The sequence below is a fragment of the Mobula birostris genome, chromosome 8 (genome assembly GCF_030028105.1).
Source record: "Mobula birostris isolate sMobBir1 chromosome 8, sMobBir1.hap1, whole genome shotgun sequence".
NCBI lineage: Eukaryota > Metazoa > Chordata > Chondrichthyes > Myliobatiformes > Myliobatidae > Mobula > Mobula birostris.
Window position 1 is genome coordinate 120,685,422 of NC_092377.1, and position 72,089 is coordinate 120,757,510.

Genomic DNA, 72,089 nt, shown 5'->3' on the forward strand with positions numbered 1-72,089 from the left:
GGGTCTTGGGTCTCGAGGCTCAGCTCGGCTCGAGGCTGGGGTCTTGGGTCTCGAGGCTCAGCTCGGCTCGAGGCTGGGGTCTTGGGTCTCGAGGCTCAGCTCGGCTCGAGGCTGGGGTCTTGGGTCTCGAGGCATTGCTTGTCTTGAGGCTGGGGTCTTGGGTCTCGAGGCATTGCTTGTCTTGAGGCTGGGGTCTTGGGTCTCGAGGCTTGGCTTGATGCTGGAGTTTTGGGTCTTGGGTTCTTGGAGCTTGGCTGCGGGATCGTGGAGGCTTGGGTTCTTGGAGCTCAGAGACAGACTGGGAAGTAAACATCAACATATAGCCAGGGCTTGTCCTTCGACAAGCCAGGACTCATTTTTAACACAACACTAACATGAGACAGGACAGAACATAGACAGAGCCAGGACTTATCCTCAGACAAGCCAGGACTCAACTTCTCCACACCAAGGTGGGACAGGTCCACCTCTTCGGTAATGGCAGGACGGCCAGACTTACCCAACAGAGGCAAAGACAAGACATGCTCCCCCGCAGGGCAACGGCAAGACGGCCTGACTTACCCCACAGTGGGGAAGACAAGAAAAGACAAACACCGAAGGACGACAGGCAGGTCTATCTCTGCTCTGGGGTAGCTCCAAGTATCAGTTCAGCCAGCAACCTCAGCTGGCTACAGAAACAGCCAGATCCCTACTTAGCTTGGACTGGCTGGCAGCCACTCAGCTCGCCCAGGAAACAGCCGAATCCATACTGCAAAGAGAGCTCCAACTACTGACAGCAAGGCTTCATGAGGGGATGGTTCCCCAACGTGGCCTAAAGATGGCAATTGGCTGCTCTAGTCTTCCACTAACAGGTTGCTCCAAGGGGTCTGACAAGACAAACCAGCAGCCTACACTCAATCCCAAGGCTACTTATATTGCAAGCCCAAAGATAGGAATCAGCTGCCTTTGATTTAGTCAAACAAGAGACAGCTGGAAGACCCGGAGTCCTGAGTCTATGGACTGGACCATGAACTGGGATGCAGACTTCACGGACCGGACCATGACAACCTTACTAATTCAGATTTGGCTAAACAATTCAGATATTCTCTATCTAGTTTCACAACAGACTCATTCAGAAAGCTCCATCATGGGCACAATGTTCCCCAGCTTTGAGAATGGTCTCGAAAGGCAGTGCCTCAAACATCCATCATTAAGGACCCTCACTACCTTGGACACTCTCTCTGCTGCTGCTGCCATCAGGGAGAAGGTACAGGAACTTGAAGACCCACACTCAGACATTCAGTAATAGCTTCTCCTCTGTCATCAGAACTCTGAATGGTCCATGAACACATGAACACTGCCCCACTATTCCTTATTTGCAAGATTATTTATTTATTGTGATTTACAGTAATGTTTGTGTCTTGCACTGTACTGCTGCCATAAAGCAACCAACTTCATAACATATCTCAGTAATAATAAACCTAATTCTGATTAACCCTTTAGTTTCACAAGTATTTTCATTGCGTAACTCCTTAGTTTGGTCTCGTAATCCACGAACTGTATTGAGACTCTTGATGAAGCCGGCCACGAATTGAAGTGTCTGGATCATTTTCCAAATCGCTGACTGGTGGTGGTTGTTGTTGTTGTTCTTCTTCTTGTTCTTGTTCTTCTTGTTCTCCTTCTTCCCCTCCGCAGCATATATAATTAATTATAGAACTTCAAGGACCTCAAATTCTCGAATACAACCTAGTCTCACGTATAAACTGAATAATGAACTCTTCAATCAGATGTTGATTTTCTTGATGGCCAAACAAAGATTGAATAGAAAACCAAAATAAATTTAAGCCAGACAGCCTCCTGAACAACATGCTGCTTTCAATATTGTATCGATTACAGCTCAGCAAAACATGCTGGACTGTCTCTGGACTACCACAGTCACATAATCCAGTAGGATGTTTTCCTATTATCTTTAAATAATTGTTTAACCCAAAATGCTCCAACCTTAGTCTTGTTAATTTCACCATTTTGCCATTGGTTGCCTTGTAAAGCACCTTTTTAAAGAGGAGAGCGACAGCGATGGGGCAGTTCATTGGCTGAGAAGCAGACAGAAGATTCTGCAGACACGAAAGAGACTTGCAACTGGTATGTTGCCACCCAGGTGTCAGATCTCACATCTAGTACAGAATATTCTTGAGTGGAAAGGTGACTAGCCAGAAGACTTCATACACTTTGGTACCAACAACATAGATAGGAAAAGAGATGAGGACCTGAAAAGTGAATGTAGAGAGTTAGGATGGAATCTAAAATGCATGATCTCAAGGGTAATATTTTTTACTGTAACTGGTTTGTTGTCTGTTCCACATGCCAGTGACAGTAAGAATAGGATGATCTGATAGGTGTGTGTGTGCTAGAGGAATTAATGTAGGAGGCATGGTTTCAAATTTGTGGATCACTGGGACCTCTGGGGCAGGTGTAACCTACACAAAAGAGTTATTTACACCTAAAGTCGAAGGGATGAAAGTCCTTGTGAGCAGGTTTGCTAGGGTTTTTCAACAAGATTGTCAGTGGAACCAAAGTGTCAGGTCAGATGCTGGTGCAGTTGTTGTAAAGAGAGCTGCCTTGTGCAGCGGGACTGTGAAGAAGGATAGCCAGTGGATAGGGCATAAATTCAGTCATGTGGATGGGATTAAATGTGTTTAATGCAAGAAGTATTAGGAACAAAACTGATAAGCGGAGAGCTTGGATCAATCCACGATGCCGAGGCTATTACAGAGATTTGGCTGTCACAAGGACTCAAGTAGTTGTTTGTTCCAGAGATTATATGATTCAAAGGGAAGGTAAAATAGGTGGAAGCATGTGGGGCAAAGTCATAGCTAATCAGTGATAGGAATACAGCTGCCGAAAGAAAGCATGTTGTGGAGGAATCAAATTCAATCGAATTCAAATTCAGGTTTAATTATCATTCAACCGTACATGAATACAGTCAAATGAAACAACATTCCCCTGGGACCAAGGTAAAAAACATACCTGGCACATTGAAGTTAGTGGGCATATATAGAGTCGTGCAAAAATTATGTAAAGGTAGCCTGACTCTGAGTAATTTGTCCTCAAATTGATGGTGCGGTTCTCGGCAGTCCGCAGACAAACACATGCATGCAATTCAGTTCATCATTGTACTGATCAAACACTGCAGGGCAGTACCAATGCCGAGCTGTAATCGATATATTATATTGACGATGATCTTTGCAATCTCATGCAGAATGTTTGGTGGAAAACAAATATTGTTCCAGAAAGGTAATGGAGATAATCCTGGAATTTATACATCAGTGACACTTACCTCAGTGACAGAGAAACTGATGGACAGGATTCTGAAGGGCGGAATTTCATGATTCTGATCAGTGAATATGTGGCTAAGCCAAATCCGAATGTTTGCAGCCAAGTTTCCATAGATTCATAACAGATGACTTTCTGGATGAGCTTGCCATGAAATACCTTGCATCGTCTTAGTAAAATCTATATACATCATAACTTGAGCTCTACCTCGATCAATATTTTGTCACCTCTTTGAAAAACCCAGTTAGGGCAATGAGACACGTCCGACTCCTCACAAACCCATAAGGACTAACACAAATAAGGTATTTCTTCTCAGAATGTTCGTAAGGCAGACAAGGATAGTAGAAGGAACATGTTCTGCCTGGAGGTCAGTTTTAAGGGGTATTTCACAGGGATTTATTCCTGGACAACTGTTTTTTGTGATTCTCATAAACTAGTACTTGGATGAGGAACTAGAGGATGGGTTAGGAAGTTTTCAAATATCACCAAGGTAGGTGGTGTTGTGGATAGTGTTAAAGGTTACACAGGGGCAATGCAAATAACATTCATCAATCTAATTGGTAGAAGAGAGGAAATCGAACTGTATTTAATCGATTATTTTCACCTGTACTAAGGTACAGTGAGCAGCTTTGTATTGAAAAAGCATCTAGAGCTTTCTCCACATCTATGGCAAATAAACTCTCCTCGGGCTTCCAGCTGGGGACATGTATCAATTTTAACCAACATTTTTAAGACAAACTCTGCCATCTTCATCAGAGATTATTGCTGGGCATGAGTAGTCTGGTGGTATTTATACCCCCTTCATGCGTCCCTCCTGATATGTTAATACATATCCAATTATGTCTCCACTATCCCACCTTGCTTACAATCAAATTCCAGTTCTTACTTTAAAAGAAAGCTTTGTCTTTGTTAAAATTCTCTCTCTCTAGTTTTATTCCAATGACTTCCTTCACCAGGAGGTCCCAAACGCCATTGACGCAGCACAGTAGTTTTTTATTGATTACTGTTCATACTAATCAATTCATTTCACAGTGCAAAGGAAAACAATAGAAACCATAGAATAACTACAGCACAGAAACAGGCCTTTTGGCCCCTCTTGGCTGTGCCGAACCATTTTCTGCCTAGTCCCACTGACCTGCACACGGACCATATCCCTCCATACACCTCCCATCCATGTATCTGTCCTATTTATTCTTAAATGTTAAAAAAGAACCCGTATTTACCACCTCGTCTGGCAGCTCATTCCATACTCCCACCACTCTCTGTGTGAAGAAGCCCCCTGCTAGTAGAATGCAGAATAAAGTGCTACAATTACAGAGAAAGTGCAGTGTGGGGAGGCAATAAGGTAGAAGTGATAACAAGGTACACAGCAAGGATAAGAGTCCGTTTTATTTCGCCAGAGAATCATTCAATAGTGTTAAAACAGAAGCTGTCCTTGTAGCTTCTTTCAAACTTTTGAACCATCTGCCTGATGGCAGGAGGGAGAAGAGAGGATGCCCGGGGTGGGTGGAGTCTTTGATTCTGCTGGATGTTTTACCGAGGCAGCAATAAGTGTTGACTAAGGTCACAGAGAGGAGATTGTTTTCCGTGATGTGCTGAGCTGTGGCTACAACTCTCCGCAGTTCCTTGTGTCTTAGGCAGAGTAGATGCTGTACCAAGCCGTGGTGAATCCAGATAGGATACTTTTTTACCTATGGTGCATCGATAAAAATTTGTGAGCATCAAGGAGATACTGTGAGCTACTTCAACCTCCTGAGGAATTCGAGGCATTTGAGAGCTTTCTTGGAAGTGATGCTAATGTGGGTGGACTACAGCAGGGGTACTGGTGATGTTCACTCCTGGTAACTTGAATCTCTGAACATCAGCATCTTTGATGTAGACAGGAACATGTACACTGCTCTTTTTTCTCTAGTCAGTCACCAGCTCTTTCATTCTGTTGGCATTGAGGGAAAAGGTTGTTGTCATGACACCAGGTCACTGGGCCCTCTATCTCCTTCCTGTACTCCAGATCGTTGTTATTTGAGATACAACTCACTATGCTGGTATCATCTACAAACTTGTAGATGGCCACACAGTCATGCGTGTACAGGGAGTGAAGTTTGGGGTTGTGGACACAGTCTTGTGGACCACCAAACCAGAAACCATTGTTTGAACCTCGAGATCCATTACACGCTACAAAGCGGGTGACCCTGACCTTGACAAGAAACCAAGATAGGACCTCAGTTCTGGTTTTGAGAATATTGTGACAGCGGTTACTGCCTATCCCTACTTATTGTGAGCTGTTGGTCAAGAAGTCACCAATCTAATGGAGGTGTTGATAACCAGCTCTGTTTGGAGATACGTTTGCTTGGAATTATGGTACTGAAAAAAGGACTGTAATGGCAACCAATCACTACAGTTCGTGTTCTTACTGTCCTGATGCTCCAGGGATTGAGTACAGGGCCGGGGAGATGCTGCTTACCAGAGAACATTTACAATGGTAGGTGAATTACAGTAGGTTGAGGTTGTCTGGGAGGCTGGAGTTAATGTGCGTCATTACAAACCTCTAGAACCACCTCATAATAGTGGATGTCAGAGACAGTAGATGACAGTCCTAAATGTGTACAGAGAGTAGAGTAAGGAGCTGAGCATTCAGCCCTGTGAAGAATTAATATTCTGAATAATCATGGTGTTTATGTTGCTGCCTGTCCTACCTGAGTGTGGTCTGATGGTCAGGAAGTGAAAGATCCAGTTACTGAGGGAGGCATTGACTCTCAGATCTGAGAGTTTGGTGATGAGCGTGCTTGGAATTCTGGTACTGAAGGCAGAATGGTAGACAACAAACAACAGCCTAGCATGGGTGTCTGTACTGTTAAATTGCCCCGGAATTGAGTATAGAATGGGGGAGGAGGAGGGAGAGGGTGTTGGCACACACCGTGCACATATGGATATGTTGCAGTGATAGGCAAATCATAATGGGTTGAGATTGTTTGGAAAGCTATATTAGCTTGAGCCATGACCAACATCTCGAAGCACTTTGTGATGATAATATCAGAGCTACCAGGTGTTAATCGATAAGGGACACATTACCGTGTTTTTCTTCAGTACCCGTGGTCTTGCTACAGTGGGGGCAAACATCAAATTACAGCAGGAAGTGGTTAAAAATACCTCCAAATAACCCTGCCAGCTGATCCGTACATGATCAAAGGATCTGGGCAGTAACACTATCCAGGCTGGATGCTTTCTGTGAGTTCACCCTTCTGAATACTGATCTTATGTTTACAATGGTAATTGTAGATTCAGGTGCCCTGGAGTCTGTCGGTTGGGTGGTGACTTCTGTTCAAAGTGTGCGTGGAACACGTAAAACTCATCTGGAATGTAGGTGTTCTTGACACGATGCTGCCAAAATTCATTTTGAAGTCTTTTCTAACATGTTAGCCCTGATATAACAGACATCATGTTGGAACTTGATTTTACACTGGCATTGTCTCATGGCATCACTGATTAATTTACTGAGGTCGTATCTTGGTTTCTTGTCAAGGTGAGGGTCATCCGATTTGTAGTGGTGTCATGGTCCGGTCCGTGAGGTCCATATTCTGGTTCATGGTCCAGTCCATCGACCTTGCTCCAGGTTTTCCTGTCTACCCTGTTTCTGTACTTGTTGAGCTCTAATTGAGCCAGCTGATGCTCGTTGGGGCTGGCTGCATAAATACCTTCAGAGACCAGGGCATGACTGCCGGATTTTTCTTGTCCTACTCCTTGTATCTCTTCCTCTACCTCCTATCTCCTCGCCTGAATCCCTGCCTTGTCTTGCTGGTAACTCTTGTCTCGTCTGAAGTTCTCGTCTCGACTTGCTTTGCCAGAAGCCTTGCCTTGCCTTCCCGGTAACTCTCGCCTCACCTGAAGTTTTCGTCTCGCCTTGCATTGCCTGAAGCCTTGCCTTGTCTTGCTGGTAACTGTCGCCACGTCTCGCCTGCAGTGTTGTCCTGGAGCCACCCTGTTCCTAGCTCCCTTCCTGTCCCTTGCCTCCGCCCAGGTAAACCAGGCCGTCTTGCCGTTACCTGCGGTTGGTTCTGTCCTTTCCTGTTCCTTGCCTCCGTCGGGTGGTTATCCACGCCCTGCCCAGGAGTACTGTGCCCTGCCCAGAAGGAGCCTGCCTAGCCTCAAGCCTGAAGACTCCAGCCTCCTGCCTAGCCTCAAGCCTGAAGACTCCAGCCTCCTGCCTAGCCTCAAGCCTGAAGACTCCAGCCTCCTGCCTAGCCTCAAGCATGAAGGATCCAGCCTCAAAGCCCGCTCCTGAGTCCAGGCCCGGGCTCCTAGCTCTCTTGTCCAGTCCTATTCCGGGTTCCCATTTTTCGTGTCCATGTCTTTGCCCTCAGCCTGTATCCTAGCCCTGTCCCTAGTACTTTAGTGTCTATGTCTTGCTCTTGGGTCCATTCCCAGCCACCACCTTATGACAAGTGGGTAATGGATGTCGTGGTTCATCCAATGGTTTCTGGTTTGGGAACACCAGATTGGCAAAAGGCTGTGCTGCCAAGAAAGACTAAAGAGTTTGTGTCTGCATTGCTTAGACTTTAGAAGAATGAGGGTTGACCTTGTTCAAAGGTCTGAGTCTCTGTTTTGACAGGGGAGATGTTGGATCATTTCATCAGGGTCTGGAATAGGGGACATAACTATTGACAATGGGCTGGTGGTTTAAGACTGATGTGTCAGGACCTCTTCAGACAGAGGGTAGTGAAAGTCTGCGTGTGGAGACTACATCGTGGGGGAAGGATAAAGTGGAGGGGGGAGTGAACACTTGATGGCTGAAGAAGCAGAAGAGATGGAGTAAGGTAACAGAAGAGGAATGAAGACCAGCAGAGATCAGTACTGACCCAAATCTGATGATATGACAGTGGTGGAGCACTCCAACAACAATGAGATGGCCTATAGAGAGGAGGTTGAACAGCTCGAGGCCTGGTGCCAGGTAAATAACCTCTTTATCAATGTCAACAAGATAAAAAAAGAGATGGTTATTATGGAGAACACACACCCTCTTTATATTGGTTATACTTTGACAGAAAGTTGAGCAGTTTCAGAGTCCTGGGAAAGCACATCTCACATGGTCCCAGAACACATCCTCCACTGGAAAGCTCACCAATGCCTTCACTTTCTGAGGAGGCTGAAGAGAGCTGGTCTGTACACATCAGAAAGTCAGAAGGCATGGGATACAGGGAAGTTTGGCCAGGTGGATTCAGAATTAGCTTGCCTGCTGAAGGCAGAGGGTCGTGGTGGAAGGAGTACATTCAGATCGGAGGATTGTGACTAGTGGTGTCCTACAAAGATCTGTTCTGGGACCTCTACTTTTTGTGATTTTTATTAATGACCAGGATGGGGGGGTAGAAGGGTGGGTTGGCAGGTTTACAGATGACACAAAGATTGGTGGTTTTGTAGATAGTGTAGAGGTTGTCGAAGATTGCAGAGAGACATTGATAGGATGCAGAAGTGGGCTGAGAAGTGGCAGATGGAGTTCAACCCAGAGAAGTGTGAGGTGGTACACTTTGGAAGGACAAACTCCAAGGCAGAGTACAAAGTAAATGGCAGGATACTTGGTAGTGTGGATGAGCAGAAGGATATGGGGGTACATGTCCACAGATCCCTGAAAGTTGCCTCACAGGTGAATAGAGTAGTTAAGAAAGCTTATAGGGTTTTAACTTTCATAAGTCGAGGGATAGAGTTTAAGATTCACGATGTAATGATGCAGCTCTATAAAACTCTGGTTAGGCCACACTTGGAGTACTGTGTCCAGTTCTGGTTGCCTCACTATAGGAAGGATGTGGAAGCATTGGAAAAGGTACAGAAGAGATTTACCAGGATGCTACCTGGTTTAGAGAGTATGCATTATGATCAGAGATTCAGGGAGCTAGGGTTTTACTCTTTGGAGAGAAGGAGGATGAGAGGAGACATGATAGAGATGTACAAGATAATAAGAGGAATAGAGAGAGTGGATAGCCAGCACCTCTTCCCCAGGGCACCACTGCTCAATACAAGAGGACATGGCTTTAAGGTAAGGGGTGGGAAGTTCAAGGGGAATATTAGAGGAAGGCTTTTTACTCTGAGAGTGGTTGTGTGTGGAATGCACTGCCAGAGTCAGTGGTGGAGGCAGATACACTATGAAGTTTAAGACACTACTTGACAGGTATATGGAGGAATTTAAGGTGGTGGGGGGTTATATGGGAGGCAGGGTTTGAGGGTCGGCACAACATTGTGGGCCGAAGGGCCTGTACTGTGCTGTACTATTCTATGTTCTATTTATGCACACATCCCTCTGCAGGTGCACAGTAGAGATGCACCAGTTCTTCAATAGGTTTGACAATGTCCTCCTGTCACACCCCCTCTGCACACCAGCCCAGGTACCAAGACACTAAATGCTCCCGCAGTGCCAACACCTCCCCTTCGCCCTCCTTCCCCTATAGTTCAAACATGAAGAACAAAACAGATTACCGTTATCTGCATCCCTCCTTCGCCTGCACCTACCATCCACACCTCCACATACCACATGCCTTGTTCATTCGTTCATCCCCACTCATCTCCTTTCTGGCACTAATCCTTGCAAGTGGAACAAGTGTTACACCAGCCCCGACACCTCCTCCCTCACTACCATTTAGGTCCTCAAACAGTCCTTCCAAGTGAGACTACACTTCACCTATAAGTCTATTGGGGTCATATACTGTGTCCAGTGCTGCCGGTGTGGCCTCCTGTATGTCGGTGAGACCTGATGTGGATTGGACGACCGCTTCACTGAGCATCTGCGTTCAGTCCGCCGCAGGAACACCTTTAATTCCACTTCCCATTCCCATTCAGATACGTCCACCCACGTCTTAAATTCCGCTTGGGTAGCCTCCAACCTGATGGCATGAACATCAATTTCTCAAACTTATGGTAATGCCCCCTTTCACTATTTCCCAACCGCCTTTCCCTATCTCACCTTATCTCCTTGCCCGCCCATCGGCTCCCTCTGGTGTTCCCCCCCCCCTTTTCTTTGACCCATGGCCTTCTGTCTCTTTCACCAATCAACTTCCCCACTCTTAAATTCATTCCTATCCAGGATTCACCTGTCACCTGGTGTTCCTCTCTTCTCTCTTTTCAACCTACTCCTCATCATTTTCTCCATTCCTGCTGAAGGGTCTCGGCCTGATTATACTTTTTTCCATAGATGCTGCCTGGCCTGCTGAGTTCCTCCAGCATTGTGTGTGTGTGTGTGTTGCTACAGATTTTCTCGTATTTCTACTGAAACAATTCTTGTCCTGGAGCCGATCTTGTGCCCCTGCAATAGAACGCCTCGGCACCACGGGGTGGTGCTGTAGCCCAGATCCCGCCTCTACACAATGACAGTCGGTGGGGTTTCAAGGTGTCGCTGGGTTGTTATGATGTCTATATGTGGGGTGCGGGTGTCCCAATCGCGCCCACGCCCACCACCCGCACCCTGCATGTATACATCATAACAACCCAGCGCCCCACGCACCACGAGAAGGGCAGCGTCAGCCCGCGTCAAGCGGGAGAGTCCCAAAGCTGTCAGAGTCCTTTCAGATTTAATTCCAGAGAGCTGTCGCGCTGACTGCCAGCTCCTCAGACGAATAGAATTAGAGTATGGTGGAAGGACCCGCCCTCGTGTCCAAGTGCGTTATCAGAGAAATGACCGAGCAGAAAGTGGAAGAAATAAACGCAGGATGGAGAATCGGTGCAACGGTAGGTGAGGGTGATTTGTGGGGGTGACTGGGCGGTGGGTGAGGGGAAGGAGGAGTCGGTGAGTGTGGGAGAACAAGGCGGAGCGACAGGACGAGGGGTCGGATGGGGTGAGGGAGAGGCGTTGGGGGAAGCAGAGGGAGGGCGGTGTGATGGAAATGCGATGGGGTGTCATAGGGAGGTGGCTGGGGACGGACCCAAGTGCAAGACACAGACACTGAAGTACTAGGGACAGGACCAGAATACAGGGTGAGGGCTAGGACATGGACATGAAAACCGTGAACCTGGAACAGGACTGGACAAGAGAACTGGGAGCCCGGGGTTGGACTCCGAGCCAGAGATTGGACAAGGATCCAGAACCTGGGTCTTGCCTCTGGCTCGGGCCCCAGAACTAGGCAAGGACGTGACTTGGCTGGCAGGCCGGTCGAGGCTGGAGTCTTGAGACTTGAGGCAAGTCTGGAGACTAGAGGCTAGGGGTCTTGAAGCTCCTCCTGGGCAGGGCACGGATCTCCACCCGACGGAGGCAATGGACAGGAAGGGACAGAACCCACCGCAGGGTAACAGCAATCTGGCCTGGTTTACCGGACGGAGGCAAGGGACAGGAAGGCAGCTAGGTACAGGGTAGCTCCAGGACAAGACTGCAGACGAGACGAGGCGAGAGTTACCAGCAAGACAAGGCAAGGCTTCAGGCAATGCAAGGTGAGACAAGAACTGCAGTTGAAGCGAGAGTTACCAGCAAGGCGAGGCGAGAGTTATTGGCAAGACAAGGCAGGACTTCAGGCGAGGAAACAGAAGGCAGGGGAAGGGATACAAGCAATGAGGACAAGAACAATCCAACAGCCCCGTCCTGGTCTCTGGAGGTATTTATGCAGCCAGCCCCAACGAGAATCAGCTGCCTCAATTAGGGCTCAATAGGAACAGAAACGGGGTGGACAGGAAGACCTGGAGCAAGGGTCAATGGACCGGACCGTGAACCGGAATGCGGACTTCAGAGACCGGACAATGACATGGGGCGAATTAAGGCTATTTGACAGAGGGAGAGGACTGAGACTGAGTTTGTGCAGAGAGCATTGGGTGAGTGACAGTGGGGAGAGGGATGGAGGATACTGCCCTCACCACCCACATACAGTACCTCCATTCCCATGCTCCTCACCTCTCCATCCCAATCTCTACCATTCCCTCCTGCCCCACACTTCCCACCCTTTTAACCCCACTCTCCTCCATCTACCCCCACTAAATTCTCATCTAGCCTTCTGTAATGTCTGACCCCACATGTGGGAGAAGTGGGTCCGGGCGCATCTCTGGGCGACACTCTGAATCTGGGAGATGAACTCACACTCTGTGTTTCACAGTGCAGTGTTATGGTCGAGGAGAGATGCATGAGAAGATTGTGAAGGAGCTGGACATCTCCCATTGTGAAGGGCCAGGAGTTCCCTGTGTCCTCTTTGTCTACAGAGTGTCTCGTGAAATTCAGGATATTCAAAATGCCCTTCACTGGGTCACAGGTAAATTCTTAACAAGGCCATTGGATACAGGAGCAGAATTGGGCCATTTGGCCTAAAAAGTCTGCTCCACCATTTCATCATGCTGATCCATTCTTTCTCTCAGTCCCAATCTCCTGACATCTCCCCGTACCTCTTCATGCCCTGACTAATCAAGAACCTTAAATAGACCCAATGACCTGGCCTCCACAGCCACCTGTGACAATGAATTCCACAGATTCACCACTCCCTGGCTAAAGAAATTTCTCATCTCCATTCCACAATGACATCCCTCAATTTTGCGGCCCAAAGCCACTCACAATTTTTCAAGTGAGGCCTCATCAGTGCTCTATAAAACCTCAATATTACATCCTTTCCTTTATATTCTAGTCCTCTTGAAATGAATGCTGACATTACACTTGCCTTCCTCACCAATTACTCAACCTGCAAATTAACTTGCACGAAGTCTCCCAAGTCTTCAGATTTTTGAATTTTCTTACTAGTTAGAAAATAGTTTACCTGTTTATTTCTCCTAGCACAGGTGAAGTCTTTAAGTGATAACATTTCCTGAAAATCCTTCCCTTTTGAGGACTTCTGATCTCTGTGGGCTCTTCCGTACCTAAGGAGCACACTAACACTGTGTGTATTCCTTAGGATTGATTCATTTATGAATCAGGTAAATGCACTGATGCAATCAGTTTCTGAAGATGATAATGCCCCGCCCAGTTGTTTCTGTCGAAGGGACAGAGGTTATTTTTGTGATAGGAGATGTGTATTGGTGCACAACAAGCTCCCACAAACAGCAGTGGGGCAATCTACCAGGTCTTCTGACGCAGTTTTGTCTGGGACACACTTGGGCTCCCTCGCTCTGTGTGAAATGGTGTATCTGGATCTTTCTGTGCACCTGACTGGGGAATCTGGAGATTGAGCTGAAAATCCCTGTGCTGTACCTCCTGTGGGAAGTGAGTGCCTGTTGTGGGGCTGGGAGAACTGCCTGGTACACAGACAGCAACTCCACAACACCACCCGGGCACACAGGGGGCAGAAGGGTGGGCACAGCCCCAGGTAGAAGGAGCTGATGTACCCTGAGGGCTCCTGCAGTGCGTGGGACACACAGCCCTCCCACAGCATCACCCAGATCACTCTGTTACTCTGTGTTTCAGGAGGAGGTTCGGTGCAGAAGGAAGATATTTGTGCCGTGATTCTATTGCAGAAATCCACAGCTGTCGGAGAGGAGAAGATGACAGATCCAGGGTTATTCCATGAGGGAACTAAAGTTTTTCGTGTATTCTGGATGGATTCCAGTAGCTGGTGGAGTGGATCGAAGACGTACCAGTGCCCCACAGTGATTCAGACTGTCAAACAGAGTCTCATCGACAGGACCCGATCCAGAGGAGGTTCCTGCTCCGGTGGGTAAAATCTGACTCACACCTCATCTTGCACTGTAAACTTCCCACTACGAACATAAGGGACGTGTCAGATGTGTGTCTGGGGTGGTAGTGGGGGGAGAGTGATGGGTCTGTACCCCAGTCAGTCAGAAGATACAGCAGGAAGGAGGGTGGGTGGGTCAGAGAAGGAATCCCACATGGGTCCTGAGGTCAATTCAGTACCAATTCCCAGGTAACAATATACTGTTTGTGTTTTGAAATAGGGTGGAGTGAAGATCTGCAGGGTGGTAAGACCCTATCAGTGCCAAATGAACGATCGGCTTCCTGGAGTTCTTCAAGCTGGAGCCCAGAGACGAACGACAGTAGCTCGGAAAAGCTTAACTGTAACGGTGAGAGGGCAGGCTTGGGGCATGACTGCAGAGAGATTGAGAGTTAAGGGTCAATATGTTCCTTTGAGGTGAACAGTAAACCTGGCAAGTGTGGGGAATTCTGGATGATGAGAGATTGTCAAGTTCTGATCAGGAAAAAGAATGAAACACTCAGAGTGTTTTGGTCTCGGACTTGTGAATCCCTTGAATTAGAAATGCTCAGGATACTCTCAAGAGGTGGATCAGAACAGAAAAGAGAGAGTAAAAGATGAATCTGGCAGGTGAGGTTAAGAAAATCCCAAGATGTTGAATCGAGAGTAAAATTTAGGCTGGCAAGGGAGTAGGTCCCCTTAGATATCAGCAAGGTTGCCGATGTCTTCTGCAGCTGGAGATGGGTGTGGTTTTAAAATGTATTTTTTTCCTCAGTGTTTACTAAGCATGCTCAAGAAATAAGAGAAACATGGAAATGTTTTGGTGGACGGTGTTATGACCAGAGAGGTGGTATTGACGGCCTTACAGTGCTATAAGGTAGATAAATCCCCAGGGCCTGTCCAAGTATCTTCTGGGACTTTATGGAAGGCCAGAGGAATATTTGTGGAGATTCCTAGCAGAAATTGCAATGTCCTTCACCACATTGGTGAAGTTGTGTAAGACTTGAATGGGCTGAACTTGTTTGATTGTTTAAGGTGAACAACAAGGATGAGCCAGGAACGACAGACCGGTAAGACTGATATCCTCAGTAGAGAAGTGACGGGGGGCGGGGGAGGGAATTCTGAGGGACTGGATCTACCAGGAATTGGAATTGTGTAGACAGAGTCTGATCACAATCAGTCAGCATGGATTTGTGTGTAGAAAGTGGTGCTTCTTGAATTTTTCTAGCGGTTTCTTGAACGTGTGTGCTAAAAGGATGATGTGCGTAGGGATGTGGCTAATGTCTATATGGAGTTTAAAAGGACTTTGACAAGGTCCTGTGTGGTGCCATATAACCATATAACAACCACAGCACGGAAACAGACCATTTTGGTCCTTCTAGTCCATGCCGAATTCTTACTCTCCTCTAGGCCCACCGACCTGCACTCAGGCCATAACCCTCCATTCCTTTCTTGTCCATGTAGTTGTCCAATTGAACTTTAAGTGACAACATCGAACCTGCCTCAACCACTTCTGCTGAAAGCTCGTTCCACACAGATACCACTCTCTGAGTAAAGAAGTTCCCCCTCATGTTACCCCTAAACTTTTGCCCTTTAACTCTCAACTCATGTCCTCTTGATTGAATCTCCCCCACTCTCAATGGAAAAAGCCTATCCATGCCAACTCTATCTATCTGCCTCATAATTTTAATTACCTCTATCAAGTCCCCTTCAGCCTTCTACGCTCCAAAGAATAAAGACCCAACTTGTTCAAACTTTCTCTATAACTTAGGTGATGAAACCCCGATAATATTCTAGTAAATCTTCTCTGTACTCTCTCTATTTTGTTGACATATTTCCTATAATTCAGTGACCAAAACTGTACATGATACTCCAAATTTGGCCTCACCAATGCCTTGTACAATTTCAACATTACATCCCAACTCCTATACTCAATGCTCGATTTATAAAGGCCAGCATACCAAAAGCTTTCTTCACCACCCTATCCACATGAGGTTCCACATTCAGGGAACTATGTATCATTATTCCTGGATCCCTCGGTTCTACTGCATTCTTCAATGCCCTACCATTTATCATGTATGTCCTATTTTGATTAGCCCTACCTAAAAGTAGCACCTCACATTTATCAGCATTAAACTCCATCTGCCATCTTACAGTCCACTCTTCTAAATGGCCTAAATCTCTCCACAAACTTTGAAAACCTACTTCATTATCCAAAACCACCTATCTTAGTATCATCTGCATACTTACTCATCCAACTTAACACCCCATCATCCAGATCATTAATGTATATGACAAATAACAATGGACTCAGTACAGATCCCTGAGGCACACTAGCCTCCAATCTGACAAACAGTTATCCACCACCACTCTCTGGCGTCTCCCATCCAGCCACTGCTGAATCCATTTTACTACTTCAATATAATACCGAACGATTGAACCTTCCTAACCAACCTTCTGTGTGGAACGTCGTCAAAGGCCTTACTGAAGTCCATATAGACAGCATCCACCGCTTTACCCTTTTCAACATTCCCAGTAACCTCTTCAAAAAGTTCAATAGGAACAGTCAAACATGAACTTCCATGCACAAATCCATGTTGACTGATCCTAATCAGATCCTATCTATCCAGATAATTACATATACCATCTCTAAGAATACTTTCCATCAACTTACCCACCACTGGCAACAAGCTCACAGGCCGATAATTGCTAGGTTTACTCTTAGAACCCTTTTTAAACAATGGAACAACATGAGCAATACACCAATCCTTTGGCACCATCCCCATTTCTAACAACATTTGAAATATTTCTGTCAGAGCCCCTGCTATTTCCACACTAACTGCCCTCAAGGTCCTAGGGAATATCCTGTCAGGACCCAGAGACTTATCCACTTTTATATTCTCTAAAAGCTCCAGCATTTCCTCTTCTTTAACCATCATCGTTTCCATAACTTCCCTACCTGTTTCCCTTATCTTACACAATTCAACATCCTTCTCCTTAGCGAATACTGAAGAAAAGAAATTGTTCAGAATCTCCCCCATCTCTTTTGGCTCTACACATAGCTGTCCACTCTTGATTCTCCGAAGGACCAATTTTATCCCTCACTATCCTTTTGCTATTAATATAATGGTAGAAACCCTTGGGATTTATATTCACATTACTTGCCAAAGCAACCTCATATCTTCTTTTAGCTTTTCTAACTTCTTTCTTAAGATTCATTTTACATTCTTTATATTATGTTGGTCTGGAAGTTTACATCTCATGGAATCTAGAGTGAGAAAGTCCAGTGGATTCATGATTGGTTTGGACGTAGGGCTGGGTGGTATTTTTTTTTCATGGAATAGAGACTGGTGACGAGCAGAAATCTGCAGGGATCAGTGTTAGGCCTAATTTTGATTACTATTTATAGAAATTATTCGAATGCCAGTGCAAAAGGCTTGATCAGTAACTTTGTGGATGGCACAAAATTAAAGGTGCTGTTGTGGCGAAAAGTTTGCCATAGAACCTAGAACCATAGAACCTACAGCACAGAAACAGGCCTCTTGGACCTTCTTGGATGTGCCGAACCATTTTCTGCCTAGTCCCACTGACCTGCACACGGACCATATCCCTCCATACACCTCCCATCCATGTATCTGTCCAATTTATTCTTAAATGTTAAAAAAGAACCTGCATTTACCACCTCGTCTGGCAGCTCATTCCATACTCCCACCACTCTGTGTGAAGAAGCCCCCACTAATGTTCCCTTTAAACTTTTCCCCCCTCACCCTTAACCCATATCCTCTGTTTTTTTTTTCTCCCTTGCCTCAGTGGAAAAAGCCTGCTTGCATTCACTCTATCTATACCCATCATAATTTTATATACCTCGATCAAATCTCCCCTCATTCTTCTACGCTCCAGGGAATAAAGTCCTAACCTATTCAACCTTTCTCTGTATTTGAGTTTCTCAAGTCCCGCAACAACCTTGTAAACCTTCTCTGCACTCTTTCAACCTTATTTATATCCTTCCTGTAATTTGGTGACCAAGACTGAACACAATACTCCAGATTCGGCCTCACCAATGCCTTGTACAACCTCATCATAACATTCCAGCTCTTATACTCAATACTTTGATTAATAAAGGCCAATGTACCAAAAGCTCTCTTTACGACCCTATCTACCTGTGATGCTACTTTTAGGGAATTTTGTATCTGTATTCCCAGATACCTCTGTTCCACTGCACTCCTCAGTGCCTTACCATTAACACTGTATGTTCTATCTTGGTTTGTCCTTCCAATGTGCAATACCTCACACTTGTCTGCATTAAACTCCATCTGCCATTTTTCAGCCCATTTTTCCGGCTGGTGCAAGTCCCTCTGCAGGCTCTGAAAACCTTCCTCGCTGTCTACTACACCTCCAATCTTTGTATCATCAGCAAATTTGCTGATCCAATTTACCACATTATCATCCAGATCATTGATATAGATGACAAATAACAATGGTCCCAGCACTGATCCCTGTGGCACACCACTAGTCACAGGCCTCCACTCGGAGAAGCAATTCTCTACTACCACTCTCTGGCTTCTTCCATTGAGCCAATGTCTAATCCAATGTACCACCTCTCCATGTATACCTAGTGACTGAATTTTCCTGACTAACCTCCCATGCGGGACCTTGTCAAAGGCCTTACTGAAGTCCATGTAGACAATATCCACTGCCTTCCCTTCATCCACTTTCCTGGTAACCTCCTCGAAAAACTCCAATAGATTGGTCAAACATGACCTGCCACTCACAAAGCCATGTTGACTCTCCCTAATAAGTCCCTGTCTATCCAAATGCTTGTAGATTCTGTCTCTTAGTACTGCCTCCAATAACTAACCTACTACCGACGTTAAACTTACCGGCCTATAATTTCCCAGATTACTTTTCGATCCTTTTTTAAACAACGGAACAACATGAGCCACTCTCCAATCCTCCGGCACCTCACCTGTAGACAGCAACATTTTAAATATTTCTGCCAGGGCCCCCGCAACTTCAACACTAGTCTCCTTCAAGGTCCAAGGGAACGCCCTGTCAGGTCCCGGGGATTTATCCACTTTAATTTTCCTCAAGACAGCAAGGACCTCCTCCTTTTCGATCTGTACATTTTCCATGATCTCACTACTTGTTTCCCGTAATTGCATAGACTTCATGCCAGTTTCCTTAGTAAATACAGACGCAAAAAACCTATTTAAGATCTCCCCCATTTCCTTTGGTTCCGTACATAGGCGACCACTCTGATCTTCAAGAGGGCCAATTTTAACCCTTACAATCCTTTTGCTCTTAATATACCTGTAAAAGCTCTTTGGATTATCCTTCACTTTGACTGCCAATGCAACCTCATTTCTTCTTTTAGCACTCCTGATTACTTTCTTAAGTATTTTCTTGCACTTCTTATACTCCTCAAGCACCTTGTTTACTCCCTGCTTCCTATACATGTCATACAACTCCCTCTTCTTCTTTATCAGAGTTGCAATATCCCTTGAGAACCAAGGTTCCTTATTCCTATTCACTTTGCCTTTAACCCTGACAGGAACATACAAATTCTGCACTCTCAAAATTTCCCCTTTCAAGGCTTCCCACCTACCGATCACATTCTTGCCAGAGAACAACCTGTCCCAATCCACGCTTTTTAGATCCTTTGTCATTTCTTCAAATTTGGCCTTCTTCCAGTTAAGAACCTCAACCCTAGGACCAGATCTATCCTTGTCCATGATCAACTTGAAACTAATGGTGTTATGATCACTGGAACCAAAGTGCTCCCCTACACAGACTTCCGTCACTTGTCCTAACTCGTTTCCTAACAGGAGATCCAATATTGCATCCCCTCTAGTTGATCCCTCTATATATTGATTTAGAAAACTTTCCTGAACACATTTTACAAACTCTAAGCCATCTGGACCCCTGACAGTATGGGAGTCCCAATCAATATATGGAAAATTAAAATCCCCTACCACCACAACTTTATGTTTCCTGCAGTTGCTTGCTATTTCCCTTGCTATTTCCCTGCATGGAAAACAAAAGTATCTTGGATGGTTAGGGAAGCAGGTCAACAATCGGCAAATGGATTTCAATGGAGATGAGTGTGAGACGATGCATTTTGGAAAGTCAGGTCAGAGGATAATTATGAGTGATCAGTTACAGGTGAACGTCGTGGAATGGGGGGGATCTCAGATTCATTTATTTATCACGTATACAGAAAAACATGCTTGTGTTGTTCGTAGTAATAAATGGTAGAAGCCAAGGATGTGCTGGGGTAACACACAAGTGTCACCACGCATTCTGGCGCAAACATAGTAAACCAACATTCTTCAGCAGAACAACACAGAAGAAAGTAACGACATCAGAAAAGCCTCTCTCCTCCCAACACACAAAGACGGCCCTCCAACCCAAGGTCAGGCCTCTGAGTCGCCAGAACACTCACAGACAAAGAGCCTCTGACTTCCCCTGTGTCGTTGACCAAGGGCTTCAGGCACCAGGCTGCAACTTGAGGGTGTCTGTTCAACCCTTGTGCTTCAAACTTTGGTATTAACCGTGGTGACGGCATTGGAACTCCAGTCCCTGATCTCCGGAGTCACTGTCTCGCATACCTAGGGGGTCATAGGCTCTTGTGCCCCCTGCTCACACAAACACCTGATCCAGGGGCCTACAACCCTTGTCAACCTTCTCCATGGTGTTTGCCAGCTCAAGGTTCATAATTGTCCTTCGTTGCACATCCATGCTACTGGTTTTCAATCACAGAGTGGCGGTGTATTCTTTGGCCCGACTTTATAATTCCTCAGCATCTCTCTCCCTGAACCCAACTCTAACCCCTAACTCCACAGAACCGTCCCTACGAGCTTAAAAGAAATAACAGTTATATCTGAGCATAACATGGACTGAGACAACAGTTCGGAAACAACTTGACGTGGGAGCAAAGGTGGTATTCTGGCTTGTAACAAAGGTGTTGAGCACACTGGCCTTGATTGGTGAAGCAATTGAGAGGATGAATTGGGACGCTATAAATCATTGGTGAGGTCACACTTGGAGTACTGTGCACTGTTCGGGAAAACCTGTAACAGGGTGAGGCTCGGAGAGATGCAGACTGAATGAAGGAAGTTTAGAATGCCTGTCTGGGGGCCATTGTCAGTGTGGGCTCATTGTGCTGAAGGGTTTGTACTGTGCTGTACTGTTCTATGTTCTGTTGTGCTGTATTGCTCTGTGATTCAATGGGTTAAAACACCTCCTCAGTACACATCTAGCAGTCTGCTGGTGACTGGCTTCCGGCCCTCAGCTCTGGCTTCGCAGCAGTGGCTCCTCTGTTTCCAGTGAGGGGATTCTGTGGCATGTGAGAATCGTGAGACTCACTATTTCCCCCAGGTCCATAGCTCACCCTCCAGGTACAGAATGTCTGCGTTACCCTCCAGCCCTACACCATTTCCACTCACTGTAACCACCCCCAGTCTGTGCACACCTCCCATGCTTTGTGACCCTTCCAGTGCCTACACCCCTACTAGTCTTTGTGACCACTTTCGGCATCAACATCCCTTCCCTTCTCCATAACCTTCTCCACCTGTTATCCCCTCACCGTGTCTCTGTCCCCTCATGATTTTGCACACTTCCTTGTCTCCGAGACCCACTCTGGCGACTATACTCCTCTCCGTCTGTGTAAACCACCAGCAATTGTCTGTCACTTGCACGTCCCTCGAGATCTACTGTTGCCCTGACTGATCCAAATTGTGAAAACCTGGTGGGTGTTCATCTCTGAGATCAGAGAAATATTAATCATCCCCTCCGTTTCTGTTACTGATAATCCCCCTGAGTGAAATGTGCCTGGTGTGAGGCAGGCTGAGTGAGCAGAGGTTCTCGATTTTACAGTGCAGTGTTACGGCCGAGGAGACGTCCATGAGAAGATTGTGAAGGAGCTGGGTATCTACCCCTGTGAAGGGCCAGGAGTTCCCTGTGTTCTGTTTGTCTACAGAGTGTCCCGTGAAATTCAGGATCTTCAGAATGCTCTTCACTGGGTCACAGGTAGATACTCTCATTGTTTTTCACAGGTGGGTGGAATTTTCTCCTAAGAGTCCCCTTCCCTTGTGGGGACTTCTGCTGACTATTGGCTGTTCACTCCCTCAGGGAGGAGGCAGGAGAGTAGGGTTGAAAGGGATAGTTAAATCAGCCAAGATGGAATGGGAAGCAGACTCGAATACTTAATAAGACCATAAGATATAGGAGCAGAGTTAGGCCATTTGGCCCATAAAGTCTGCTCCACCATTTCATCGTGCTGATCCATTCTTTCTCTCGGCCCTAATCTCCTACCATCTCCCCGTATCGCTTCATGCCCTGACTGATCAAGAAGCTTAAATATACCCAATGACTTGGCCTCCACAGCCATCTGTGACAGTGAATTCCACAGTTTCACCACTCTCTGGCTAAAGAAATATCTCATCTCCATTCCACAAGGAGATCCCTCTTTTTTTTGGCTGTGTCCTCTGGTATTAAACTCCACCACCACAGGACACATACTCTCCACATCGACTCAGTCAATGCCTTTCAACATTCTGTAGGTTTCAATGAGGCCACCTCTCATTCTTTTGAATTCCAGTAAGTTCAGGCCCAGAGCCATCAACACTCTTCATATGACAAGACTTTCAATCCTGGAATTGTTTCAATGAACGTCCTCTGCCATGTCGGCACATCCCTTCTTATAAAAGGGGCCTAAAACCACTCTCAATTCTTCAAGTGAGGCCTCAGCAGTGCTCTATAACACCTCAACATTACATCCTTGCTTTTATTTTCTAGTCCTCTTGAAATGAATGCTAACATTGCACTTGCCTTCCTCACCAATGTCTCAACCTGCAAATTAACCTGCACAAGGTCTCCCAAGTCTACAGATTTTTGAATTTTCTCACTAGTTAGAAAATAGTCTACCTGTTTATTTCTTCTAGCACAGGTGAAATCATTGAGTGATAACATTTCCCTGAAAGTCCTTCTCTTTTGGGGACTTCTGATCTCTGCTGGCTATTCCCTATCTGAGGAGCACATAAACACTGTGTGTATTCCTTAGGATTGATTCATTTATGAATTAGGGACATGCACTGATGCAATGACTTTCTGAAGAAGATAATGTCCCACCCAGTTGTATCTGTTGAGGGGACAGAGGTTATTTCTGTGATGGGAGATGTGTATTGGTGCATAACAAGCTCCCACAAGCGGCAGTGAGGCAATAGATTGGAGATCCCATTGTCTGGGGCACAGGTGGCTTCCCTTGCTCTGTCTCAAATGACGTGTGTGTGGATGTTTCTGTGCAGCTGAGTGAGGGAGGGGTTTGGGGCTTGACTGAAAATCCCAGTGGAGAAATGGTGCCTCTGGCAGTACTGTACGTGCTTTAGTCGAGTGAGTGCCAGTAGCGGGATGGCAGGGCTACCTTGTACACACAGAGCATCAACTGGACACAGACAGGGGCAGGAAAGTGGGACAGCCTCAGGTGGGAGGTGCTGAGCTCAGGGCTGATGTACCCAGTGGGTGGGACACACACCCATCCCACAGCAGCACCCAGACCCTCTGTTACTCTGTGTTGCAGGAGGCGGAAGAGCGCAGAAGGAAGACATTTGTGCCGTGATTCTGTTGCAGAGATCCCAAGATGTGGGAGAGGGGCAGATAAGGACCTGTCCAGGGTTATTTCATGAGGGAACAGCAGTTCATCGAGTACTTTGGACAGAAACCAGCGGTATTCTCAAGAGGAGGTCAGCTGACTGCCAGTGTCCAAATACGATTCGAGCCATCAGACAGAGTCTCAATGACAGAACCAGATCCAGAGAACATTCCTCCGCCGGTGGGTAAAACCTGTCTCTCCCTGTCATGCCTCACGCTTCACGGTAACCTTCCCACATGCAACATGAGGGTCTTGCCTGATGTTTGTCTTGGGTGGGAAAATGATGGGACAATAGACAGTCAGTCAGTGACTGCTGCGGGAGGGAGTTTCGGAGCACAAACGTCCTTTGGTACTGAGGTCAATTGAGCACCATCTCCCAGTTTATATGCTTCTGACTGATGTGTGTACTTTCCAACAGGGCAGAGTGAGTATCTGCCAGGAGGTGAGACTTTGGTGGTGAGTGAACAATCGGCTTCATCATTTTCTTCAGGATGCAGCCAAGGGAAGAGCAGCTGGAACTCGGAGAGGCTTCAGTGTAACGGTGAGAATGCAGGCTTTTGGCTCGACCTGAGCGATTGGGGCAGGAGCTGAGAAATATCAAGACTGCAGAGGCAGTATATTCCTGTCGAAGTGGAGGGTTAACCTGGCAAAACAAGAGATATTCAAACTTTGGGCAAGAAAAATATGAAAGGACAAGGTGCATTTAGGTCACTTGCCAGTTATTGCCTGTCTTGTGAGCATGATGTAATTACCTTGTGAGCATTATGTCATTATCTCATCATGGGCATGATGTAATTGTCCCACGATAGCGGGGTGGCGTGATGGCAGGTTCCAGCCGGTATAAAGGGGAAATCACAGTTTGTTGCATAGTTGTTGTTTTGGTTGGGGTGTCACAGTCAGTGGTTGCGAATGGCAGAAAGAGAGAGAGAGAGAGAGAGAGAGAGAGAAAGAGAAAATAATTTTCCACCACCGTGTGAACCTACAGAATTGGGTAGAAATCAATGGCATTCTGTGTGTCTCGAAGAGATTGATGTGAATTGTGGCACACTTTTGGTTAACCCCTGCATGGTCTCGGGTTCTGAGTGATGACCACTTTCAGCGAAAGGTCAGTTACTTTGAGAAAACTCACTCTTCGCAGTATCTTCGGAAAAAGGCATTTCTCGGCTGGAAACTGCGTCAGCAACGTTGTCTTTTCTCCATCTCTGGTTCAGGAAGTCTCTGCTCATTTATTTGATAAATCACTTGGACTGTTTGAACTACCACCTTAAGACTGTGCTTAAGTAAGATCTGTTAAGAATTGTCTTTAAGGTCGACTGTTTGATGACTATAGATGCATAACATCATTAACTTCTGTTCAAATTAGTCGTTTTGTTTTACTTTTCTATGTTTTGATTACAGCATAATAAATTTCATTGTTCATTTATAAAAACCTGAATCAATTACATATCTATTGCTGCTGATGTGTAACATATGTGGGGGCTTGTCCAGATTTGAACAAATTTAGACCTTTTTTTATTTAATTATCGATCCGATTGGAAAAGAAGAAATGATTGGTTTCTTTTTGTTTGATTGGTTTATGTGTGGTAATCAGCAGCAATGGATGTTGGGACATTCTGTAATCACCAACCTCTGTGTCATTAGTGAATGTGAAAAAGGGTGAGGTGCGGGAAATTGCTAAAGAACTGAAGCTTACAGGGATAACCACAGCTACGACAAAGGCAGTGATTCAGAAAGATACAGCTGTGTAAGTGTTTGATGAGGAGGTGTTAGAGAATTTTCCAGTAAGTAAACTTGAGATGCAGCTACAAATGGAACAAATGAAATTAGAGAGATTTAAAGAGGAGATAGCAGAAAGGGAAAGAGATAAAGAGAGGCAATCTGGAGTAAAACAGAGGGAATTTGAGCTAGCGAAGGAGAGGTGAAGGCTCGAGAAGCAAGCTGGTTCAAAGAAATTGGTTATACTGTTATTGCTGGTCATTCCATTTAATGAGGCAGATGTTGATAGACACTTCCAGCATTTTGAGAAGGTTACTCAGAGTTCATCGTGGCCGAAAGAGGGCTGGTTTGTGTCCTTTTACAAAGCGTATTTAAAGGTAAAGCACAACAAGTTTATATGCCCTGTACTAGTGAACAGGCAGCTGATTATGATACAGTGAAGCAGGCTATACTTAAAGCTTATGAATTCGTTCCAAAAGCTTATAGACAGAGATTTAAGAGTCTGAAGAAACATGCGAACCAGAGTTAAGTGGAATTTGCCTATGACAAATCTGTGTGTTCTGAGCGATGGTGCACATCTAAAACTGTGAATCAAGATTGTGACAACTTAAAGGAGCAGCTTTTGGTTGTGGAATTTAAAAGTTGCGTCCCTAATGGCATAGAGAAATATTTGAATGGCGAGGACCCTGCCATGTTGCCAGAGTCTGCTAAAGTAGCAGATGAGTATGATCTAACTCATAAGAGTAAGTTTACTCTGAGTAAAATTTTACAAAGAAGTCACATGGATGGTCTGGGTAAACCAGAAACTAAATCATAAGCTAGTGATAAAGGTAAGGATGAAGGGAAGCAGGTGAAAGAAAAACATTTTGGTCCTATTTGTCACTATTGTAGGAGAACTGGTCAATTTATGGTGAACAAATTCCATCTGAAAGAGAAAGAAAAGCAGGCAGTCCAGATGCCTGTGTTCAACACTTTGAAATACCCATAAACCCACAGGGTTCGGGACATTCAAAGGAAGCTCTGTCAATGTCTGACAGAGTTAGAAATGGATTCAATCCTTTCATGTCAGATGGATTTTTTTCCGTGAATGAAGGGTCCATCCAAGTACCAGTAAAAAATCTTAATGATACTGGGGCTTCTCAGTCACTTATGTAAGACAATGTTCGAGAGTTTAGTGATGAGACTGACATTGGTGAAGTAAATTTCATACAAGGTATTGAAGGCAACCTGACACCTGTACCTCTGCACAAAGTAGTTTTAAAGTCAGAGATAGTTTCAGGATCTGCTAAAATCAGACTACGACCCAGTTTACTGGTGCTGGGTGTTTCTTTATTGTTAGGGAATGACCTAGCAGGTGGAAAGGTTGCTCCTGCAGTGAAGCTGACAACTAAGCCAATCACTGATGATAGAAAGATGGATTCTAACATCTATCCCTCTTGTGCAGTAACTCGAGCTATGGCCAAAAAGGCTGCCAAGGCAAATGGTTTAATGCAGCATGGGTCTGCTACCCAGGACAGCTCAAATCGTGATGCAGATTCTGGTGATTCCTCAGGAACTTTCCTATCTTTCTTGTTTGATCAAGTTCCTTGTTGTGAGTCTGTCCATAAAGACTTGTCATTGTCTAGGAAGGAGATTATAGCGGAGCAGAGCAGAGAGCTTGAGGTTGCCACCTTGAGAGAGAACGCTGTCCCAGATAACAAGATTGAGAAGGTGCCAGTAGGGTTTTATTTTAAGAGTGAAGTTTTAAAGAGGAAGCGGAGACCATCTGAGACTCCGGCAAATGACGACTGGGCAGTTGTTCACCAAGTAGTCGTTCCTGAGCTTTATAGGAATGAAATTTTAACTTTGGCTCATAGTATGCCCTCAGGTGACCATCTATGTGTGAAAGAAACTATGAAAAAATTTACAAAACACTTTTTGTGGCCTGGTTTGAGGAAGGATGTGGCAACATTTTGCCGAACTTGTCACACTTGTCAGGTTGTGGGTAAACCTAATCAAGTCAACTCAATGACCCCATTGCAACCTATTCCTGCATTTGGTGAACTGTTTTCTAAAATTATTGTAGATTGTGTTGGTCCATTTCCATAAACTAAAGCTGGCCATCAATATTTTCTGATGATCATGCGTACAGCATTTAGGTTTCCAGAAGCAATACGTCTTGGATAATACAAAAGCTAAAACTGTGATGAAAGCTGTCAAAGTTCTCTGCTTTATTTGGTTTGCCTACAGAAATCTAGTCTGATCAAGGAAATAATTTCATGTCTGGATTATTCCAGCAGTTAGTTTATAAACTGAGAGCCAAGCAGGTTACATTGTCTGCGTACCACCCAGAATTATAAGGAGCCTTAGAAATGTTCCATTCTCCCCTCAAATCCATGATTAGGATGTTCTGTGTTGGAAATGAGAAGGATTGGGATGAGGGAGTTCATTTGCTTTTGTTTGCAGTGATGGAGTCAGTGCAGGAGTTCCTAGGCTTTGGCCCTTTTAAACTTGTGTTTGGGCACAGAGTCAGGGGACCTTTGGCATTGTTAAAAGAACAGTAGGTTAACAAAGAACTACATACTAATTTACTGGATTATGTCTTAAAATTTAAGGAGATATTGCAAAAAGCTTGCAGGTTAGCAAGGGAAAGTTTAAAATCTGCTCAGGAAAGAATGAAATCTTGGTATGGAAAGGAAGCTAGACCGAGGTCATTTCTGCTGGAAGGTAAGGTGTTGGTTCTTTTCCCGGTACAAACGAACCCATTACAAGCTAAATTTCATGGTCCTTACGAGATCATATCTAAAGTTAATAATGTGGACTATATGGTAAAAACACCAGATCGACGAAGGCCAACACTGCTTCTTCAGGACCCAAAACATCGACTGTACCTCTTGCTAGATGCTGCCTGGCCTGCTGCGTTCACCAGCAACTTTTATGTGTGTAGCCTCACATGATGTAGATGTTGGAAATGCCAAACCCATAAAGCAACATACATATCGAATGAATGTGGAAAAATGTACACTGGCCGAACAAGAAATCAAGTATATGTTAGAAAATGATATTATTAGACCTTCTACTTCAGATTGGAGTTCAACTTGTGTCATGGTGCCTGAAGCAGATGGAAGTATTCAGTTTTGTAATGATTACAGAAAGGTGAATGCTGTATCAAAGACTGATGCGTAACCAATCCCTAGGGTAGATGATTATGTGGATAAAGTTGGAAAAACTAAGTTTTTTTACAAAGGTTCATCTGTTAAAAGTGTATTGGTGTGTTCCACTGACGGATAAAGGTAAAGAAACTTCTGCATTTGTGACGCCGTCTGGGTTATATGGATACAATGATCTGCCATTTGCGATGAAGAATGCTCCAGGAACGTTCCAGAGAATGGTTAATTCTGTAATTTGAGGGTTAAAACATGCAGATGCCTATATTGATGATGTAGTCGCAGGGAATGACACTTGGGAAGAACATATACCTGCAGTGGAAAAGCTGTTTGAAAGGCTATCACAAGCCACCCTAACTGTTAATCTAGCTAAAGGTGAATTTGGCCATGCCACTGTGACCTGTCTTGGTTACGTTGTGGGTCAAGGCAGGTGGGCTCCTGTTCAGGCAAAAGATCAAGCAATTTTGGAGGTTCCCACTCCAACTGGTAAAAAAGCTCTCACAAGATTCTTGGGAATGGTAGGATATTACAGTAAGTTCTGTAAGATCTTTGCCGAGATTGCCCTTCCATTGACTAACCTCCTGAAGAAAGGTGAAAATTTTATTTGGAAACATACTTGTCAGGAAGCATTTGATAAATTGAAATCTTTCCTATGTCACCAAACTGTGCTCAGTTCACCTGACTTTGAAATGCCATTTTCCCTAGCTGTGGTTGTCTGTGACGGGGTTGCAGGAGCAGTGTTACTACAAAGGTATAATTACGATGATGTTGACCATCCTGTGGCTTATTTTTCCATGAAATTTAATGGGCATCAAAGAAATTATTCAACCATAGAAAAGGAATATTATCTCTTATGTTAGCTCTGCAACATTTTGATGTGTATGTTGGCGCAACTCAGAAACCACTCATGGTTCACACCGATCATAACCCATTGGTATTTTTGAATAAGCTGAAAAATTAAAATAGATGGTTGATAAATTGGAGTTTGATCTTACACGAATATGATCTCTTAATAACTCACATTAATGGGAAAGATAATGTAATTGCCGACTGTCTGTCCAGATGTTCAACTTGCTATGTAATATTTTTGAGTGGAATTTTGATATTTGTATACACTCCGGCTATATGTTTTATTAGTACTGTATGATAACTGTATATGTGTGGTGCATTTTGTAAATTTTATACGTTTGTGATTTTTTGAAAAATTGTAGTTAAAATTTTACTCTCGATAGAACAAAATTTTCTGTGTTTTTAGGGGAAGGTGTTACCTGTCTTGTGAGCATCATGTAATTATCTTATGAGCATTATGTCATTATCTCGCGATGGGAATGATGTAATTGTCTCATGATAGCGGGGTGATGTGATGTCACGTGATGACAGATTCCATCCACATAAAAGGGAAATCGCAGTTGGTTGCGTAGCTGTTGTTTTGGTTGGGGTGTCACAGTCGGTGGTTGCGCAATCGCAGAAGGAGAGAGAGAGAGAGAAGAATTTCCAGCTTCGTGCGAACCTGCAGAATTGGGTAGAAATCAATGGCGCTCTGTGTGTCTCGCAGAGATTGATGTGAATTGTGGCACACAGTTTTGGTTAACCCCTGCATGGTCTCGGGTGTTGTGTCATGACCACTTTTGGCGAAAGGTCAGTTACTTTGAGAAAACTCGCTCTTCATTGTATCTTCGGAAAAAGACATTTCTTGGCTGTAAACTGCGTCAGCAGTGTCGTATTTTCTCCATCGCTAGTTTGGGAAGCCTGTCCTCTCATTTGTTTCATAAATCACTTGGACTGTTTGAACTACCACATTAAGACTGTGCTTAAGTGAGATCTGTTAAGAATTGTCTTTAAGTTTGACTGCTTGATAACTATAGACACATAACACCATTAACTCCCATTTAAGTTAGTCGTTTGTTGACTTTCCTATGTTTTGATTAGAGCTTAATAAATTTTGTTGTTTATTTCTAAAAACCTGACTCAATTGCATATCTATTGCTGCTGATATGTAACACGGTGAATCCCGTAACTTCACATGACTAAGAATAATATCGAGGGGAAAATTAGGAGGGTGCGATGTGGATCTGGAAGGTAAAGTTAAGGAAAATACCAAGAAATTCTGCGGAGGTTAGCTGAAAATTTGGAGTGGTATGCTCAAATCCTACTACTGTCTTTAAGGTGTTTGCACTTTCTCCCCATGACCGCAGTGAGTTTCAACTGGGTTTTCCAGTTTCCTGCCTCATTGCAAAAAACCCTTAGTGTTAGTAAGTTGTGGGCATGTTACCTTCGCACTGGAAGCTGATCTAAATGATCTAAATAGGACCTGAGGGGCAATTCTTTTACCCATAGTGTGGTGAGTGTGCCAGAGAAAGTGGGTTCAGCAGGTACAATGTTATCATTGAAGGGGCACCTGGATAAATGCATGGAAAGGCAGGGTTAGAACGGATGAAGTTGACTGCAGGAAATTGGGATTATCCAGCTGGGCATAGTGGTCATCACAAACTCATTGGGCAAATAGTCTCTATCTTGCTGTATTAAATGATGGGCTGAATGGCCTGCATTGTGTACATCTTTCTGTCTTCAATGACATACCATCGGTCCTTGTGTCATACCCTAGGTCCCTGCATGTGGCCTCATAAAGAGAGACACCATCACTTCCAGGGAGGGGATTCTGAGGAATGTATGAGTTGAGGTTCAAAATGTCTTCCCCAACGTCCATACGTCGCCTGTAGCTATGTCATTTTCATCTCTGACCCTTACAGCCTTTAAATCTCTGGGAACCCTTCCTTCCTCTACACTTGTCCCCATCTCTTTGACTCCCCATCACTGCAATGCAAAACAAGCTTTTTGCTTTCACTTTCCTCTGGATCTCCTGTACCTCACACTGATCCTCACCGGTGCAAAGCCTGTTCTCAGGACATAGGACACCCATGCTGGTGGGTGTCCATCTCTGAGCTCAGAAGAATATTAGATCACATCCCTTCCTTTCCACTGCTGAGAATCACCCTGAGTGAAATGTGCCTGGTGTGAGGCAGGCTGACTGAGCACAGGTTCTGTGTTTTACAGTACAATGTTACGGTCAGGGAGACGTCCATGAGAAGATTGTGAAGGAGTTGAAAATCTGCCAGTATGAAGGGCCAGGGGTTCCCTGTGTTCTGTTTGTGTACAAAGTGTCTCATGAAAATCAGGATCTTCGAGATGCCCTGCAGTGGGTCACAGGTAAATACACTCATCTTCTGTCAATCTGTAACTCTACCGAATCAAACCTTACCCTGGAACCCTCTCGTCTTTTGTTTCCTTTTCTGGACCGCTGCCTCTTAAACTCCCTTTGAGGCATAGTAATTATTGTGCGGGACCCTGTGTTTCTTTCCATTGCAATGGAAGGCACTTGCATTGTTTTACCAGGTTTTACCTCTACAGGTCACAAGAGTTTTCATTGTGATGGGAGATTGTTGCATAGCAAGCACCCACAAACAGCAGAGAAGCAATCAACGGGGATCCTGTTGCAAAATTATCTGGGTCATGGTGGGTTCCCTTGCCTCTGTCCAAAATGATGTTTGTGGATCTTTCTCTACACCTGAGGAGAGCTGATCTTTGGGCTGAAAGTCCCAGACAAGACAGGAGTGGAGGTGGGATGACTGATTTGTACACAAGCAGCATTACCCCTACACCACTCAGACAGAAAGACAGACAGACAGACAGACAGACACACACACACACACACACACACACACACACACACACACACACACACACCAGTAATGTGGTGTCAACCCAGATGGAAGGTGCTGACCCCAGGTATGATGCACCCTGTGGGTTCCTGCAGTGGGTGGGACACGCACCACTGCCACAGCGTTATTCTGTGTTTCATTCTGTTACTCTGTGTTTCAGGAGGCGGGACAGTGCGGAAGGAAGACATTTGCACTGTGATTCTGTTGCAGAAATCTGGAGATTTTGGAGTAAACAAGATGATGACTGATCCAGGGTTATTCCATGAGGAAACCAATGTTTTTCAGATATTTTGGACAGAAGCGAGTGTTACGTGGCAAAGTGCTGATGAAGGCCACACTGTGATTCAGACCATCAGACAGAGTCTCATCAACAAGACAAAATCCAGAGGAGGGTCCTGTCCCGGTGGGTAAAACCTGCCTCTCCCCGTCCACACGTCATGTTTCACTGTAAACTTCCCATATGGAACGTATGTGTCTGGGGTGGGAGTGATGGGAAACTATCAGAACTGTACCCCAGTCAACTAGTAACCGCTCTGGGCTGGAGGTTATGGGAGGGAGGGAGGGTCAGAACAGAAATTCCCCATCGGTTCTAAGGGAACATCAGCACCAATTCCCAGGTTGCAAGTTTCTGACTAATGTGTGTGTTGTGCACTAGGGTCGAGCAAGGATCCACAGGGCAGTGAGACGCCCTCATTGTGCAGTGAGCAACCAGATCATTTGACATCTTCAACCTGCACGCAAGTAAAGAACGAAGAGAGCTCAGAGAAGCTTCAGTGTAACGGTGAGAAGCAAGGATTGGGGCACGACTCATGGCATATCAAGGGTGTAGATGTATTGTGTCCCCCTTGTGTACAGAGCCTGGGTGGTTTAGGAACCTTGGCTGACGAGAGTGATTGAAGTTCCAGTCAAGAGTAGAGGTAAGTATACATTGTGTTCACAAACAGGAGTCCCGAAGAAGGGTCTCATTCTGAAGCATCGGCTGTACTCTTTTCCATTGATGCTGCCCGGCCTGCTGAGTCCCTCCATCGTTTTGTACATCAGACATTGTTTTTAATTTGTGAACAAGATAACCTCATGATGCCTATAAAAATATCAAGAATATACTTGAGGTAAATCTGGAGGGCAAAGCGAGAGTGTGAAATGGATCTGACTGATAAGATGTCATGGTCCGTTCCGTGGCCTCCAGACTCCGGGTCTTCCAGCTATCCCTTGTTTCAGTTGGGCTTAATCATAGGTACTGATGCTTGTCTTGAGGCTGGGAATATAAGCGGCCCTGGGATCAAGTATGGTTGCTGGTTCGTCTCAGCATCCCGTCCTCGCCGCCATGGGTAAGTCGTTTGCCATTACCCTGCGGTTGGATCTGTCCCTTCCTGTCCTTGCCGCCATTGGATAAGCCAGGCCATCTTTGCCATTACCCTCAGGCTGGGCTGCTCCCTTCCCTTTCCCTTTCTTCTGAAGCCTTGCCTGCAACCTGTCTCTGCAGCCTTACCATGCAACCTGTGTCTGGAACCTTTTGCCCTGCAACCTTGTCAAGTTTACCCACCAGAGTGAGACCGGAGCCTTGACTTGTCAAGATAAGGAACTGTCTATTGTTGAGTTATAACTGTTTCTGTATCCATGCCTTCGCTAGGTAGGTCCGGTCGTTGCAGTATTTCCTTTGTCTTGCCCAGGAGTCTCTCGTTCTGTCCTGTAGCCTCGGATAGTCCTGTCTCCCAGGACCACGTCATGACTTCGCCTAGTTTCGAAGTCCGAGTCCCAGTCAAGACCCAGGTTCTGGGTTCTTGTCCAGTCTCTGGCTCGGAGTCCGAACCCTAACCTCGTCATGTCCTCGCCTCAAAGCGCCCAAGCCATGAGGAACCCAATCCACGTCCAGTCCTGTAGCCACGTCATGTCCTTGCCTAGTTCTGGGGTCCGAGCCCGAGTCAAGACCCCGGCTCTGGGTCCGTGTTCAGTCTCCGGCTAGGAGTCGAAGCCAAGGCTCCTAGTTCCCAGTTCCTGGTCCTGGACCTGCTTGCCTCGCCAATGTCCTAGCCCAAGTCTATGTTTTTGTCCTAGCTCTCCAGACAAGTCCTGTTCCTAGTACTTCAGTGTCTGTGTCTTGCATTTGGGTCTGCTCCCAGAGCCCCCATTGTGACATAGGATTAAGAAAAATTCTAGGATGTTCTATAGCTCAGTAAGGATTTAAAGGATGATTAGTTAGAGAGCAGATCCTGTTGGGGATCAGCAGGCTTCCTATAACTTGAGGGGGCAGATAGATTGAAATTATAAGAAATATTTCTCCTCGATGATTGCTGAATTGATTTACTGAAAATCACAATTGCTCAAGAGTTGAGGGAACCAGGAGAAGACAAATTGGAAAACATTCATATTCCCAGGGAGAAGGTATTTTCAGCCTTACAGTGCATTTTAGTGGATAAATCCCCAGGGCCTTACGAAGTGCTTCCTGGAACTCAATAGGAAGATACAAAGGAAACAGTGGAGGCCCTTATGGAGATATTTGCTTCATTGTTTCTCACTGTGAAATGATGCCACTGAAGAATGGAATGAGGTCATTGTTGTTCCGCAGTTTAAGAACGATAGAAGTGATAAGCCAAGAAATGACAGACCAGTGAACCTGACGTCAGTTGTGGGGAAGTTAGTGGTGGGCAATCAGAGGGATAGAATGTCCCAGTATTCGGGTAAACAGAGACTGATTAGGAGGTTTTTGCATGGTGTTGTGAGTGCAAAATGGTGCAGTTGAACCTCTTTAGAGATGTTTGTAGAATGACCCAAATTGTAGATGCGGCTCAGGCTGGGAATGTAGTCCATTTAGCAGAACCAACAATAAGACCTCGCATGGTAGGCTGGTCTAGTGGGAAACGTTGTATAAAATCCTGCAGAGACAGTTCGGTTGATGCAAAAAATATGAGGGATATTTGGTGAAGAAAAATATGGAAGGACATAGTTCAATTAGGTCATGTGACAGTGAATCCTTTAATGCCAAATGACTAAGAAAACAATCAAAAGTGAAATTCTGAGGGCAAAGAGAGAGAGTGAGTGAGATGGGTCTGACAGAAAAGGTAAAAGAAAATCCCAAGAGATTTTGCAGCCATATCAGGAGTAAAAGTGTGGTTACTAAGCGAGTAGATACGTCTTCACCTGCAGGACATGGCTGAGATTTTTAATGAATATTTCCCCTTTTTCTCTGAGGAGATGATCATTATTACTCAAGGGGATTAAGTAGAGATGTTTTTGAAACTGCTCACATTTCCAGAAAGGATGATATTTGCAACTTTACAGTGTATTGGTGGATAAATACCCAGGGCCAGAGCGAGTGCTTCCTTGAAATTTGTGGGTGGTGAGAGGAGAAATTGTGGAGTCTGTTGCTGAGATTATTGCCTCATCTTTTGCCACCAGAGAAGTTGCAGAAGACTGGAAGGAAGCTCATGTTTGGTTGTTTGAGAAGAGCATGAAGGTCATGCCCGGGAATGACACACCAGTCAGTGTGAAATCAGTAGTGGGGAAGTTACCTACGGGAGTTCTGAGGGACAGGGTGTACCAGCATTTGACTGGACGAAGTCAGATTAAATAGAGTCAGCACAGCTTTGCTCAAGAAAAGCTTTGCTTGTGGAACAGCAATCAAGCAATTTGAAGAGATGACTGAAAACGTAGATATTAGGGCACGTCAGTGGACGTAGTTTATTTGTAGTTCAGCAAGGCCTTCGGCAAGGTCTTGCAAGGTAGGGTAAACTGGATGGTTAGGAATCCAGTCAAGATTGGTGGATTCAAAATTGGTTTGGAGGACGAAAGCAGAGGGAGGTGGTTGAAGGTTGTGTTTCGGAATGGAGGCTGCTGATGAGCTGTGTTCTGCAGGGATCAGTGTTGGGTTTCCTTCATTACTATTTTGAGAAATGATTCGAATGCCAGTGCACAAGGCTTGATCAGTGGATCTGTGGTTGACACAGAATTAAATGGTACTAATTATAGTGAAGAAGGGTGTTGTGGAATACAGAATGGAGGAGAAAATAAAATCATCGAGGCAAGATAAGGTGCATGGTAACAGTCTTTTCCCCAGGACAGAGGAGTACACAATTAGAGTCTCTGGGTTAAAGGTGAGGGGAGAGAGTTATAAAGGGCAGTGGAGAGTATGTGAAACTATAATGGTTATTAATCTAATATGGATTTATTGAGTATGCCAGCAAGGAAATTAATCTCAGGGTTTTATATGGTGATATATATGTACTTTGATAATAATTGTACTTTGGTCTTTGGTCTTTTCCATAGGGGAAGTGGTTGAGGCAAGTACAAGAGTATCCTTTCAGAAACACTTGGATAGGTACATGGAGGGGGTGGGACTTGGAGAAATACAGTTGTAATGCAGACAATTTGGACAATCTGGATGGTCACCATGGCCAGTGAGGAGTGGTTGGGCCAAGGGGCCTGTATTCTGCTGTATTGTCTAATGTCTCGATGGGCTGAAGGGCATCCATAGGGCACATCCTGCAGTCTCCCGATGACAGGTCCCTGTAGATTGGACATGGCTCTGTATCTATGGACCCAATGCTTCCAGTGATGGTATTCTGTGCGTTGTGAGAGTCAGAGAGCTTAATATCTCACGCAGGTCAATAACTCACCCTGTCGGTGTGTCTGTTTTCCCATGCCCTCCGTTCCCTACACAGATCCCAATCCTTGAGCCCAACTGGACCAACACTCCAGTATCTGTGACCCCTCCCCATCACACTGACCCACTCTGAAACCTACACTCCTTGTCATCTCCACGGTCTCCACTGTCTCCAACACTCCTCCCCGCCTCTGTAAACTACCCCACTTAACCTGCTGCTTTCACATCCCTTGAGAATTCACATATGCTGACAGATTGACAGTGAAGCAGAGCCCATTCTCATGCTGATGCGTGTCCAACTCTGAGCTCGGAGGAACATTAAATCTATCCCCTTTCCTGCTGTTACTAGGAATCACCTTGAGTGAAGTGCACTGGTGTGAGGAAGACTGAGTGAGCACAGGTTCTGTGTTTTACAGTGCAATGTTACGGTCGAGGAGCCATCCATAAAGAGATTGTGAAGGAGCTGAATATCAACGAGTGTGAAGGGCCAAGGATTCCCTGTGTCCTGTTTGTCTACAATGTGTCTCGTGAAATTGAGGGTTTTCGAAATGCCCTGCAGTGGATCACAGGTAGATACCCTTGTCCTCTCCACAGGTGAATGTCATGAAGTCAGTTCGCTTCCGTGGTATCCCCTTCCCATTGGAGACTTCTGCTGACTGCTGGCTCTTCCCTTCCTCTGAGGTACAATAATTATGAATTTGTGTCATCCTAAGATTTGGTTCACAGTAGGAGAGTGGCTCTGCATTGATGTAGCACCTTCCTTATCCTTGCCATGTCCTGTGCTGCCCTGCCACTTAAGCTCACAGTAGTTATCATTGTGATGGGGATGTATAATGGTGCAGAGCAAGCTCCCACAAACAGCTGTGAGGTAATGGACTGTGGATCCTGGTGTAACATTGTCCAGGACACGGGTCGGTTCCCTTCCTCTGTGTGTAAGGTGTTTGGAACTTTCTGTGCCCCTGAGTGGGGAGGGCATTCCTGCAATGGAAGTCCCAGTGGAAAAATGATGCTACTGTTAGTGCTGTACCTCCTGTGGGGAGATGAATGCCAATAGTGGGATGGGAGGGCTGTCTTGTACATAGTCAGCATCAAGTGGACACACACAGGGACAGGAAGGTGGGCACAGCCCCAGGTGGAAGGTGCTGAGCTCAGGGCTGATGTACCCAGTGGGTGGGACACACACCCATACCATAGCAGCACCCAGACACCCTGTTACTCTGTGTTGCAGGAGGCAGAAGAGTGCGGAAGGAAGACATTTGTGCCGTGATTCTGTTGCAGAAATCCCTAGATGTGGGAGAGGGGAAGATAAGGACCGATGCAAGATTATTCCACGAAGGAACTGCAGTTCATCGAGTACTTTGGAGAGAAACCAGCGATATTCTCAAAAGGACGAAAGCTGACTGCCAGTGTCCAAATACGATTCGGGCCATCAGACAGAGTCTCAGTGACAGAACCAGATCCAGAGAACATTCCTCCTCCGGTGGGTAAAACCTGTCTCTCCCTGTCATGCCTCACGTTTTACTGTAACCTTCCTATATGGAATGTGAGGGATGTGATTAATGTGGGTCTTAGGTGGGAAAATGATGGAACCAACTGTAGTCGGTCCGGCAGTGACTGCTGCGGGAGGGAGTGAGGGAGGTAGGTCCATGGTACGAAAAGTCTTTGGGTCCGGAGGTCGATTTAGCAACAATTCCGAGCTTACAGGCTTCTGACTGATGTGTCTGCTTTCCAGTAGGGCAGGGCGGCAATCTGCCGGGCGACGAGACTTCGATGGAGATTGAAAAATTGGATTGTTCGATTTCTTCAGGATGCAACCAAAGGAAGAGAAGCAGGAATTCAGAGAAGAGTAATGGTGAGAATGTAGGCTTGTAAACATGCGTTTGAGGTAGGAGCTGAGAAATAGCAACTCTGCAGAGGCAGTATGTTCCTGTCGAAGTGCAGGGTAAACCTGTCAAGACAAGAGATATTCAAGCTTTGGTCAAGAAAACTATGGAAGGACAAGGTGCAATTAGGTTATTTCCCAGTCAATCCCTTCACATCTAATGACTAAGAATACTATCAAGAGGGAGATCAGGAGGGCAAAGAGAGAGGGTGTGAGATGGATCTAGAAGATAAGGCTAAGGAAAATCTCAAGAAGTTCTGTAGTGATTAGCATAAACTTTACAGTAGCAGCCATGTGTGTTCAACTCCCACCACTGCCCTTAAGGAGTTTGTGCTTTCTCCCCGTGTCTGCAGTAGGTTTCCACTGAGTATTCCAGTTTCTGCTTTTTGCAAAGATTAGTGTCCGTAAGCTGATGGCATGCTATGTTGGCAGTGGAATTATAGTGACACGTACGGGCTGCCCCCAGCTCATCCGTGTGAGGAAAACGAGCATTTCACTGAATGTTTCAATGACTCAGTGTAGATGTAATAAATAAACAGATCTTTAATCTGGCCTGTCACTATTTTAAGATTAAAATGATAACTAAGGAGAAATAGCTCACTTTAGAAACTCAGAAGGTCTGCTTATGTCCTGAGCCGCAGGAACATGTTGGGAGAAAATAACATTTAGCATGCTGACATTCATTAGTTGGGCATTGAGTACGGAACTAGAGCATTATGTTGCCATTGAATATGTCATTGGTGAGGCTGCAATTCGAACATAGTGTAGAGTTTTGGACAAACTTTTATAGGAAAGGTGTGGTTAAATTGGAAATTGGTCAGAGAATTGCAAGACTGTTACCAGTGCTGAGTAATAGGGAGGGTTTTTCCAGTCTCGGTCATTATTCCTTGTAATGCAGGAGGTGGTGATGATATAGAAACATATAAAATCATGGCGTGGCAAGGACAAGTTGGATGCTAACTGTCTTTCCCACACATCAGGAGAGTCCAAAACTTGGGGCATTTGCTTAGGGTGAAGTGGAAAGGTCTAAATAGGACCTGAGGGGCAATTATTTCACCCATACGGTGGTGAGTATATAGACCGAGCTGCCAGAGAAAGTGGGTGCAGCAGGTACATTGGTATTGAGGGATAGATGCATGGAAAGGTATGGTTAGAACGGAAAAGGTTGACTGCAAGAAATTGGGTTTACCTAGCTGGGCATATTAGTCACCGCAGACTCATTGGGCAAATAACCTCTTTACTGGTGTACTAAACGATTAGCTGAATATCCTCATTCTACACCTCCATCGGTCTCCAATTACATGCTCTATGGCAGATGTGTCTAGGGTGGGCATGATGGGAAACTGTCAGAACTGTATCCCAGTCAGTCGGTGACACACCAGGATGGGGGCGTGGGAGGGAGGAAGGGTCAGCTGTAAATCCCCATCGGTTCTAAGGTAACCCCAACACCAACTCCCAGGTTACAGGTTACTGATTGATGTGTGTATCGTGCCCTAGGGTCGAGCGAGGATCCAGAGGGCAGTGAGACTCCCTCATTGTGCACTGAGCAACCAGATCATTTGACATCTTCAACTGGCACACAAGAGAAGGACAAAAAGAGCTCAGAGAAGCTTCAGTGTAACGGTGAGAAGCAAGGATTGGGGCACGACTCATGACATATCAAGGGTGTAGATGTATTAAGTTCCTCTTGTGTACACAGCCGGGATGGTCTGGGAGCCCTGGCTGATGACAGAGATTGAAGTTCCAGTCAAGAGGAGAAGCAAGCATGCATTGTGTTCACAAACAGGAGTTCCGAAGAAGGGTCTCAGTCCGAAGCATTGGCTTTACTCTTTTCCATTGATGCTGCCCGGCCAGCTGAGTTCCTCCATCATTTGGTACATTGTACATTGTTTTTAATTTGGGAACAATTTAACCTCATGATGACTATGAAAATATGAAGAATGCACTTGAGGTAAATCTGGAGGGCAAAGTGAGGGTATGAGATGGATCTGACAGCTAAGATTAAGAAAAATTCTAGGAGGTCCTTTAGCTCAGTAACGATTAAAAGGATGGTTAGTCAGAGAGGAGTTCCTGTTGGGGATCAGCAGGCTGTCTGTAACTTGAGGAGGCAGATAGGTTGAAATTATAAGAAATATTTCTCCTCAATGATTGCTGAACTGATTTACTGAAAATCACAATTGCTCAAGAGATGACAGAAAAAGGTGAAGACAGATTGGGGAACATACATATTCCCAGGGAGAAAGTATTTGTAGTCTTACAGTGATTTCTAGTGGATAAATCCCCTGGGGCTTACTAAGTGCTTCCTGGGACTCGTGGGAGGCTAGAGAGGAAACAGCGGAGGCCCTTATGGAGATATTTGCTTCATCATTTGTCACTGGGAAACGATGCCACTGAAGAATGGAATGAGGGGGATGTTGTTCCGTTGTTTGAGAACGATAGAAGGGATAAGCCAAGGAATGACAGAGTGGTGAATCTGACGACAATTGTGTGGAAGTTAGTGGTGGGCAATCGGAGGGAAAGGATGTCCCAGTATTTGGGTATACAGAGACTGATTAGGAGGAGTTTGCATGGTGTTGTGAGTGGAAAGTTGTGCAGTTGAACCTCTTTAGAGCTGTTTGCAGACTGACCAAAATTATAGATGAGGTTTGGCCTTAGAATGTCATCCATTTAGCAGAACCTACAATGGTAGGTTGGTCTAGTAGGAAACATTGCATGAAATCCTGGAGAGACAGTTCTGTGGATACAAAAATATGAGAGATATACAAGCGTTGTCAAGAAATATATGGAAGGACATAGTTCAATTAGGTCATGTGTCAGAGAATCCTTTAATGCCAAATGACTAAGAAAACAATCAAGAGCAAAATCATGAGGGCAAAGAGAGGGTGTGAGATGGATCGGGCAGAAAGGGTAAAGGAATATCCCAAGCGATTTTGCAGCATATTATGAGTAAAATGTGGTTACTAAGTGAGTAGATCCCTTTAAACATTGGTAGGACTACCTATATCTTGACCTGCAGGACATGGGTGAGATTATTAATGAATATTTCCCTTTTTTCACTGAGGAGATAATAATGATTACTCAAGGGAATTAAGTACAGTTGTTTTGGAGACTGCTCATCCAGAAAGGGTGATATTTGCAACCTTCCAGTGTATTGGTGGATAAATCCCTATTTTGGACCTGACTAGGAATACTATCAGGAGGGCAAAGAGAGAGAGTGTGAGATGTATTTGGCAGATAAAGTTAAGGTAAAACCCAAGAAGTTCTGTCGTGGTTAGCTGAACTTTACAGCGGCAGTCATGTGTGTTCAATTCCCTCTACTGTCATTAAAGAGTTTGTACTATCTCCCCGTGACTGCAGTAGGTTTCCACTGGGTATTCCTGTTTCCCACCACAGTGCAAAAACCTTAGTGTGTCACAATGGTGGGGCATTGGGAGCAAGGGTGGACCCAAATGAAAGACACATCTTGTGAGGGTAATTAAATTGAGTTTATTGTTTGATACCAGGAGAGCAAAGCAGAAGCAGGAATAGCGCACTGGACAAGGACTCAGGACTACAACTAGGCTGGGACTAGGGGTCTGGGCTAGGACTCAGACTTGGACCCCAGAACTAGCGGCGACCTGAAGAGGCTACGGTATGGACTCTGATCCAGAGACAGGGCAAGGACCCAGTACCTGGGTCATGCCCCAGGCACGGACCCCAGAACCAGGCATGCACATGACATGTGCTAGGGAGAGGAGGAACATGGAAAAAACAAAGCTTCTGTCTCCGGAGAGCAGGGAACCATGGACACATACACAGAACACAGAGTCGGGACCCCTCCTTGGGTACAGGACATAGGGCCGGGACTCGCACACAGAACAGATAGCCAGGACTCCTCCTTGGGTACAGGACATAGGGCCGGGACTCATGACTCATGACCCCTCGCGGGGCAACGGCAAGACGGCCTGACTTACCCCACGGAGGCGAGGACAAGACACGACAAGACATGACCCCCCTCAGGGCAACGGCAAGATGGCCTGACTTACCCCACGGAGGCGAAGACAAGACACGACCAACATGAATGAACACCAGACAGTACCTGTCTAGCTCCGGCGATAGAACTAGACCGAGATGCAGTCAAGGGCTGCAGACGAGGACTAGAGGCGAGAGGGGCAGAGAAGGGATTGAGACAGCGGGGTAGGACCACCAGGGCCGGGACTCGACTCGGAACTTAGATGCCGCCAGGACCGGGATTTGACTTGGAGCCTCCGAGTAGTGGCGAGCTCTCGACTCGGCCCGGGAACAGTAAATAGCGGTTCTTGATTCCCTCCAGCGGGTTAACTGACTGACCCACCTCGGTGGAAACTTTGCAGGCTCACTTTCGCGAAGTAACTTGACAAGGTTGCTCCGGTGAGGAAAGGCGAATTACCAGCACTCGCTTCGGGCTGAGACAAGGCTTGCTCCGGCCAGATGACATTGGCACGCCGTGACTTTGGTGACTTTGCTGACGCTCCTGCGCCGAACAGCTGAAAACCGGAGACTATAAACTACCGGTTCAGCCAAGAGTAAATTGCCTCCAATCACCAAGGCCGAGGGACACGGGAAAACAGGGAACCAAAGGGGAACAGGGAGTAAACGGTCCGGATCGTAACATAAACAAAGTAAATTTAAAGAGACCCTGATCCGGACATGACATAGTGTTAGTAGTTAGTGAGCATGCTAATTTGGCACTGGAGGCAGGGCTACCCCCAGCTCATACTGGTACTGTGTTGTTCATTGAGGTAAACAAGTATTTCACTGAATGTTTCAATGATTCAATGCAGATGTAACACATAAAACAAATCTTTAATCTGATCTTTCATTATTTTAAGATTAAAATGGATCCCAAGGAGAATTAGCTCACTTTCGAAGCTAGAAGGTCTGCTTATGTCTTGAGCCGCAGAAACATGTTGAGAGAAAAGAAGCTTTAGCACATTGACATTCATCAGTTGGGCATTAAATACAGAACTAGAGCATTGGGTTGCCCTTGAATAAGTTATTGGCGAGGCTGCAATTGGAACATGGTGTAGAGTTTTGGTCACCCTTTGATATGAAAGATGTAGTGAAACCGCAAATTGGGCAGAGAATTGCAAGGCTGTTACCACTGCTGAGTTTTCCACTCTAGGTGATTATTTCTTGTAATGTAGGAAGTGATGATAATGTAGAAATATATAAAATCATGGTGTGGCAAGGATGAGGTGGATGTCTTTCCACAGTTCAGGAGAGCCCAAAGCTTGGGGCATATGTTTAGGGTGAAGAGGAAGGATCTAAATAGGACATGAGGGGCAATTCTTTCACCCATGGGGTGGTGAGTTTCTAGACCGAGCTCCCAGAGAAAGTGGGAGCAGCAAGTATAATGGTATCATTGAAGGGACACTGTATGGAAAGGCAGGGTTAGAATGGATAAAGTTGACCACAGAAATTGGGATTATCCAGCTGGGCAGAGAGATCATTACAGACACATTGGAATGAATGTCCTAAATCCTGCTGTATCAAGTGCTCGGCTGAATGGCCTGCATTATGTACATTCCTCTGTCTCCGAATGACTTAACCTATGTCCTTGGGTGTGGCCTCATAATTAGAATCCCAATTGCTTCCAGGGAGGGGATTCTGTGGAATGTGAGTTGAACTGAAGTTCTAACCCTCTTCTGCGAGGTCCATGCCTCATCTGTAGCTTTATCAGTTTCACCTCTGACCCCTACAGCCTTTAAACCCTTAAGAAACCGCCCCGCCCCCACCCCCGCAACCCATACACTCCTGCCCATCTCTTTGACTCCTAACCGCTCCCTGCCACTGCGAACCACAGCTAACTTTTTGCTTTCACAACCTTCTCTTTGGTAGGGTGTCCATCTCTGAGCTCAGAGGAACATTAAATCACCTCCCTTCCTTTCCGTTATGGAGAATCACCCTTAGTGAACTGTGCCTGGTGTGGGACAGGCTGAGCGAACACAGGTTCTGTATTTTACAATGCAATGTTACAATCGAGGAGACGTCCATGAGAAGGTTCTGAAGGAATCAGTGATATTCTCAAATGAACTTCAGCTGACTATCGGTGCCCAAATGAAATGTTGGCCATCAGACAACCTCAGTGATAGAACCAGATCCAGAAGATGTTTGTTTCCCGAAGGGAAAACCTGCCTCTCCCTGTCATGCCTCATATTTCAATGTAACCTTCCCACCTGGAATGTGAGGGTCATGTCCAATGTGTGTCTTGGCTGGGAAAATGATGGAACTGTAGCTGGTCAGTCAGTGGCTGTTGCAGGGGAGAGTGAGGGATGGAGTTTCACAGTACAAAACTTCCTTGGGTGCTGAAGTCAATTTAGCAACAATTCCCAGTTTACGTGCTTCGGAATGATGTGTGTGCTTTTCAGGAGGGCAGAGCGAGACTTTGGTGGTGAGTGAACAATTGGATTCTTGGAAGTGCATGCGGCTGGGTGATCTGGAAGACCGTGTGAGGAATCTGGAGCAGCAGCTGGATGACCTTCCACTCATAAGGGAGAATGAGGCAGTCACAGATGAGAGCTACAGGGAGGTAGTCACACCTAGACTGCAGGAATCAGGTCATTGGGTGACAGTCAGAGGGGGAAGACGAAGGTGAATAGACAGTAAGTGCAGAGCACCCCTGTAGCCATTCCCCTGAATAAGAAGTTTACCGTCCTGGATACTGATGGCGGGGAGGACCGACCAGGGGTTAGCCACGGTGGCAGCGCCGCCGGCACTGAGTCTGACCCTGTGGTGCAGAAGGGTGGGACGGAGAAGAGGAGAGCTGCCATCATTGGAGACTCTATAGTCAGGGGAGCAGACAGGAGATTTTGTGGACGTGAGACGGACACCCACATGGTGTGTTGCCTCCCGGGTGCCAGCGTCGGGGGTATCTGACTGGTTGCACAACATCCTGGTATGAGAAGGAAAGCAACCAGAAGACGTGATACATTTTGGTACCAACGACGTAGGCAGGAAGAGGGATAAGGTCCTGAAGTGTGAGTTTCGGGAACTAGGCAGAAGGCTGAAGAACAGGACCTCAAGGGTGGCGTTCTCAGGTCTGCTGCCAGTGCTAAATGATACTGATGGTAAGAACTGGAGGAGATGGCAGTTGAATGCATGGCTAAGGAGTTGGTGCAGGGGGCAGTGTTTGAGATTTTTGGATCATTGGGATCTCTTCTGGGGAAGGTGGGACCTGTACAGATTGGATGGGTTGCACCTGAACTTGAGGGTGAGCAATATCCTTGCAGGTAGGTTTGCTAGCATGGTTCGGGAGGGTTTAAACTAATTTGCAAGGGGGATGGGACCCAAAGTGATAGAGCAGTGGAAGAAGTGCATGGAGTAAAGCCAGATCTAACATATAGAGAGGCTTTGAGGAAAGAGAAGCAGAATAAAGGGTGTAAAGGTAGTAAGGTCGAAGGGCTAAAGCGCGTATACTTCAGTGCAAGAAGAATCAGGAACAAAGGTGATGAACTGAGAGCTTGCATATGTACATGGAATTATGATGTAGTGACCATTACAGAAGCTTGGCTGGCACCAGGGCAGGAATGGATTCTCAATGTTCCTGGATTTCAGTGTTCTAAAAGGGATAGAGAGGAGAGAAAGTGGGAGGTGGGGTGGCATTACTGATCAGGGATAGTATTACAGCTACAGAAATGGTGGGTAGCGTAGCAGGATCCATTTTTGCGTCGGTATGGAAGTCAGGAACAGGAAGGGAGCAGTTACTCTGTTGGGGGCAATCTATAGGCCCCCTGGTAGCAGCAGTTATACCAAGGAGCAGATTTTAGAAAGTTGCAAAAATTACAGGGTTGTTATCATGGGTGACTTTAAATACCCTAATATTGATTGGCTCCTGATTATTTCCAAGGCTTTAGATGGGGCAGAGTTTGTTAAGCGTGTCCAGGACGGATTCCTGTCACAGTATGTTGACCGGCCAACTAGGGGGAATGACATACTAGATATAGTACTAGGTAATGAAACGGGTCAGGTCACAGACCTCTCGGTGGGTGAGTATCTGGGGGACAGTGACCACCGCTCCCTGGCCTTTAGCATTATCATGGAAAAGGATAGAATCAGAGAGGACAGGAAAATTTTTAATTGGGGAAGGACAAATTATGAGGCTATAAGGCTAGAACTTGCGGGTGTGAATTGGGATGATGTTTTTGCAGGGAAATGTACTATGGACATGTGGTCAATGTTTAGAGATCTCTTGCAGGATATTAGGGATAAACTTGTCCCGGTGAGGAAGATAAAGAATGGAAGGGTGAAGGAACCATGGGTGACAAGTGAGGTGGAAAATCTAGTCAGGTGGAAGAAGGCAGCATACATGAGGTTTAGGAAGCAAGGATCAGATGGGTCTATTGAGGAATATAGGGTAGCAAGAAAGGAGCTGAAGAAGGGGCTGAGGAGAGAAAGAAGGGGGCATGAGAAGGCTTTGGTGAGTAGGGTAAAGGAAAACCCCGAGGTATTCTTCAATTATGTGAAGAACAAAAGGATGACAGGAGTGAAGGTAGGACCGATTAGAGATAAAGGTGGGAAGATGTGCCTGGAGGCTGTGGAAGTGAGCGTGGTCCCCAATGAACACTTCACTTCAGTATTCACCAATGAGAGGGAACTTGATGATGGTGAGGACAATATGAGTGAGGTTGATGCTCTGGAGCATATTGATATTAAGGGAGAGGAGGTGCAAAATACATTAGGATGGATAAGTCCCCGGGGCCTGACAGAATATTCCCCAGGCTGCTCCAAGAGTCGAAGGAAGAGATTGCTGAATCTCTGGCTAGGATCTTTATGTCCTCGTTGTCCACGGGAATGGTACCGGAGGATTGGAGGGAGGCGAATGTCGTCCTCTTGTTCAAAAAAGATAGTAGGGATAGTCCAGGTAATTATCAACCACTGAGCCTTACGTCTGTGGTGGGAAAGCTGTTGGAAAAGATTCTTAGAGATAGGATCTATAGGCATTTAGAGAATCATGGTCTGATCAGGGACAGTCAGCATGTCTTTGTGAAGGGCAGATCGTCTCTAAAAAGCCTGATGGAATTATTTGAGGAGGTGACCAGACGTATAGATGAGGGTAGCGCAGTAGATGTGACCTACATGGATTTTAGTAAGGCATTTGACAAGCATCCACATGGTAGGCTTATTCATAAAGTCAGAAGGAATGGGATCCAGGGAAGTTTGGCCAGGTGGATTCAGAATTGGCTTGCCTGCAGAAAGCAAAGGGTCATGGTGGAGGGGGTACATTCGGATTGGAGGGTTGTGACTACTGGTGTCCCACAAGGACCAGTTCTGGGACTCTACTTTTCGTGATTTTTATTAACGACCTGGATGTGGGGGTGGAAGGGTGGGTTGGCAAGTTTGCAGACAACGCAAAGTTTGGTGGTGTTGTGGATAGTGTAGGGGATTTTCAAAGATTGCAGAGAGACATTGATAGGATGCAGAAGTGGGCTGAGAAGTAGCAGATGGAGTTCAACCTGGAGAAGTGTGAGGTGGTACTCTTTGGACAGACAAACCCCAAGGCAAAGTACAAAGTAAATGGCAGGATACTTGGTAGTGTGGATGAGCAGACGGATCTGGGCATACATGCCTACAGATCCCTGAAAGTTGTCTCACAGGTAGATAGGGTAGTTAAGAAAGCTTATGGGGTGTTAGCTTTCATGATTCGAGGGATAGAGTTTAAGAGTCGCACCGTAACGATGCAGCTCTATAAAACTCTGATTAGGCCACATTTAGAGTACTGTGTCCAGTTCTGGTCGCCTCACTCTTGGAAGGATGTGGAAGCATTGGAAAGGGTACAGAGTAGAATTACCAGGATGCTGCCTGGTTTAGAGAGTATGGGTTGTGATCAGAGATTAAGGGAGCTAGGGCTTTACTCTCTGGAGAGAAGAAGGATGAGAGGAGGCATGATAGGGGTATACAAGATATTAAGAGGAATAGATAGAGTGGATAGCCAGCGCCTCTTCCCCAGGGCGCCACTGCTCAATACAAGAGGACATGGCTTTAAGGTAAAGTTCTAGGGGGATATTAGAGGAAAGTTTTTTACTCAGAGAGTGGTTGGTGTGTAGAATGCACTGCCTGAGTAGGTGGTGGAGGCAGATACACTAGTGAAATTTAGGAGACTTCTGGACAGGTATATGGAGGAATTTAATGTGGGGGGTTATATGGGAGGCAGTGTTTGATGGTTGGCACAACATTGTGGGCCAAAGGGCCTGTACTGTGCTGCACTGTAATATTCTGTGCTCTATGAAGAGGAGGGTAAACCTGACAAGATGAGAGATATTCAAGTTTGGTCAAGGAAAATATGGAAGGACAAGGTAAAATCAGGAGGCAAAGAGTGAGAGTGTGAGATGGATTTGGCCGATAAGATTAAGATAAAACCCAAGAAGTTCTATAGTGTTTAGCATAAACTTTACAGGGGCAGCCATGTGTGTTTAATGCCTTCTGTTGTCTTTAAGAAGTCTGTACTCTCTCCCTGCGACTGCAGTGGGTTTCCATTGGGCATTCTAGATTCCTGCCACAGTGCTAAAGCTTAGTGTTAGTAACTTGTGAGCTTGCTACGTTGGCACTGAAAGCAGGGTGACACTTACGGCTGCCTCCAGCTCATCCTTGTACTGTGTTGTTCATCAAGACACACGAGCATTTCACTGAATGTTTCAGTGATTCAATGTAGATGTAACACAAAAACAAATCTTTAATCTGATCTGTCACTATCTTAAGATTAAAATAATAACTAAGGAGAAATAGCTCACTTCAGAAGCTAAGAAAGTCTGTTTATGTCCTGAGCTGCAGGAACATGTTGGGAGTGTAATTGGACAGAGTATGAGTACACAGTTCATTGAAAGGAGCATCACAGATAGAGATGGTGTTGAAAGGGGCTTTTAGCATGCTGGCCTGCATCAGTCAGTGCGCTGAGTATGGGGATTGGGCACGTGATGCTGAATTTCTCTCTGTCAATGGTAAGGCTGCATTAGAAGTACTGTGTGGAGCTTAGGTCACTTTATTATAGAAAAGGTTTGCTCAGACTGGAAAGAATGCAATGAAGCTTTACAAGAATATTGCCAAGCCTGAAAGTTAATAGCAAGAGGTTGAACAGGCAAAGATTCCTTGGAACTTAATGGTATATAATGGAAGATATATACAGTCGTATATAAAATCACAAGAGGGTAAAGGTGGCCACAGCCTTTTCCCAGGGCAGGAGAGTCCAGATGTTCTCCAGTTGTTGGCCACTGCTGCTCATCTACCTGTATCTTCAGTGACTCAGTCCCACATTCTGCACTGGGCAGGGTTCAATGGTGTTTAGAGCAGGGAATCGGAACAATTATCCTCACTGGTTAATGGTGGTGTTTCTGTGCAACACCAGCTTTCTCCCACCCCTGTCCATCACACCCCTCACTATGCTTCTAATTCCTCCATAATCTGATTATCGAGCCATTCCCGGTGGGGTTGAGGTTAGTTCCACCTTCTCTCTCTCTCTCTCTGTGGGAGAAGTTTCCCCTGAGTTCTCTCTGATCTCTCAGTGAATACCCTGTATTAATGACCCTGTGTCCAGTTCCAGACACAAGTGGAGGTATCTTCTCCCCATCAAACATGTCTGTAACCTTCTGTCCCACAGGACAACCCTGAGACTTCCCTTTCCCAGCCAGTGCTGTGATTCTGATCTGTGACTATTTAGTGTGAACCTTTAATTCACCACGGTGACCAGAACCATGTGTAGTCTCTCAAGGATTGCCTGAACAATGCTCTTTACAAAGTCGACATATCCCTCCACTTTCCATTCTGTCCCACTGGTCAGGATCCGAGGGTTCTGCTGACTTCTGTGTGACGTTATTAATCTCCGTCGGTGTCGGTGTCACTGAGCACAGCTGGTCCAGTGGGCAGGCTTGGAGTGGGGAAGTGTGTATCATCTCTGTCTTTTCACACGGTGCAGTGTTCCTGCACTGTGCTCCCACTCCTGCAGGGAGGAATGTCAGTTAGTGTACAACTGATAGAGATCGTCTGTATTTCCTGTTGCAGGAAGTCCTGCAGGAGGAGGCCAGTGATCACCTGACACACCCACCGTCTGGGGAATCTGCTGCCTGGACCCAGCCTGAAAACCTGCTGCTACCCTCGTCTGCCCTGACCTGCTCTGAACACATCACTGAATACAACTCATCTGATTCTGAGAAGCTCTGACTCCAGAAACAAACTGGAGACCCTCATCCTGAACCAATGGTGTTTGATCACAGTTATTGCACTGAAAATGTCTTGTGTTGCCTGCTCAGACCCTCTGTCTGCCCCACTGATGGTCAATAAAAGAGTGATAGTGATGTGACTCCTGTGATGTGTACTACCCTCTGAAAGTGATGAAAATTACCCTGAACAACCCATCTGCTGATGATCAGCCAACATGGCGAGTGGGGGAGTGGGGAGAGGGGAACATAGACAAAATGCTGGCCAAACTCATCAGATGAGGCAGCATCATCAATGGATTTAATCAGTCGGGTTCTGGGAAAGACCCATCATCAGGAATGGGAAGGAAGAGGGCAGATCCAGAATAAGGAGGTGGACAGGGGGAGGAGTAAACCAAATGTGTTTTCGGGACACGACTTTAACTTCATTGATGGCATGGAAGATTCCACAGTCCAAGTTCACGCCAGTAACATGCCCAGACTTTTTCTCCACGACATTGTTGACTGCATTGATGTAGCTTCCCTCACCCATGCTGATCTCATCAATTTCAGAAACCTTGCCTCCAGCTTCCACCCTGTCCTGAAAATAACTTGGCCCATCTGCAACACCTCCCTTCCCTTTTTTCAGACACCGTGTTTGATGGTCTTGTTCTGTGAGGTTTCTCTTCAAATGGGTTCCAGGGTGTTTCTTTGTTTTGTGGCTGCCTGCAGGCTGATAACTCTCAAAGTTGTAAATAATATACGTAAGGCCCTGGTTAGGGTTTCACTGCTATACTGTGAGGTATTTTATTTCATTAGTTTTCTACAAAAGCAATGTGTGCTGCTAGTAAGAGTATTCTGGCTTTGGCTAAAGATAAGGAGCTATGTTGTCCAACTAACGAATCTTATGTCAGACCATCAGGATTGTCTTGGCATATGTGGTAACTTTCTGCCCTTGGGAGGCAAGACAGCTGGGCGGGATGAGATTTCTGAAGGACAGTTAGTCTAGTTTGGAGTCCTTTGGTAGGAGGTGTGCAGAGAAGAGCATCAGGGAAGACACCTGGAGGATTCCACCTAATGCAAGGGCTGTTTTATGAGTCAAAGGATTCCAAGAAGGGAAATTCCACTTGTGGTGGGCGATGGGAACTCAGCGCCATAAGTAAAGTGATACACACAGTTACTACAGAAACCAGCTCCAATGCTGATGTGCACATTTTGTCTGGTTTAACTGTAATAGGCCCCTTTTCCCCCTTTTTGTGTTAACTGTTCGATATAGTTGGAAACTGGTAAATTTACTTTCTTTGTAATTTTATACTAGTGTACGATCTGTCATTCATTGGCGACCGATAATTGTGTATGGGTAGTTTTTCTACAGCAAACAACATCCTTATTTAATGCTCAGTTATATTGGCTCATATATGTCCAGGGGAAATCCCACCCAGCACCTGCCTCAACGCTTCCCACTGGGTCGGTTGCTGCACCCCTGCCACCCGAATCAATCCCAAACATCATCAGCCAGCACACACAGTACGTTTTACCAAGCACACTTTATAGATATTACTAAGTCTATGAAATTAATATAGATTCGATACAGAAAAGGAAATAATGGGGGAAAAAGCGCCAGACTTATTAATGTCCAAGTTCTTCGTGCACAACCGTTGGAGCTCAATAAATTCCTGGCGACCACCCGGATCATGTCGACTCACGGCTCGGGACCACCCGGAGTGATCGACCGGAGCCTTTCGCACATCCGCCGTCCTCTCCGTCTCTCCTCCGACTCCCCGCCAAAAACCCCGTCCACAGTCATATGAGACAGCATTATCACCCGAAAAAAAGATAACATGAATACCCATTGGCTAATAGCACCCTGCTATCTGTATTAACCCAAGCAAATGTCTAGCTAGAGACTTCCTCAGCATTTAACATAACAAAGAAGCATTCCCGAGTATAACATAAAAAAGCCATTTTAACTTTAACATACAAAAAAAAAGACCCCGTACACTCTCCCCCACCCACCACCAAATAAAAGTCATGCCCTCATGACGTTAACAGGGTTCACCAGTGCTCCTTGTAAGACACAAAACCCAACCCAGGTGCATAAAGCAGTGCCATAACTTCCCAGGGCAGTAGAGATCACACCCTGTTCTCCCGGCGTTGTATAAGTCAACCTCTCCGCGGGGTGCCTACTCCTCTGAGATCTCTGTACTTCCTCTGCTGACTCTTCCGGTTCGGACACCCCAGGTGACACCCCAGGCCAACCTGTCGGACCCTCACCCTAACGGGGACCCCTCGGCACCTGCGAGACCTCTGCCTCAGGTTCTGGCTCCACCCTCTCCTCCCCCAATCCCGGCTGTATTACAGGAGGCTCTGCAACACCCTCCCTCCTCTCCCCTAACTCAGTGAGGGAAGGGCCAGGAGCCTCTTCTCCCGGCACCGGGGAATCAGCGAATGGAAATAGGTACCACATGTCCGAATCATCGTCTTCCGATGACGTATCCCTTTTCGAGGTGGGGACCGGCCCCGTCTCTTTCGCAGCGGGCTCTTCCCTCGCAGAGTCCTCGTACTAGCCGTAAACTCCCATTCGGGCTCTGGGTCTACCTTCACCTCGCGACCCAAAGGCAACAGGTGGTTCCGATGGAATACCTTGACGGGCCCCTTCCCATTTTCGGGTCTCACCCGGTAAACAGGGAGATTCGGCATCTGACTCTCCACCACATAGGGGGTTGCTGCCCAACAATCCGCCAACTTGTGTTTACCAGGTAGTCCTAAATTCCGGATAAGGACTCCATCTCCCGGCAATAGCCGGACGAACTTTACTTTCTGATCATACCTCTTCTTATTCCGCTGATTCTGCTTGGTGGCCGCCGCCTCAGCCAACTCGTACGCCCTTCTCAACTCTCTCCTCATATCGGACACGTACTTCAGATATGGCTTCGAAGGTATTTCACCCGCTTCAGTCCCAAAACACAGATCAATGGGCAACGTCGCTTCCCGTCATTGCGAGTACAATTGTAACAGTGAACAAAATGACCGATGTGCTAACTCCACTTATTTTTCTGTCTGATCTCCAAAGTGCCGAGCATGTCCAGCAAGGTCCGGTTAAACCTCTCGGGCTGAGGATCACCCTGCGGGTGATCGGGGGTGGTTCTGGATTTCTCAACCCCAAGCATACCCGGTAATTCATGGATAAACCTGCTCTCGAAGTCCCGTCCCTGATCACTATGGATCCGCCGGGGAAGGCCATAATAGACAAAATACTTCTCCCATAACACCTTCGCCACTGTAGTCGCTTTCTGGCCCTTAGTAGGAAAAGCCTGCGCATATCTAGTGTAGTAATCCGTGAGGACCAGGACATTGGCGGTGTTGCTGGTGTCTGGCTCAATAGACAGGAAATCCATACACACCAGGTCCATGGGTCCCGCACTCTGCAAATGGGACAACGGCGCCGCCTGCGCAGGCAAGGTCTTCCTCCTGTCGCAACGGCTACAGGTCTTATAGTATTCTTCCACCTACCCCCTCATCCGGGGCCAGTAAAACCAGTCCTTGAGTAATCCATAGGTCTTCTCTACCCCTAAGTGCCCTAAATCATCATGTAGTGCCTGGAGCACAGTCTTCCGATACTTCTGAGGCATGACCAGCTGCCAGCGCCTGGGGTAGTCCGGGGACGACGTGACCGGGTACAAGACGTGGTTCTTCAGCTTCAACCGAGGCCACTCTTTCAGTAGTAGGGGAACGGAGGCATGCTTCGCCTTCTCCACCTGGGCCATATCACCCTGTCTAACCACGTACCAGATAGTGCTAATGCTCGGGTCATCACGCTGAGCTGCCCCACTTCCTGGGGGCTCAACTCCGGCAGCTGCCTGTTCCTCAGAGCAGTCACATTACAGTAAACAGTGGGTAGCGCGTCATCGTCAAACCCCAATTCATCCACTGCCCGATGCGTCTCCATCGGGGCTCCTGCTTCCCCCTCGCTCCCAACTTGACACATGGCCTTCACTCCCGGAGCAGGGACACTCTTCCACTCCTCAGCCGTGCCCGACACGTCATGCGCCCGAAGGGATAGAGCATCTGCATCGATGTGCCGACTCCCCGGCCGGTACTTCAGGCTGAACTCATACGCAGACAAGGCCGCTAACCACCGGTGCCTGTGTCTGCGCTCTTTTTAGAGATTGGAACGCCTCTTCACATTGAGCATCCCAGCTCGATCCAAAAGGCTCCCCCGGGTTCAATTATCCTCCTACCTCCGGCCCTCGGTCTCTCTTCCTCACAGGTGGATAACCACACAACAGCTGGCTTAATGGGTGACTCATTTTCGCATATCCTTTCACGAATCGCCGGTAATACCCAGAAAACCCCCCAAAACGAGCGTAAGGCGCTCACCTTCTGGGGTCTCGGCCAGGTTGGTTACTGCGGCTATCTTACCCGGATCAGTGGCCACTCCAAGTCGCGAGATTATGTGCCCGACATAGCTGACCGACGTCTTACAGAACTGACATTTATCCAGGGAAAGTTTTAACCCTCCCTCCTTCAGCCGACTCAGCACCTTCAGCAGCCGCTGCTCATGTTCCTCCAACGGAGATCCAAACACTATCAGGTCGTCCAGGTACACCAGTACCTCTAGCAGGCTTATATCCCCCACTGTCCGCTCCATGAGCTGCTGGAAGGTGGCTGGGGTCCCCGATATGCCTTGGGGCATTCGTTCGAACTGGAAAAATCCCAGGGGGCAGATAAAGGCCGTCTTCTCTTTATCGGTCTTGCTCATCGGAATCTGGTAATACCCACTCCGCAAATCCAATACACTGAACCACTGTTCACCACGCAGACAGGCCAATGTGTCTTCCACCCTTGGGACCGTATATAGGTCGGGAACAGTGCATCGGTTCAGGGTCCTATAGTCCACACACATGCGTACCTTCCCATTTTTCTTCCTTGCCACCAATATGGGGGACGCAAAGGGGCTTTGGGACTCCGCAATAATCCCTGCATCCTTCAACTGCCACACATCTTCCACCTCTGCTGGGGCCAACCGCCGCGACCTCTCTCTAAACGGGGTGTCATTTTTCACCCGAATAGTGTGCCGAGTGCTCTTGGAACATCGTACATCAAACTCGCCCTGAGAAAAGACATCCCCTAGCTTCAGCATCTTCTCCACCAGCCTGCTCTTATACTCCGGCGGTACAGGGGAGCCTTTAAAATTAAAGGCCTCCTTCGTCAGCCCCCCTGTTCTCCAATAGTTTTTCTCCATTGTGTCTCACGGGAACCAGGAACAAGTGCGCAAGGGGCATCCTGCGCTTAAAGGTGATCTCCCTCTCCGTTATGTTCCTTACCATCACCCCCATCCACCGTGCCTGTACAGCTGAGGGCCTCTGCATTTCAGGTCTCACCAGCGCCCCAGCCGGGAACCGGGACTCCCCTTCCAGGTCATCGGGGGCGTCTTCTAGCAGGGCCTCGCCCGCCGGTACTCTGGGGAATCTGGGGGTCCCCATCACTAATGCCACCTCCCCTGGCCGTATCATCTTAGCGCCTGAGTACACCACACCGTCCCTCGTTTGCACTCAGGATCCAGCCCCTGGGGGTCACCCACTCCTTCGTACACTGGGTGTACCGAGAGGGTCTCCAGAAAGTTCTCCCCCGCCTTCTTCTTACAGGCTCCCAAGAGCCGTCGCACCAGAGGGGAGTTAGTCCCCGCTAGCAGGGCAGCGCCACCGGTTTCTACCGGGTCCGGACAGACCAAAACCAGCGTCTCAAGGGGTTCCGAAACTCCCACATCGCCCTCCGAGAATTCCAGTCTCACTGACAGGTACCCATCGTACGGGTAATCACCGTCACTTATGCCCCAAATCTCCAGTGCACTGAAAGGGGTTACTGGCAAATGCTACAGATATTTGTTGTAGAACCACCGGTACAGTAAGGTAACCTGCGATCCTGTGTCAAGGATGGCTTTTGCAAAGATTACTCTATCCGTAGGGATACGCTGGAACGGGGTCCCACCAGTCCATCCGGAGTAAGAGCTTGTATTTTCAGGGGTTCCATGGCTGCTTTCTGGGAACGTGTTCCTCCTGAGACTCCAGTCCGTTCCCTCACTGAGCTTCTCCTAAATTTCCCGACACCTCTCCCTTCTTAGTGGCCCGAGGGCCCTCCCTCCTCGGAGCATCTAGTCTCTCACAATCCCCCCGCAAGTGACCCGCTTCCACTCAGATGTAGCACACCCCCAACCACTCACATTCCCGTCGGAAATGCCCCTCCCTCCCATAGTTACAGCACCTGCAACTTGTCGCCTCTCTCCTCCGGGGACGTCCCCCGAAGGGGGTACCCCCCCCCGTCCATCCCTCAAGCGGGGAGACCCTCGCCCCACCCTGGGACCCCTTGGATTTCTCCATTCTCTCCCCAGCTACCACCTCCTGAACCGCTGAAGACCGTACCCAGGGGTCCGAGCCCCCTGTTCGGCCCGAAGCACTCTCCTCCTCCCGCACCTCTCTAATCAGCTGCCCGAATGATGGAGGGGGGCTCCTTTTATATGACTGCCGGATATTCCAAGCCACCCTGTCATCCTCCCGGGAACCACTACGTATCTGGCTCATCCTTAACTTCGCCACTTCGTCTGCCCTCACTACCCCTCGGCGCCGCAGCCCTGTAAGCTTTCCTTCCAGCCGGAAAATGTATTCTGAGAGCTTTTCCCCTCTTCCCTGTCCCATTTTTGAACTCCGCTAAAAGTCGCCAGGGATCTATTGACAGTCCAAACACTTCCTCCAAAGCATCCAAACACTTCGACAAGGAAGCCGAAAGACGTTCCGCTGTCAACTCGCGGACTACACTGGCCGCCCCGCCCATCAAACTTTTCACCAATCTCTGTAACTTCCTCATCCGAAACTGACCATGCTTCTAACAACTGGGACGTATTCTCAATCCATGCCTCATTGTCATCCTCCCCTTCCGGGGTGGGCATGGCTCCTGAGAAAATTCTCAGCTTTGGACGGGGCCCCTCAACCCTTCTCACCAGGGAGGTAACTCAGAGGTCTCACCCCTAACTGGGGAACAAGGCCTGGCAAAACCTTCCCATTCCAACCCTCCACCCCTGGCGACTGGCACCTCCCCTGGGGCCTCATCTAGCTCCTCCTCCGGCACCTCCTCACTTTCGTCCTCCGGGAGGGTATGGAACCCCATGGCCCCGCCTCCCCCTGCACGTGGACTGTCGCTGGTCGTTCATGATGTCGGCACTCGTCCGAACCAACATCCAGCTGGACTCCAGTTCTTTCCCATGCCTTCTAGCTATAAGTTCTACCTGCCCGATACCTTTCATCAACTCAACCTTCGCGCTAGTACATTTGCCGAAATGCGGAAATCCACCCCACTTAGCACACAGGCATGATTCACCGGTACATCCTCTAATTCACACCAACTTACAATCTTATCTCGATCCATCTTTGCACTACTTAACGCGACGACTATTACAGCTTTACCGAAAAACCAAATCCCGGGCGAGCCCCCACTTGTAACGCTCAGTTATATTGGCTCGTATATGTCTAGGAGAAATACAGAAAAAGAAGTAATGGGGGGAAAAAAGCGCCAGACTTATCAAAGTCCAAGTTCTTCATGCACAACCGTTGGAGCTCAACAAATTCCTGACGACCACCTGGATCTTGTCGACTCACAGCTTGGGACCACCCGGAGTGATCGACCAGAGCCTTTCGCATGTCCGCTGTCCTCCCCGTCTCTCCTCTGACTCCCCGCCAAAAACCCCCATTCCCAGTCATATGAGACAGCATTATCACCCGAGAAAAACGATAATATGAATACCCATTGTCTAACAGCACCCTGCTATCTGTATTAACCCAAGCAAATATCTATCTAGAGACTTTCTCAGCATTTAACATTACAAAGAAGCATTCCCAAGCATAACATAACAAAGAAGCCATTTTAACTTTAACATACAAAAAAAGACCCCATACACTTAATTGGAACATCCCAATGTTACAGTTTGGTTGAATCCCGAATCATTCTGACTCTAGACGTATTTTGCTTATGGTAGATGCCCTTCTCACCACTGATTCACGTGGCTGTTAACAAAGTTAGCTAACGAGCCATGTTGTTATACAAGGTCCGATGAGGGGGTTGCATCCACATAGTTTGATAATAAATGTATTCTGAAATTTGAACTTCATCTTGACTATCCTTCTCACATCAGTTCCTTTGCTTCCACCTCATCTGTCCTCATGTTGAGTTTTCCCATTCAAGGATATTCAAGATACTGTTGGACTCTGATGTTCTAATCCAAGGTTCTTTCAGAAGTCAGGAAAGAGGCACATAATTTATTGCTTTACGAATGTTTTATTAAGAATTGATAGAACAGAAGAAAACTGAACACAATGACAAGAAAAGCTGAGGTTAAGTAAAATTAAGATGGCACTGTTTAGCTATTTTATACCCATAGAGATTAGAAAATGGTTTCTTACGGCTATCATAGGCAGAGGAAGAAGTGGGGATAAGCTCCCATTACCTGTTAAATGGTCCCAATGGTGTATGTCTCAAATACCTCTGACAACCAAGTCAAGCATAGGTCAACACATGGCATTAAGATATTGTCATTGGTGAGACTGGCTTGCAGGAGCGCCAAGACTGGCAGCTCAATATTCCGGTGTTCCATTACTTTAAACATGATAGAGTAGGAGGGATTAAATGGTGCGGAGTCGTGGTACCAGTCAGGGGAGATGTCACGGCAGTGCACAGACAGACTGGACAACTCACCTAGTGAGGCTTTATGGGATGGGGGGAATTGAGAATTAGGAAAGGTATGACCATATTACTGCTAATCCAGTTCACAGGATTTAGAGGAACAAATTTGTAGAGGGATCACAGATTGTTTTTTGCTGTTGTCTGCACGGTGGGGTTCTGTTGCTTTCACTGCTTCTTCTGCAAATGGTGAGGGGGTGGAGCTTCATTGTGCTGTCGCTCATTATATGGGTTCTTTCGTGGATGTCTATGAAAAGTTGGAATTTCAGATTATATACTGTATATATTCTGTGATATGAAAGGAACCTAAATCTATTCTAACAAATAAGGTTGTGTTAGGGATCATTTTAACTTTCCACATGATGACTGGGACTCCCATATTGCAAAAGGATGGATGGGATAGAGTTTGTCAAATGTATTCAGGCATGCTTCCTTAATCAGTACATAGAAATCCCAACAAGAGTGTACGCAATACTTGATCTTCTGTTAGGAAATGATGCAGGACAGGTGACAGATGTTTGTTTAGGGGAAGACTTTCATCCAGTGATCATAATGCCATTAGTTTCAATTATTGAAAAGGATGCTCTGGTCATCAACCTGAGATTCTAAAGTGGAGAAATGTCATGGCCCGGTCTGTGAAGTCTGCATTCTGGTTCACGGTCCGGTCTGTCGATCCTTATTCTGGGCTTTCCTGTTTTCCCCAGTACCGTTGGGCTCCTTGATTGAGGCGCCTGATTCTCGTTTCGAGCTGGCTATTTATATAGCTTCAGGACTCAGCTTCTTTTGGTTGGACCATCCCCATCCAATTTCCCGTCAGAAACCTCATCATTCCTTGTCTCCGTCCCCATCATAACCCACACCCAAAAGCTCAGCTACAGAATTCTTTCCAGGAAGTTCAGCATTAGACTGGAGCCTTGTTGCGCCAAGATAAGTAACTTTCTATCATTGAGTTTGAAACTGTCTATTTGTGTACTCGTGTTCAGTGCTCCATGTCTAAGAATAGTCCTGGCCTTATGTCCTATACCCAAGGAGGGGTCCTGACTCTGTGTAGAGCCCGGGCCCTATGTCCAGTACCCAACAGGGGTCCCGACTTTGTGTTCCGTGTACCAAGTCCAAGTTCCAGGCTTCGTGTTCCAGTCCAGTCCAAGAGTTTCCTCGTCCAGTCCAGCGGTTACCTCGTCCTGTGCTGGAGTTCCACATCAATTCCAAGAGCCTCGTCCAGTCCAAGCCAGGTTCAAGTCCTCGTCCAGTCCAAGCCAAGTCCAAGGCCCCACCAGCCCAAGCCAAGTCCAAGGGCTTCGTCCAGAACAAGCCAAGTCCAAGCGCCTCGTCCAGACCAAGCCAAGTCCAAGGGCTTCGTCCAGCCCAAGCCAAGTCCATGGGCCTCATCCAGCCCAAGCCTGTCCAAGGGCCTTGTCCCGAACCCTAGCCTACAGCCAGGTTCCGAGTCCCAGTCAAGACCCAGGTTCCGGGTTCCTATCCAGTCTATTGTCCGGAGTCCTAAACCAGGCTTCTACTTCCAAGTTCCTCATCCAGATCCCTCGTTCCTAGTCCAAGACCAAGCCCAGGCCCTGTGTCCCTGTCTAGTATATGGCCTGTGTCCGTGTCCAGCTTCATTTCTACCCGACTTCCCTTGCAGTCTTGATAAACTTTGTCCAGCTCCCAGTACTTCAATGTCTGTATCTTGCATTTGGGTCCACTCCCAAAGCCCCCCTTGTAGCAGGAAAAACAGAAAAAACTATAGAAACCATAGAAACTGCAGCACAGAAACAGGCCTTTTGGCCCTTCTTGGCTGTGCCGAACAGATATGGCAAGTGTGGATTGGGACAGGCTCGTTTCTGGCAAAGGTGGTAAATTGGAGGCCTTCAAAAGTGAAATTTTGAGAGCACACATCTTGTATCTGCCTGTCAGAATAAAAGGCAAGGATAACAGGTTTAGGGAACATTGTTTTTTGGCAAATATTGAGGCCATGGTTGGGAAATAACAGGAGGTTCATAGCAGGTACAAGCAGGTAGCAACAATTGAGGTATCGAGTAGAAGAAATGCATGAGAACACTAAAGAGAAAAATTCAGATGGATGCCTGATATTGCTCAAGCGGGCTAGATGAAGGAGAGTTCTAAGGGCTTCTACAGATATGTGAAGAACAAAAGGATTGCAAGGGGGAAAAACTGGTCGTCTGAAAGATCAGAATTGTACTCTATGTGTGGAGCTGAAAAAGATGGGAGAAATTTTAAATGGATTTTTTTTTGCATTTGTATTTAATCAGGAGATGGACATGGAGTCTATAGAGGTGAGGCAAAACAACAGTGAGGGCATAGACCATATACAGATAACAGAGGAGGAGGTGGTTGCCATCTTGAGGCAAATTACAGTGGACAAATCCCCAAAGCCTGACAAGATGTTCGCTCAGACTCTCTGGGAGGAAGTGCAGAAATTGCAGGGGCCCTAACAGAGATATTGAAATCATCCTTAGTGACAAGTGAGGTACTAGATAACTGGTAGATAGGTAGTGATGTCCCAGGATTAAGGTCTCAGTTTCTGCGGCTCCTTTGGATTAGTTTGCTGTGTGGAGACGGGGAGCTGCTGCGTGGGAAACAACCTGCTCTCCAGGTCATACTTCCCGAGCTTGTGTATCACATAGACAGCTAGGATGCAGCGTCCATGGTCAACCCCAACCAACAAGGGGCCAGGCCTCACTGACAATGAAAATTCCATTCAAATTTATAGATAAGAGTTCATCAGATAGGAAGTTACTGTTGACATAGACAGTCAGGATACATCGTCCATGGTTGACCCCAACCAACAATGGGCCTTATTGATGAGGAAAATTCCATGACATCTGTAGATAAGAGTTCATCAAATAAAAAGTTATTGTTCAGTACTCCACCACCAAGATAACCAATCAGGAAACACTTATTCAAGTAATGCAGAACAAAGATAATTCTTGAGCTTTCCAGAATTATATCTCGTATAGCCACTAGCATATAGTGGTTATACGTATAGCATATTAAACGGTTATGTGCATATAGAACTATTTAAAATACAAACAGATAATTAATGGTTAAACTGCAAAGAGAAAAAAACTATTATCCAGGTCTAATCTAAGAATTAAACAATGTTTTTCTACCTGAACATGCGGGTTTCCCTTCTATTATTATCAAAGCTGCCTCACCCACATCTCCTCCGTTTCTCACACATCAGCCCTCACTCTCAGACACCCAACACAACAGGATCAGGATTCTCAGCTACCACCCAAGAGCATCCTCACCCAACATGTCTCCTGAGGCGTGGGTATTGGGACATGGAGTTTGAGAGGTGGAGTTTTAGGGTGGAGATTGAGGGATGTTCTTTTAGGGGTGGAGTTTGAGGCCTCTGGTGCATTGGCCTTCATCAACCATGGGATTGAGTTTAAGAGTTGAGAGGTAATGTTACGGCTATATAGGACCCTGGTCGGACCACACTTGAAGTACTGTGCTGAGTTCTGGTCACCTCTCTACAGGAAGGATATGGAAACTATAGAGAGAGAGCAGAGGAGATTTCCAAGGACGTTGCCTGGATTGGAAAGCATGCCTTATGAGAATAGGTTGAGGGAGATCAGCCTTTTCTCCTTAGGGCGATGAAGGAAGAGAAGTGACCTGATATAGGTATATAGGACGATGAGAGGCATTGATCGTGAGGATAGTCAGAGGCTTTTTTTCCGAGGGCTGAGATGGCTAGCATGATAGGGCACAGTTTTAATGTGTTTGAAACAGGTACAGAGGAGATGTCAGGAGTAAGTTTTTTTTTTACGCAGAGAGTGGTGAGTGTATTAAATCTGCTGCCGGCAACAGAGGTGGAGGCGGATACAATAGACTCTTGGATAGGTATATGGAGAAAAAAAATAGAGGGCTATGGGTAGCCCTCAGTAATTTCCAAAGTAAGTACATGTTCAGCACAGCATCGTGGGCTGAACGGCTCATATTATGCTGTAGGTTTTCTTTGTTTCTATGTTTCTACCATTCACAAAAGGACTCCAACTCCAGACACAGCTTCTCACCCACTCTTGATCCCTTTCCGCAGGGATCGCTCTCTCTCTCTCTCGCTCTCTCTGCCACGCCCCCCCGTCACTCCATTGCGTACCCTTTCCCCACCATTGATCCCCCCTCCTGGTGCTTATTCCTGTAACTGTGTCAACTGTTAAACTTCCCCCTACACTTTCTCCTTCACTGGCATATAGAGCCCCAGTCACTATATTCCAGATCAGGAAGTGCTTCACCTGCAAGCCTGTCAGGGTTATTCATTGGATACTGTGTGACTTGTTCATCGATGAGACTTGAGATTGATAGGGGTCCCTTTCATTGACCTTTATTCTGTCCACCATGACAGCGGGAATCTCCCAGTAGTCATGTTTTAATTCCATTAACCGCTCCCATTCCGATAAATCTGTCCATGGTCTCCTCTACTGATATTGAGGCACGTGCAGGTTGGAGGAGTGACTCCTCATGTTCCACAGGGGTAGCCTCCACCCTGACATCGATCTGTGTCCTCTTGTGATCGCAAGACCCTGTTGGATGTTGTGGTGTGGAATATTGCAAGTCCAATTAATTTGTTTATTCACCAACAGCAGGGAGCTGCATGGCCTCGGTCGTAGTGATAACGAGACCTCGATCCGTGATGTTCAGAGCTGCCCCGAGGCAGGTGTCAGAGTCGAGCGCATCACTGAAGTGCCGGAGATAGCTTGGCACAGCAACTTTGTCGGAGTCAGTGCTCGGCAGAAGATGAACCTGTATTGTGTTCGACTACAGACTGCTACAACACTCACGGACTCAGGGACTGTAGTGCATTTTTGGTGTGACTATATTTTACTGCTATCTTATATGTGCTACATGTGGGGATAGAGGAGACTTGATATGTCACTAAAACCAGTAAATGTCTACATATGTATTGTAGAGAGCTTGTGACTGAGAATCAACAGAGGTGCATCTACGCTACTCTGACGACTGAATTGGTACGGCTTCCTGCACCTATGCCGATCTCGTTGACTTCATCAGCTTTGCCTCCAACTTCCACCCTGCCCTCAAATTTACCTGGTGTATTCCCAACACCTCCTTCCTCTTTCCCGATCTCACTATCTCCAGAGACAGCTTATCTGCTGATGTCTATTCTAAACCCACAGACTTTCACAGCTACCTGGATTATACCTCTTCCCACACTGTTACTTGTAAAAACGCCATCCCCTGCTCTCAATTTCTCCATCTTCAGTGCATCTAATCTCAGGACGAGGCCTTTCATTCCAGAAGAATGGAGATGTCCTCCTTTTTCAAAAAAAAAAGTGGCTTCTCTTCCTCCACTATCTCTTCCATTTCACACACGCCTGCTCTTACCCCATCCACCCGTCACCGTACCAGGGTTAGGGTTCCTCCAGCATCTGCATCCAGCACACAATTCTCTGAAATTTCCGCCATCTCCAAGGGGATCCCACCACCAAACACATCTTTCCCTCCCCAACTTTCTGCTTTCTGCAGGGATTGAATTGAATTAAATTGAATTGACTTTATTTCTTACATCTTTCACATACATGAGGAGTAAAAGTCTTTAAGTCTCCAACTAAATGTGCAATGTGCAATCATAGTAATTTATAATAAATAGGACAGTCAATATAATATAGAGTACACTCAGATCAATGTGAGTTCATCAGTCTGATGGCCTGGTGTAAGAAGCTGTTCCGGAGCCTGTTGGTCCTAGCTTTCATGATGCGTATGGTAGCAGCTGGAATAGATTGCGGTTGGGATGGCTTGTGTCCCCAATAATCCTCCGGGCCCTTTTTACACACCTGTCCTTGTAAATGTCCTGAATCATGGGAAGTTCACAACTACAGATGCGCTGTGCTGTCCCCACCACTCTTTGCAGAGTCCTGCGATTAAGGGAGGTGCAGGTCCCATACCAGGCAGTGATACAGCCAGTCAGGATAATCTCAGTTGTGCCCCTGTACAAAGTTCTTAGGATTTGGGGGCCCATACCAAACTTCCTCAACCGTTCGAGGTGAAAGAGGTGCTGCTGTGCCTTTTTCACCACACAGCCGGTGTGTACGGACCACGTGAGGTCCTCAGTGATTTGGACACCGAGGAACTTAAAGCTGTTTACCCTCTTAGCCCCAGATCCATTGATGTCTATAGGGGTTGGCCCGTCTCCATTCCTCCTGTAATCCACAACCAGCTCCTTTGTTTTTGTGACATTGAGGGAGAGGTTGTTTTCTTGACACTACTGTGTCAGAGAGATTATTTCTTTCCTGTCGGCCACCTCGCTATTGTTTGGAATAAGTCCAATCAATGTTGTGTTGTCGGCAAATTAAATTAACAGATTGGAGCTGTGGGTGGCGATACAGTCATGGGTGCACAGGGAATGAAGGAGGGGGCTCAGTACACAGCCCTGAGGGGCTCCTGCATTGAGAGTCGCAGGTTTGGAGGCGAGGGAGCTCACTTTTTCATTCTGCTGGTGAACTGACAGGAAGTTCAAGATCTAGCTGCACAATGCAGGGTCAAGGCCGAGGTCTCGAAGCTTCTTGTCGAGCCTGGATGGAACTATGGTATTGAATGCTGAACTGTAGTCCAAGAACAGCATTCTCACATAAGCATCCTACTTCTCCAGATGTGCAAGAGCGGTACGTATAGCAGTGGCTATTGCGTCATCTGTCGAACGGCTGTGTCGGAAGGTGAATTGTAGGAGGTCCAGCTTGGATGGTAGCAAGCTGCAGATGTAATCCTTGACCAGCCTCTCAAATCATTTGCTTATTAATGAGGCGAGTGCGACAGGACAGCAGTCGCTCAGACATGATATCTTGGTCTTTTTTTGGTACAAGGACGATGGTGGATAAAGTGAAGCAGGAGGACACTCTACACTGGGACAGGGAGAGATTAAAATGTCTGTAAACACGCCTGCCAGTACTTGCCCTGGGCTGCCGTCCGGTTCCAAAGCCTTGAGACTGTCCACTCGTTGGAAACATCTGAATATCTCAGCCTCAAAGATGACCAAGTTGCAGGTTGTAGCGGTGGCTTTCCTTGGAGGCTTAGAGATAGCGATGTTGAACTGAGCGTGAAATCAATCGAGCTCATCTGGGAGAGAGGCCGCGATGTTGGGGGCACCATAACGTTTGGTTTTGAAGTCTGTGATGGTATGCAGCCCTCACCACAAGTCGCGTGTGCTATTCGTTGTGAATCTTCACTCAATCTTCTCCCTATACTGTTTCGCAGTCTTGATAGCTTTGCGCAGATCATAACTGCATTTCTTGAGCTCTAGTTGATCTCCAGCGATGTGATCTCGATGTCTCGCTGTAAATGTTTCTCACATGGAACAATTGATCCAAGGTTTCTGGTTCGGGAAGACGCTGACCGACTTCAGTGGGACAACATCGTTGATGCACTTCTAGATGAAGCCGTGACTCCATCAGTGAACTTGGAGACATCCTGATCATGGAAGACATTCCAGTTGACGTCATCGAAGATTGCTTTCTATGCTACTCCCTCGTCTATTTATCCCTCCCTATTGATCTCCCTCCTGGCACTTAGCGAAAAAAGTACTACACCTGCCCCTATACCTCCTCCCTCACTACCATTCAGGGCCCCAAACAGTCCTTCCAGACTTCACCTGTGAGTCTTTTGGAGTCATATACTGTGTCTGGTGCTCCAGGTATGACCTCCTGTTTCATCGGTGAAACCCAACATAGATTGGGAGACCATTTCGCTGAGCACCTGCACTCCATCTGCCAGAAAAAATGTGGCCACCCATTCTAATACCACTTCCCATTGTCATTCCAATCTAACGATACATGGCCTCTTTTACAGTCACGATGAGGACATACTCAGGTTGGAGGAACAGCACCTTATATTCCATCTGGGTAGGCTCCAAGCTGATGGCATGAACGTCGATTCATTGAACTACTGGAAATGGACCCCCTCCTTCACAATTCACTTTCCCTTTTCCCTCTCTCACCTTATCTGCTTGCCTGCTCATTGCCTCCCTCTGAATCTCTTCCCCACTTTTCTTTCTTCCATGGTCTTCTGTTCTCTCCAATCGAACTCTCCCTTCTCCAGCTATGTATCTCTTTCACCAATCAACTTCCCAGCTCTTTACTTCATTCTACCCCTCCTGGTTTCACCTGGTGTTTTTCTCTCCCCTCCCACAGCTTTTAAATCTACTCATTTTTTTTCTCCAGTCCTGCTGAGGTGTTTCGGCCGAAACATTCACTGCACATTTTTCTATAGATGCTGTCTGGCGTTCTGAGTTCTTTCACCATTTTGTGTGTGTGCTCGGGTTTCCAGCATCTGCTCGACATCAACCCGGCACAGATGGAGAGCGCGTTCGGGAGCGATCTGTCACTGGATCGTACTCGGGAACCTCCGTTCTCGAGCCTGGTGCTGATGTCACTGCGCCACCAGCCGACCCTCGGTGTTAGGGTGACCCACAAATACAAAAGCGAATAACCGCATACGGTAAACCAAGCTAAGATGCAACAATAAATGAGCTGGAACTTCCAGCCATAATTCCACAAAAGCATTTTAAGCCAAGAGCTGGTCATTAGAAATGCAGGGGCGGGCTGTCGACTACGCTCCCCTGATCACTGTATATATGTATAATTTAGTTTTTCCTCTATATTCATCATATATGTCATTGCACTGCCGCCATGAAGTTAACAATTTTTCACGTCACATGCCGGTAACTTTAAACGTGATTCTGATTAATGGAAAGGAATGGGGTTGATTTAACATTCCTCTGAGCTCGGTGATGGGCGCCAACTGTCATGGGTCAATAGACCATGTCCTGGGAACAAGAGATCCCGAGGGACGTGAACACAACAGGTTAATTGTGATCTTCCCACAGAAAGCATCCTCGTGAAGCTTCACTGGGGCATCCGAGGGCAGGAATTGCAGCGTGCAGTCCGGAGAGTGGAGGGACCGATGCCCACAGAACTGGGAGTAGACCCAGCTCCCTCACCCCACCCACCTGCTCGCAGTCCCATAAACCTCTCCCCTCGCCCATTCCCGGACACAAACAGGGAGAGGTGTTGGAGCTGGAGGGGTCGCAAAGAAGAGGATAAGTCATCCCTCTCTTCTCCTCCCGTCCCTCATCCCTCATCCAAATCCTTCGCCCCGGTACCCACCTTTCCACCGATTCCCCATTTTCCTCTGCAATATCTCTGATCTGCTCTTGTTATTTCCGTGTTCTCTCAAACTTTGGAGGCAGACCCTCCGCTCCGTGCTGCGATACCACTGGATCCAGTGGGAGCCACTCAGCACGCGACCGGATTGTGAGTGGACGGGAAAGATAAATTTACCTCTCATTCTTTGAAAGTCCAATCAATGCAACCACAATCTTTCTACTATCTGTCTGTGGGACAGCCCTCTCGTGTCAGGAATTAGCCTGGTGAATCTCCTTTACACTGTCTCCAATCTGTTCTAGATGATGTAAATGCAACAAAACCTCTCTATTTTAAACTCTAAAACCTTGCAAATCAAGGCTATCTTGCCATTTGACTGCAGTGTCTGTTGAACCTACCTGCTAACGTCTTCTTTAGCCATTAATATTCTCGGAACATCTTGTAGCCGGTTTCTGATGGGGCTGGTATGGGTGAGGTTCACAACACCAGCCTGGTGCTGACAGCCTGCAACATTGCAGGAAAACATGTTGAGACACGGCAAGACCCAGAAAGGTGTCACATCAGTGCAGGTCTCTGCACTTTAAATCAACCAGTACAGGTCGCTCCATCCTCAGTGTGGGTCCCTGCATCTTCAATTGGAATTAATTTATTATCGTCAGATGTACCGAGGTGCAGTGAACCAGAGCCAGAATCACGCTGATTGTCACTGACATATGTCGTCAAATTTGCTGCTTTGTTACAGACGCTGGGTGCAATACATAAAAAGTATTACTTTAAGCTACAATAAAAACTAAATCGTGGAAAAGAGGAATAACAATGTCGTGTTCATGACTGTTCAGAAATCTGATGGCCGAGGGGAAGAAGCTGTCAAATCATTACTCAGTGCACTGAGGTTGTACAAGATTAAACAATAACAATGCAGGATAAGGTACAACAGCTACAGAGACAGTGAAGCCGGCAGACAATAAGGTGTGAGGTCATAACGAGACAGATGTGAGGTCAAGAGTCCAATTTACTGTCTGAGGGAACCATTCATTATAGCAGTGGGATAGAAGCTGTTCCTGGGCCTGGTTGTACAGGCTTCCAGGCTTTTGTATCTTCTGCCCAATGAGGGAGGGGTATAAGAGAGAATGTCTCCGGTGAGTGGGATCTTTGATTATACTGGCTGTTTTACTGAGACAGTGACAAGTGTAAGGAGGGGAGGGGAGGCTGGTTTCTGTGATTTGCTGACCTCTGTCCATAACTCTGTGCAGTGGTTGGGAGACAAAGGGTGCTGTCAGAGAGAGTGATAGTGATAGGAGACTCAATAGTGAGGGGGCAGACAGGAGGGGTGCAGAATAGCCAACAGTCAGACAGAGTGATAGTGATAGGAGACTCAATAGTGAGGGGGAAGACAGGAGGGGCACAGAATAGACAACAGGATGGTGTGTTGCTTCTCGAGTGTGAGAGTCAAGGATGTCCCTGAACATTTGCAAGACATTCTCAAGGAGAATGACAAGAGATTGTTGTAGATATTGGTAAAATGTCATGGGTAGAAGAAGGAATGAGATCCTCATTGGGAGTGAGGATAGGAGTTAGGAAAGATGTTTAAATGTAGGACATCATGAGGAATGACTTCTGGATTGCTCCCAGTGTCATCAGCTAGGGAGGGCACGTGACACTGGGTGCAGATCATCAGATTGTGGTGCCAACATTTTCCCTTTATCCCTGTGACCTTCCTCGTAATTCTTCAATGTCAACTCCGAGTTTATTCTCATGGTCATACGTACTCAGCAAATAAATATCATTCGATCTGGCTTTTACATGAACTTAATGTGAATTCACAATGATCAGAAATATAAAATACCAAGAGGGAAATATAGTCTGAGGTAGAATTAAGATTTTTCTAATGATACAAGAATCACCACTTGTAATGATGATCAGTGAGGCACAGAGAATCTGTATTTACCGAGAAGAAACTTTTATTGTCCGAACTGAAAAGCAGGTGGGTGCACTAGCTATCTGTGTGCACCCTACTTGAATCCCTGACCCGCCATGAACAGTCAATGAAGAGAAAATTATTACCCAGGAAAGGAGTCTACACTGGCCAGGCATTCCTCGTGGTCCCGATCTCCACATGTCTGTGGGGTCCTCCTTATCCGTGATGGTTGGTCTCTGGTTGCTGGAGAGCTATCGCCCCCGTGTATTTGGAGCTCCTGACTCTTATAGTGTTTCTCAATCCAGCTGGTGGATCTCCATCACATTGGCTCAAGGTCACCTGACCTACCAAGGTCACCTTCTTTCTGGTCATTGTACAGGGCTACAACTAACATTTCTTCATGGTCTGCTGACATAAGAACATAAGAACTAGGAACAGGAGTAGGCGATCCGGCCCATCGAGCCTGCCCCGCCATTCAATAAGATCATGGCTGATTTGTCCGTAAACTCAGCTCCATCTACCTGCCTTTTCCCCATAACCCTTAATTCCCCTACTATGTAAAAATCTATCTAACTGTATCTTAAATATCTTTAGTGAAGAAGCCTCAACTGCTTCCCTGGGCAGAGAATTCCACAGATTCACCATTCTCTTGGAGAAACAGTTTCTCCTCATCTCCGTCCTAAATCTTCTTCCCTGAATCTTGAGGCAATGTCCCCTAGTTCTAGTCTCACCTACCAATGGAAACAACTTTCCTGCTTCTATCTTATCTATCTCTTTCAAAATTTTGCATGTTTCTATAAGGTCCCCTTTCATTCTTCTGAATTCCAGAGAGTATAGTCCCAGGAGACTCAATCTCTCCTCATAGGTTAACCCCTTCATCCCTGGAATCAACCTGGTGAACCTCCTCTGCACTGCCTCCAAAGCCAGTATATCCTTCCTCAAGTATGGAGACCAGAACTGCACACTGTACTCCAGGTGCGGCCTCACCAGTACCCTGTATAGTTGCAGCATGACCTCCCTGCTCTTGAATTCAACCCCTCTAGTAATGAAGACCAACATTCAATTTGTCTTCTTAGTAACCTGTTGTACCTGCAAGCCAACTTTTTGAGATCCATGAACAAGCACTCCCAAGTCCCTCTGCATAACAGCATGCTGCAATCTTTCACCATTTAAATAATAATCTGCTCTTCCACTATTCCTTCCAAAGTGGGTGATCTTGCATTTAACAATGTTGTATTCCATCTGCAGACCTTGGCGCACTCACTTAACTGATCTATGTCCTTCTGCACACTCTCCACATCCTCTGTACAATTTGCTTTTCCACTCAGTTTAGAGCCATCAGCAAATTTTGCTACACTATGCTTAGTCCCCTCTTCCAAATCATCAGTGTAAATGGTAAACAGCTGCGGGCCCAGCATCAACCCCTGTGGCACCCCCCTCACCACAGACTGCCAACTGGAGAAACACTCATTTATATCAATCCTCTCAAACAACAGAAATTCCGCAGATGCTGGAAAATTCAAGCAACACACATCAAAGATGCTGGTG

The 72,089-nt window shown here is 46.5% G+C and overlaps 1 protein-coding gene across 5 annotated transcripts; it reads left to right on the top strand.

The window, feature by feature from the left end:
* The first annotated feature begins 10,673 nt into the window (after positions 1 to 10,673).
* LOC140201643 (uncharacterized) lies at positions 10,674 to 50,918 on the top strand. Of its 5 annotated transcripts, none has more exons than XM_072266073.1 (15): positions 10,674 to 11,016; positions 12,371 to 12,518; positions 13,658 to 13,903; positions 14,146 to 14,271; positions 21,777 to 21,929; positions 23,479 to 23,730; positions 23,969 to 24,091; positions 31,467 to 31,619; positions 32,292 to 32,534; positions 32,787 to 32,912; positions 37,148 to 37,300; positions 37,960 to 38,211; positions 38,464 to 38,583; positions 40,111 to 40,236; positions 50,626 to 50,918. In XM_072266073.1, exons 1-15 carry the CDS (start codon positions 10,918 to 10,920, stop codon positions 50,649 to 50,651), a joined length of 2,346 nt encoding a protein of 781 aa, XP_072122174.1. In that variant the 5' UTR covers positions 10,674 to 10,917; the 3' UTR covers positions 50,652 to 50,918. The 5 variants fall into 5 exon arrangements, with proteins under 5 accessions (XP_072122174.1, XP_072122177.1, XP_072122179.1 ...); XM_072266076.1 differs by having other exon boundaries at positions 38,467 to 38,583; XM_072266077.1 differs by having other exon boundaries at positions 10,914 to 11,016; positions 12,366 to 12,518.
* The last annotated feature ends 21,171 nt before the right edge of the window (positions 50,919 to 72,089 follow it).

Coding starts and splice junctions, on each gene's coding strand:
- LOC140201643 (XM_072266073.1), top strand. CDS start 10,918: ATGGTGGAAGGACCCGCCCTCGTGTCCAAGTGCGTTATCAGAGAAATG. Junction 13,904..14,145: donor CAGAGGAGGTTCCTGCTCCG/GTGGGTAAAATC, acceptor GTTTTGAAATAG/GGTGGAGTGAAGATCTGCAG. Junction 38,584..40,110: donor GAATTCAGAGAAGAGTAATG/GTGAGAATGTAG, acceptor ATCGTGCCCTAG/GGTCGAGCGAGGATCCAGAG.